The following is a 72,089-nucleotide window of genomic DNA, read 5'->3' as shown; positions in this document are numbered from 1 at the left end:
TTTATGCTGCTAAACAAAATAATTAATATTAGACTAGATTATAACATCCAGATACATACATTCTTCTGCACTGGTCAGGGTTTGGCTCCCTTTCTCCTCTGTTATGTGCGTATTGTCGCTAATCAATAACGATTGTCGAACCTCGATTTGTGTTTCCAACGCACAAAGATTTATTGGCAATAAGTAGAATAATATGCTCAAGCGAAGTAATAGTAAATACAGCCGTTACTTATCGCAGGTGCTCTGGATCCAGTGCAGTCATTCAATCCTGAAGTCTGGGGACAAGATGTCTGCACACTGGATCACAAGCTGCTGCTTATATACACAATCAAATACAGTAATACAATGAAGATGGTATAGCTTGCATCTATTGGTCCAGGTCTCAGGAATGTCCAAGGGGTTGTCAATCATTGGCTGGTTCATCCTAAGGAATCCGAAGGAGAGGGTCATCTCTGCAGGGGGTATGCTCTGCTCTTCCCGCCAAGATTCCTTAGTCTTAAGTAGTTCATAATTCCCTATCATTCATAACTTGTGTGTGCACTCTGCGATTCCCTCGCAGAGTGAACCAAACAGTAGGATATGTAACAAGGTTCATTATGACACCATTATGATGTTATTCCCTCAACCCGTTCTGTGTATTTCACTAATATGCATGTAACTCTGATATAACATATAAATACTACTATTTTTCGACATAACTGACTATGTGTTGCAATTACCATTAATGTGTACTATTTTATAAGTATGCGTGTTTGTGTGAATGTATGGTAAAAGACCAAATACTGTTGCTGCCACGTGTAGTAGCTGCGTACACCCTTTCACGCCGCAGCGTGCCCTTGTACGTCGTAGCGTACCATACGCATCTATTCAGACAAAGACAACCAAGTTCGCTAGACTTTAATTGAAATGACTTTATCCAATTTGCTGACTTCGACACCTCCAATTGGGCCTCCTCCATTTGGGGTTCATCAAGGGCCTGGGAATGGGATTTTCAGTGGGTTATTATTATTATTATTATTATTATTATTATCATAGATTTGTAAGCGCCACAGTGCTCCGCAGCACCGTACAGTAGGAAAGAGAAGGACATACATAAAACAGGATATACATAAAACAGAACATACGTAAAAGTAGAACAGACAAGACAGACAAAATGAATGGAGACATGAAAACAAAGGGTATAGAAGACCCTGCTCATTAGCGAGCTTACATTCTAAAGGGAAGAGGGCACAGCTGAAACAAGAGGAGCGAGTGTGGCTCAGAGTGGAGATTGGGATAGTTGTGAGGGTGCATTAGTGTGAATAGTGTTAGCGAGGATAAGCTTACCTCAAAAAAAGAGATGGGTTTTCAAAGAGCATCTTGTTACCAGAGACGAGAAAAGGCGCAGGTCATTGGTAGAACTAAGAGAGCAGGAGGGAAAGAATTTTGATATGAGATATGGGTTGGGGAAAGGCAATCCTTGGGGTTTGGGGAGAGTGGCAAATGCCTCCTCAAGGTACTTCTTTTACCCTTGTGGCACCATAGAGTTAAAGAATAATAATAATAATTTATAAATGTTATCCCTGTCTCACACATACATAGGGACATACAGATAATGTTAGGCTACAATGTGAAATATCCGATACCACGCATAGACCATGATTTTACAATTAAACACACATCTACTCCGCTTTCGGAGGGACTTCACCTGGGAGGTTTACATTAATCACTTACTGATTCAGAAACATCATTATTATAGAGCAGGCCTTGTACTTTGTCCAATGGAAGTTATTACATGCCATATTGCTTTGTAATGGGCCATATATAACAGTTATCTTATCTTGAAAAAAATATTAATTGTGAGCTTACAGTCTTTATTCAGAGAGAAGGTGTGGTTACCTCCTCCTTAAGTCACACCACCGACACTCAAGGTGCACTATGCTGCCTCTGCGGCCAAACCGTCACCACAGACACAGATTAGCAGCCCTATAGGTAGCATTTCTTTCCTCATTAGATGTACCATCATATATGTACCGTGTGCTGGTCAGTACTCTCAGCTCAGCATATGTGAAGCTTGCTGCCTTCATGTTTGCATGTGAATGAGACTTTTCAAAATTCCAAGTCCACGTGTGGGCATATAAGTTGTGAATCCCTTCTATACCCAGGGGCAAATGCAGGATTTGTAGAGGGGGGTTTCCACACCACGCCGTCAGTGGGCGTGACCAGCATGCATCGAGCCATGGCTATAATTTCAGACAGTGCTTGGCTGCTCTCCAACTCTTCCTATCCCCATAATATACATGGACAATGCTGGGTGCACTACTTTTAGGTGCACACAGCACTCCCTTTTCAAGCAAAGCCGTGTGAAGCAGGGACAGGGTCCAGCCACCTCAATTATACAGTGCCCCAGGCTTGGAGGGGGGTTTCCAGGGACTAAGAACCCCCCATCGGTTTGCCTATGATACCATATCCAAAATTTCTGACTTTCATCTGTAAATCAATCTCAATAATCAGCTGTATCCAGTCAATTGGTGCGTAGAATGCTCAAGTATGGCAGATGTTGATGTGAGTGAAAAACATTCTCACTACAGAGCTATATGGTATGTCAGTGCTATATAAATAAAGCAGTATAGACATGGTCAGTATGACCTGAGTGGTTATAAAGCCTAGTGTGAATGAGCAATAATAGTGTGAATCCTATAGCTATTCTTCCCTGTCTGTACATCAATGCTTTCCTTAGGAAACCATTGGAATTAGAGAGGAATTCTTGGGCTATGGGACCCACCTCCACGATTTCATTCTCCCGGGAGCACATGATTTAAAACCCCAGTAAGATCACTAGAATTATGCAACTATGGGCAAGTCCAGTAGAAACATTTTTTATAAGCTCGCTAGCGAACTAATATTGTTGGTGGCAAGCATTTCAGTGATCCAGAACTATCCAGCTGTAATTAAACTTTACATTGGTTCTTACAATGTTTTGGGAATGTTAGATTGGGATGGAGAGCTCTAGTCAACTCCATCAAATGTAATTTGTGCCAAAACACTATTATCTATATGACGGCCTTGTGATTAATGTTTCTACAACCACTTTAAGATACTCCCAAAAAATAGTGATGGATTTCATAAATGGGACAGGAAAGGTGAAATAGAAAATATAAGTTTATCTAGTATTAGGTCTTCATAGGATCTAGCAGTACTAAACATAGACACCACAATATGCTCTACTGGTTTAATAAGCTGAAATATTAGTGTTCCTGCAAAACAAAACCAATCACATACATATATCCCATATCATTGCATAAACATAATTTATTAATCCGCAACAAAAATAGTAAAATTAAATAATATGTATTGTATTTTAAATAAAAAAAATCTGTATAAATACTATACACAGTGGTAAAAAGGTAAAAAGGATCCCTCAGGCAGAGTAAGTGTATGTCAGTAAAACACCCACCAATGCAATCTTAGGGCTAGATTTACTATAGCAACCAATCAGATTCTAGGGCCTGATTCATTAAGGATCTTAAATGAAGAGGATTCTTATTTCAGTCTCCTGGACAAAACCATGTTACAATGCAAGGGGTGTAAATGAGTGTTCTGTTTTGCACATAAGTTAAATACTGACTGTTTTTTCATGTAGCACACAAATACTTGATAGCTTATTTGTACACTGAAATTTAAAGTTGATATTTGTGTGCTACATGAAAAAACAGTCAGTATTTAACTTATGTGCAAAACAGAACACTCATTTGCACCGCTTGCATTGTAACATGGTTTTGTCCAGGAGACTGAAATAAGAATCCTCTTCATTTAAGATCCTTAATAAATCAGGCCCCTAGTTATCATTTATTTAGTACATGACAGCTAGAATCTGATTGGCTGCTTTAGGCAACATCTCAACTTTCTCAATCCCACAGTTTAGCAACTATATCCCTTAGTATTTGAAGTAACAATAACATTCATTAAGAAAGAATTGGTATCCCACAGCATCGACAAGCAAATCACTTAGATTAGTGTTATCAGTTGCTGGTGGTATATTGATTCAATTTTGTTCCCAATAATGCCACAGGGAGCCTAATTAGGGATAAATCTCCCAACACATTTGAACAACAGGGGCTAAATTTATCAAGCTGCAGGTTTGAAAAAGTGGTCCGAGACGCCCCCCCGTGATCCTAGCCGCCCCCAAGGAACTTACCTCCTTCCCCGACCAGGGCCATCTTAACAACATTATGGGCCCCCGGGCAAAGCAGTGCACCGGGGCCCCTAGATATAGATATATAGATGTATACAGATACAGGTATATATATATAGAGATAGAGATAGATAGATAGATAGATAGATGTACTTGCACAGTGACCATTGTAGGTTTTTTTTGCAGGTTTTTTTCTTTTGCAGGATTATTTATTCTCATTAAGAGCCCTGCCTATGGGGCCCCCTTGCCCGTGGGGCCCCCGGGCAGCTGCCCATCGTGCCCAATGGAAAAGATGGCCCTGTCCCCGGCGCGCTGTACGCTCTTTACTGAGGAGAACTCGTGAGAGTGAGACTCACGAGATCTCCTCAGTAAGGAGACTACAGCGCGTCGGAGAAGGACCGCACTGAAAGTGCTCAGCAGCACTGATCGGGCCGGGGGCACCCCCGCCCCCGACCGATCAATAATGCTGCTGAGCACTTTAAGGGCCCCCTGGATGCCCGAGGCCCCTGGGCTGTAGCCCAGTTAGCCCTATGGTTAATCCGGCCCTGCTCAGCGCTCTGGATTTGAACAAACACTCTCAGGTTAGGGAAAGTTTCTAGTGGGAGTTGTGATATATCTAATTATTTGCAAGAAAAATTTTAGCAATAAAATCTAATCACCCAACAAAACCTCCTTATTCCGTTCCAACATTCAAATATACCTCCAGCCGTAGAATTCATATACATTTATAACAATTAAGATTGTATAGTAAAAGTCAGTTTAAAGCTGAAACAATGATGCTGTCCTTATGCAATTTGCAATTTCTACAACGGGAAGTGAATAAACATACTGTGAACATTAACCAGTGACATATATCATGAACATTCATCGATTAAAACTCCCACTTAACTCCCTACCAGATCTTCTGCCTCTTCCCCTTCACTCCCCTTCCCTTATCCTCCTTCTCTCCCTCGTGTCTCTCTGTCTGTATACCCCACCCCTTAGATTGTACGCTCCTTTGAGCAGGGTCATCTCTCCTCCTGTCTTCACCACTTTTAACTCTGCTCTCCAGCTACCTTGCCCTCCTCCTCCCCGTTCCCTCTTGCTCCCTCCTCTCCACTCTGGGGGTTTCCCTGCCTTCCGTGCCCTCTTGGGCTCCGCCGTATGCGGGACCTTCCCCTCTCCCCTCCCCCGCCCCTCTAGCTGTGCTTTGAGATCTCAGAGTTACTGTGAATTTTGTTTACTGTATCGTGCTGTCTCACCTTTGTATTGTAACTTTGCTTGTCCCTGTACGGCGCTACGGATACCTAGTGGCGCCCTATAAATAAAAATTAATAATAATAAAAAAAACAAATAATCAGTTGTGTTCACATGCACTTGATTGGTGGGGACAAAATGTTAACAGTTTGAGTTAAAATAAAACAAAATATATAAATATATAAATATAGGCAAGAGCATATATGCAACAAAAGAACAAGGAAGAGGAAAGAAACAGTCAATATTCCCAATATGAAAATAAAATATAGCCTGTGCTCTAAGACAAACAATATATAAATCAGTATGTGTCAGCGTATACACAAGTAGGAGAATTTTGTGCACAATATAGCTAAATTAGGGTAAGCTCACCTGCCAACGCCAAGGCATCTTCTTTTGGTGAAACCCTAGCCTGTCTAACAAGTGTACTCAGGATGTCACAGTCAAAACTTCCTGAGTCTCCATTTTTAAAGTATGCAGTACTTAAGAAGGAAGGGGGTTGACTCCCAATAAACAAATAAGAAATCAGTGAAACCAAGGTGCACATCTTTAAATGAATAAAATATTAAATTCATATAAGCAAACAAATTTAAGCGGTAATATTCTCAATTCATGATAAGTGGGAAATATCTCACCCACCCGTCATCAAAATCTGTACATAGTCATTGGCTTTGATTACATTTTTAACGTACCGTATTTCCCCTTGTATAAGGCGCTCCCATGTATAAGACGCACCTTAATTTTGGCCCCCGAAAATTGAAAAAAAAAATATTACGGTAGTTGTCAAAAAAGGCAGGGAGAGTGTAATGGCCGGCTGCTCTGATTGTGATCAGCACACTCTCCCTGCAATCACACCCCCCCCGCTGCCACTGTATCTCTGCCCCCCCTCCTCCTGGATCCCCGCTGCCTTTGTGCCTGTCCCCCTCTTCCATGATCCCCGCTGCCTCTGTGCCTGTCCCCTTCCTCCATGATCCCCGCTGCCTCTGTGCCTGTTCCCCTCCTCCGTGATCCCCACTGCCACTGTGCCTGGCCCCCTCCTTCGTGATCCCCGCTGCCACTGTGCCTGACCCCCTCCTCCGTGATCTCCGCTGCCACTGTGCCTGGCCCCCTCCTCCTGGATCCCCCCCGTTGTTACTGTAACGCTGCCCCGCTCCCCCTCGATCCCCCCCGCTGCCACTGTAACGCTGCCCCCCTGCATCCCCTCTACCCCTGTATAAGATGCACCCAAGTTTTAGAACCAAAATTTTGGGGAAAAAGGTGCGTGTTATACATGGGGAAATACGGAACTTCTAAACCATAAAACATATACTCCCATACCTTTATTTTTGTCACATAAGTAAGGCTGCTAAAGTACAGCCAAAAGCAGCATTAACCTATATGCAGCAAATCAGAATACTTCCCCTATATATAATACAGGTGTATAGCAAAAACTATGTAATAAGGCTGAATTGTCACACTAATAAAACTGCAGAAATGCTACCAACAGCCCATTCATATACACATTGAAGCAAGATATTCCAGCAATATTGCAAATTAAATAAAAAAAAAGAGTAAAAAGGGAAAAGTAAAAGAAAAATATAAAGGGAATCACTAAGCACCATTAAATAAAAAAGTAAAAATAATTATGGATGCAGAATAAATATCAAAAATTTAAAAATGATAAATCAAATACATTGTTTCAGTTATGGTGCTTCGTGTATTCCTGAGCACCGTTAATAGATTTAGAAATAAATTATTATTGTTTATTATTATTATTGTTTATTTATGAGGCGCCACAAAGTGTCCGCAGCGCTCTCCATAGAGCATGGGAAAAACAAAACAAAACAAAAAACAGGACACAGCCTACAGGGCATGACAATAACAAAGTGCAGTAAACTATCAACGCATAGGATAATGAATGAGACTAACAAGTAAATAACCGACAAATACAATTTGTCATGTTTGCCAGAAGGAAGATAAGGATAGTAGCTGTTTGCCAGTAGTTAGCGCAATGGAACTAAGAGGCACAGAGTCTGCGCCTCTAGGCATTCACCAGGGACGACCACAAGGGAGAATGCGCTTCGCTGCGTGGGACGTGCAGGTTACAATTGTCAAAGAAGGTCACTGGCAAAAGAGGCAGATGAAGATAGTGAGGTCAGATTGTCCGAGGTCAATAGCCATACGGGAATGTAGTACAGGAAGGGAATCCGAAGAGAAGTCAGGGAAGCCAAAGGTCAAAGCTAAACAGTTGTCGCAAACAGAATAAGTACCCAAAGGGAGGTCAGAAGCAAAGCCAAAGTCACAACCAAGGGATCAAGCCAACCAGGAATTGTGGACACTAGAACAGGTAGGAATACAGGTATTAAGTACTGGAGCTAGGGAGACCTAAAACTTTGGCACCCTAATGGTGCCAGAGTATCCCTTATATAGGGGCTTATTTGGCTGTCTTGCTTCTCAGTGACATCACTGACCACCACCATAAACAGAGGTGGGACACACATGTGCAGAAGCGCCGGATACATTCTGGTAGAAGTTGCATCCCGTTGCTAGTGCGGGTGACAGGAAGAGGCGTCTGTACCTATGTGGCCTGCAAGATGCAGGGATGGCGCCAGACACAATTTTTCAGTTCCAATGATTCATTCAAACCAGCTGGATGAAATTTATTCACTTGATGTTTCCAGAAGACTTCCTGCTTGCAAAGGTGCTTAAATCTCTCATATCAATTACTCAAATATGTTCTAGGCCAACCACAGGCAAACAGCCAGCATTACAGATGTGGTGATCCATAATTTGTCTGGTAAATTGTGGGGGGACCACTTAACTATGATATTATGTCTATGCTCTGTGATCCTTCTTTATAAAGCTCCAATGTACTACAATGCATCTACACAGAAGCATGTAGATTACATATTCAATATTACAATTTATACAATTACAAATCATACATATTCTGCTATTGCTGGTAGAAACATTTATTTAGTAATATTCGTAATATGCCTGCAAGTAATGCAGGCCAGTTTCGGTGGCGGTCATAATTCCAACAGTGGAAAATGTTGGCAGGCCAGGCCCCCTGGTTGGGTGATTTAGGTATGTAAAACTGACAGGTAGAGTACCTAATTCCGACAGTGGAAATGTCGGCACTTAATAATGTTGCCAATCACACTAAACATTCAAGTGGTCATATTCCTTAAAGGTGTAGTATTACTGTTTTTATTTTGTTTTGATACCATATAGGCAATATATTATTTAGGTTAGTAATTTTCTTAAAATTAGCAACAGGATTATCAAGAAGCAGTATAGTCTCAATATAGGATCCTGGCGTAAAATAGGGTAGTTCCTCTTAAACATCTTTTTTATAGTATGTGATGAACCATTGAATTTGGTAATGAAAGCTGCATATCTAGGATGCCAAACCTTTAGATTTGATTTTAAAAAAGTAGGATCCATTTGTTGGACACAATCATGTTTAATAACATTTAAAGGTCATCTCCAGTGATTTAATTTCATATTTTTCAAGGGAGGAACAACTACATCTTAGACACGTATATTGTCCTTTTGGTATGTTCGCTTTCCAATTTATAGATTGAACACTGTTAAAATGAAGGACATTATTTTTGTCTATTATTTGTCCGAAAGGTAGAAGTGATGATTGGAGGGCCTTGAGCCGGATCTAAGAAATTAATGGAAGTGCTGCTAAAAGTGTGAGCAAATTTCAAATTGTAAGTATTTATGTTTAAAAATAAAACAAAATCCAAGCTTTGTGCTTGGTACCCTTTCAAATGATAATGAATGGCCATAGAAGACCAGGTCACCCTCAAAAGTAACACAAAAGCTCCAAGTTGGCTAAGCTTGGGGCTAACTGGGTCCCCATTGCCATCCCCATCACTTGTAAAGAATAGAAAGAATCTAACATAAAGTCATTTGGCAAAATAAACTTACATTTTTTAGCGATACTATCCTGGTGCCTCTCTGTCAGGTTTGCATTGTAATGTAAAATATTTTTAATCACTTAACATAATAACAAATAATATGATGCCCAGGTTGTGCAGAAAGTGACTTGTGAACATTAGGCAGATGAACGTTTATTCATCTTGAGAAATCACTCCATACTAAACATAGAATTGTACTTTAATCTAGCAACAATTGTGCCATAGGTCATAAATATCTGGAATCACCAGATAAGTGGATCTAGTTGGCATATTGAAATGTGATGCTCATGGATGAGACAGGTCACATAGAATGTAACAAGATAAGAAATGCTCCCACTAATTACAGTAGTGAGTAGATATAGATTATATAAATGCTTTGCAGAAAGGTCCCTAAATGATGTCAGAAGACATTGTACAAATATTGACCTTGCCAAGTAACCAGCATATTTTCCTACAAGAAGACTTAAAGAAGATAAAATGATTATCAGGTGACCGCCCTCCCTGAAATGAGAGATTGTTCCAGGACATGGATTTGAATTTTCATTCACATGTTGCCAACATTTGTTCACATTATTCACTTCAATTTATATAGGCTGAAAGATTGATTATTACAACCCCGCATATAAAATAAATACGTCAACATAAATCCAGAGTATACACTCATATAATTCATGTAAAGCAAAAACAATAAATCTCGCCGTTCTGTGAAAAGATTTTCAATCAAACATAGACGCATGCAGTTTCTCTGCTTGGCTCTGTTTCACAGTACAAACATAATTTAAAAAAAGTGAATCTCTTGACGATAAATTAAGCAATATGAAATACATATGATGTCAGAAATTAATAATGAGCTATTGTAAAAAAAAAATATGTGGAAGCTAATTCTGAAGCTTAAGAACAAACATGCATCCAATATAGTTACATCAAAGTATATAATTCAAAAAAATAACACTTTCCAAAAGGTGTGTGAACTTGTGCTGAATTAACAGCAGTCACCGCGCCCCTTCAGTGGGCACACTTACGAGAATTTGGTTGTTGATAACACGATACAGTTATTTTTCTCTTTTTTTCTTTTACTCTGTTGTCTGCCTGGATTTGTTTACTCGTGGACGTGAGAAATGTCTTCAGTTTTCCCATTAAACATCTGCTTTTAGATGTGTTTCATATTGCTGTAAGTAAAGGAATAGGAAAAAAACCTACATTATACGAATATATGAAGCCGTATTCCATTAGTATAAAAACACATATAAGACGATGGACTCCTGCCAGATGTAACGATAACAATCTCATAGAGAATAATCCGTCAGATGGATATATTGAAAGCCGTCAACCACTCTAAGGATTATATGGTGAGTGCCATGCCTGGGGAAATGTCTGTACCCGGATTGAGTTGGATCTTTGGAGCTATACTGGTTGCTATGTGAACAAAGCTGAGAGACCTGATAACATTCCTTTGCATGAGTTTGAATGGCACTGGAGACTGGCAAGAAGTGAGGAATAGCAATACTGGGATCAGATTAAGCAGAGGAGACTAGGTTGGAACCAGCATTCAGGACTGGACTGGAACTGGAGTGCTAGACTGGACTGGAACTGGAGTGCTGGACCGGACTGGAATCGCTGTGCTGGAACCAGACTGGAACCGGAGTGCTTGGACCGGACTGGAACCAGAATGCTGGGATTGGACTGGAACCAGACTGCAGGTTCCAGAGTCAAACAAGAGTGCTTGGACCGGACTGCAAACGGAATGCTGAGATTGGACTGGAACTGGACTGCTTGGAACGGACTTCAACCGGAATGCTGGGATCGGACTGGAACAGGAGTGCTGGAACCAGAGTGGAACCGGACTGCTTGGACCGGACTGGAACCAGAATGCTGGGATTGGACTGGAATCGGAGTGATTGGGCAGAACTGGAAACAGAGTGCTGGGACCAGACTGGAACCAGAATTGAATGGGATTGGAATGTTGGAACCAGATTGCTGGAACCGGAATGAAACCAGAATGCAGGCTGCACTGCCTGAGCAGGGATAAATGAGAAGACTGCAGCCTGCTGGGAACCAGGTTGGCGCCTCGAGAATGATTGTTGCACTCGCAATAGGTAAGGGCTTCAGGAAGTCCTTTTATAGTAATTTTTGAAACCTGATTGGAGACTGCGGTGAGCTGGGCAGAAGCAGCACTCTGACTCACTGACATGGATCAGGTGACTAGATCCAAAATGGCAGCACCCAGGAACTGGTTTTGAGGGGAACCCTGGAGTGGAGACTGTTATCCCCTGATTGGAAGCTGAAGTCAACTGAGCTGAAGCAGTACTTTGATTGGCTGAGGGAGAGCAGTTGACTGAATCCAAGATAGCAATGCCCATGCACTGGTTTTGGTTTCTCTGAAGTGGAGATAGACTGGGCAACATCCTGCAGAGAGATCTGAGACCAGCAGAGCCTGCGGACTGCAGGGAAAACTTAGAAAGACAGCGAAAGGGTAAGTAACAGGACCTGAGAGCCTGGTGCGACAGTGAGTAGTATACGCCTATATATGTCTGATCCCCACCAGCACATTTCAATTGACAAAACTTTTTGTCAAGGAAAAACCTTGTGCTTTTGATGTCCAATTTGGAACATAAGCGTGTCCAAAAAGGAATAATTGTGACCTGCAATTTCCTGTGTTATCATTTTTCATCTGTTCTCAAGCCTGAAATTTGCCATTTTATACCAATCAGCAACAACCCTGTAAATACATGCATTTTGTTTACAGTTTACAAGAAAATAATTGAACAGATACATTGTCCTATATAAAAGATTTACCTTTAGTTCCATAATCATCCTCAACATTATCTCAGGAGCTGAACTCAGTGATAGGCACTTTCTTTCAGAGGTGTCCCTACTGCGGTAACTGCCTGTATTCTCTAGGGCTCCTTTTCTAACATTGTATTTAGCTGCAAAAATCAGCACCGAACAACATCAACCGAACAGACTTTGGTTTTACTTGTTGAGTGAAAGTTAGACAATTATTGGTTACTGTAGCCCTCTTGTCAATACTCAGGTTAGTGAGGTCATTTTCTTGCATATGATGGTAGATAATATATATATGCATGTTGACAAATGTATCACAGGGTGTAACCAAGAAAGAAACAGGTGCGTCCTGCTGAATTGCACCATATAACATACTACAATGACTCTGGTTTATTCTTTATCTCTGCAGTGTTCATAGCGTCGTTGAGAAATTAGAGGACTTATCATAGGAGGACAAATGTCATGTACATTTAATGAGAATCTTGTCATCACTTGTCATAATTCTTAGCGTGGACACTGAATCTATAATACTTATATATATATAGTGTCCTCCCTGGATTACACTACTGGGTCACCAAAACATGAAAGCCGCAATCGCTGCGGCCATTCTATACCTTGTGTTCCTGGAAGCAGGTACGTTGGTCATTTTTGTATTTTTCTCTCATTTCTATGACGCTTAGATTTATTTTAAAAATGGGTTATTGTGACTAAGACCTGCAGTGTATTCATTATTATTGCATAGTTTTATATCACATAGTATAAACATTTGTAACTATTTCTTATCATGCTAAATCACGTTTAATTGTTTCCTGTCCCCGTGTGAGTAAAGAAATCATGCGTAAAACAGCCTTGGCTGTATAATGCTACATTTATGCTACAAATTGTTTGAATTGCCGTAACTTTGATAACTTGGATAGTTATCGCATTAGTATATAAGTCAGGGAGTAATTAAAGTCAGCTTAATAGTGACAGCTCTAAAACCAAATGTCAGAGGTGGCTGAGTTTTAGTTTTAGTACTGAAAATGAGGTACATTTTGGGGAGTGAGTCCTTTTTCAGCTAACCAGATGGTTTTGTTTTGGTTAAGTCTTTCATACCGGCATATAACACATACCCAGGTGGGCTAGTTATGACGAGCACATGCTAAGATTCTGTTGCAATGATGAAATGTGGGAAAAAATGCATCTCTTTCTATGATAGATGGTGAGCAGGACTGCTTTAAATACTATGACCACAAATATGGGGTTTTCTTTGAAGACATTTGTGGACCCGGGGTATAGATCTCATAAATGCACTCTACAAACATGAGTGGCAACTGTACTCTAAAATGAAAGTCTAGAAACCTTCCTTAAGAAATCAGAACAAAATGCCCACATGCTTTGTTGTACCCCTTGGTATGCTGTAGAATTTTTGGGTGGCAAAATGAGATCTCTATTAGGAGCAAAATATCTCAGTGAAACAACCAACTTATTAGTGAAGACTCTTTACTTTGAAATAAGAGACCTCTTCTCTTTCTAGGACACCATTAAACTTTACCCACATCTGAAAATTACTACATACTGCGAAGGTATCTGCTATACAGTACAATGGAAACAGTTAATAAATGTATTAAAGTGAACAGATGCATTGCATGGGGGTATCTATACAATTATGATTAATCCTTAATGTCAGCATTGTTGTTATAAATTATTGCTATTGTTACAATTACAGTGTCTATAAAAACATTTTCCCTTTTAAATTTATAACATCATGGAAAGGCAATCGGACTCACAAAGGAAATGTTTTCACAGAGCACCACAAAATACACTAATATCAATTAAAAAGTTCAACTCTAAAGCTGTAAATTAATGAATTACAATAATAATAATTGATAGAAGCACAGTTATCTGCAATTACAGCTGTGATTCTATTTGACTGTGCACATCAGGATACAATTATGCAATTATCACCCACTCTCACTTTGTTGGTGGTGCACAACAATTTTTAGATTTCTTGATTGAATTGTGGTCTGGGCCACTCCAGCGAGTATATTTACTAAACTGCGGTTTGAAAAAGTGGAGATGTTGCCTATTGCAACCAATCAGATTCTAGGGCCTGATTCATTAAGGATTTTAACTTGAGAAACCTCTTATTTCAGTCTCCTGGAAAAAAAACATGTTACAATGCAAGGGGGGCAAATTAGTATTTTGTTTTGCACATAAGTTAAATAAGTTAAATACTGACTGCACATGTTTTTTCATGTAGCACACAAATATCAACTTTCAATTTCAGTGTACAAATAAGCTATCAAGTATTTGTGTGCTACCTGAAAAAACAGTCAGTATTTAACTTATGTGCAAAACAAAATACTAATTTGCACCCCTTGCATTGTAACATGGTTTTGTCCAGGAAACTGAAATAAGAAGTTTCTTAAGTTAAGATCCTTAATGAATCAGGCCCCTAGTTATCATTTATTTAGTACATTCTACAAAATGACAGCTAGAATCTGATTGGTGGAACACTTTTTCAATCCCGCAGTTTAGTAAATATACCCCGAGGACTTTGATTTGTTATGTAAATAAGTCACTCCAATATAGATTTTGCCGTATGCTTTGGGTCATTGTATTATTGGAATATAAATCTTTTCCAAGGTCCTAGATATCTTGCAGCAGGTTGTCCTCCAAGACTTGTCTTTATATTACTCCATCCATGTGACCTTTACCAAGTTTTAAAGATCCCTGGAGCAGACAGTAAGGATAATTTGCTGATGTGGGCTGTTCAAAGCCTGTTCAGAACAAAATAAGTCTTGTCCCAGTGTCACATTGATGACTTGCTCTCTACTTTGTTTTTGTTTTGATTTTTTCATATAAATATATGTTATTGAGATTTTTTCATGTGCAGATTTTGGGGGGAATGGATAAAGAAAAAAAGAGAGGGGAGGGAGGGAAACAAAGTGTTGTTGTTCACACCTCCCAGTGACTGATTGTGTGGCCTAGCACTAGGATCCAGAGGAAGCACACTGGGAGTGTTGCTTAGCCACATCAGGCTGGAATGAGCTGAGAAAATCAGAACCGGGCAGAGAGAGGGAGAGCCAGGGACCCATGACAGATGGGGGGAGGTCCTGGGGGCCTCCTTGTAATCTGGGGAGCTGGTCCATCGCCTGCTGCCACTAGGGGCCATAGTACAACAACACTGACAGAATACCAGAGACATGGGGCAGATTTCAGGGATAAATTACCTCAGAAAGTGACAGGATGATAGATAGGAGCAGCACACAGGGAGTGTCTGTCAGCGTCCAACTGAGAGATATTATCCCCGCAGAGGGCGGGAGAGAGATGTTACCCCCCCAGAGGATGGAAGAGAGATATTACCCCCTGCAGACCACGGGAGAAAGATATTACCCCCGCAGATGAAGGGTAAGTGAACACTGCTGTGAGAGATGAGGGTGAGCAAGAGAGACACCATTTTGGAAGTGACTGCCCATTACTATTCTGTCCATGTAGCTGTTAATAACTGTGCAGGAGGAAACAGGAGATGTATATAGGAACTGTACATATTTATCAATGCAACAGTGTAAGAATATGCTGGAGTGTAAATTATTGAGACATCTGCTTGCACTGCACCCCAAGTTGCATCACCTGTATCCCAACAACTTCACTACATCCACGCCAGGAGCTAGCCAGGCCTGAGAAGGAGCCGCACTGCCTAGACTGTGCACCTCAACACTACACACAGCGACAGGGGGTTACACATATAAATATATGTTATAGAGATTTTTCAATGTGCAAATTTTGGGGTGAATGGATTAAAAAAAAAAGAGAGGGGAGGAAGGTGGATGCAAAATTATTTAACATTGATACACCTGAATAACAATTTTCTGTTTTCCAAGCCAGGCAAATCTAATGAGGTTATACATATAATCCTGAAATCTGAGTAAGGTTACTAACGAGAATATGAAAGCATATGACCTCTGGCACTAAAAAATGTATCAGCCAATCGTAGAATATATAAAAACAACTTTAATATCTCACCATTAAACATAAAATAACAACAATAATAAACATATCACATATGAATAAGTCTCAGGAAATACATCATACGTTGCTTATGCTCCTATAATATTAACAAGTATATAACAAGCAACATGGGATAGACTTAGCTCATACCATATGATTGAAACAAGACACTGTTGGGATCAGGTCTTTCTCCAAAAGTATTTGTTCCTACAACATGTTGTAGATTGGGATGGAAGGCTAAGGACAACTTCATCAAAATATAATTGTATTGCAAATACTATTTTCTATTTGAAAGCCTTGTGATTAGTGTTTCTACAACCGCTTTAAGACACTTGCGAAAATAGTGATCATCATCATCATTTATTTATATAGCGCCACTGATTCCGCAGCGCTGTACAGAGAACTCATTCACATCAGTCCCTGCCCCATTGGAGCTTACAGTCTAAATTCCCTAATATAGACACACACTCACAGACAGACTCATACAGACAGACAGAGAGGGAGACAGACAGGTAGAGACTAGGGTCAATTTTGATAGCAGCCAATTAACGTACCAGTATGTTTTTGGAGTGTGGGAGGAAACCGGAGCACCTGGAGGAAACCCACGCAAACACAGGGAGAACATACAAACTCCACACAGATAAGGCCATGGTTGGGAATTGAACTCATGACCCCAGTGCTGTGAGGCAGATACAAAGGGCAGCGTAGATAACAGAGGATGTAAAAGTACTAAATATTGAATTGTTCTTTAATCTAGTATCAATTGTGCAATAGGTCATAAATATATACAAACACCAGTCACAGGGGTTGGGCTGTATAGAGATATTGGACATTCGGAATGCAGTGCTCAAGTATCTATAGATTACAAGAAATGTAACTAGATAAAGGCACTTTACCAATAATTACGGCACTGAGCAAATTCTCTGTAGAAAGGTCACTGAATGATGTCACGTTAGACAAATATTGAAATAACAAAGTGACCAGCACATTTTCCTACATGAGCATTTAAAGAAAATGAAAGGATTAACCTCCTGAAATGAGAGATTGTCCCAGGACATGGATTGGAATTTGCATTCTCATAGTGCTTTCACTTATTCACATCATTCACTTCAATTAATAGAGGTGGAATGATTGATTAATGTGCACTACAAGAATAGAACACTCACACTTAATTTAATTTCGGATACACAAAGGAGCTCATTGTGATGTCATATGTCTAATTCTCCACTGAAATGCAATGAATTGCAGACCATGATGAATGTGTTTACGATGGTGCAGATGTTGAAATCGGATATCAGGAGATGTTTGGTGGTCTAAAGGCGCTTCATGCTAAGGATGCTTTATGGGTGATTGCGCACACAAACTGTTGCGCTAAAATGCAGAAGATTTCAGTTTGTGGGGCAGGATTATTCCAATGAGGTAAAGGGGTGGGAGGGTGGGCAGCCTCTTCCTACTAGCAAAAGTCCTGGGGGTAAATGTATCAAATAGCGATTTTTGCAAAACTTGCCTTTAAAGCTATTGCCGCTTTAAATTTACCATACAAAGTCACCAGATATCGGTGATCTGCAAAAATCGCTATCTGATGCATTTAACTCCTGGAGTTCTTTACCTCCTCAAAGGTGGTGGAGTTTTCAGACCCATATTTATAATGGGACTCACTTTAGACATTCAATTTTCATTTAAGAGTAAAAGTATACTTGTAAGCCCAGATGGATCCATTAAATCAAACACGTAAAAGTGCTATTTAAAAACATTTACAAGAAGAAAAAAAAAGTCTGCCTGGATGATATTAAAAACTGTGTACATGAAACTCAACAGATGTCCAATTTGAAATGTAAGAGTATCCGAAAGAGGGATAATTACATTGCATTTTCCCCAATCAGAGAAAACACTGCAAAAAGACACTTTTTCATTCACTTTTTTCATTCATTACTGTCTGCAAGATAATGCTAGAACAAATCTATTGTTCTATGTAAAAGATTTACCTTTATTTCCCATAATCAGCCACAACATAATCCGGGGAGCGGAACTCAGTGATAGTGATTTTCATTCAGCAGTGTCCTTCCTGCTGTAGCTGTCTCTAGAGCTCATTGTCTAACATTGCTGCAGCTGTAAATCAGCATTGAACAACATCAACCAAACAGACTTTGCTTTTATCAGTCTAGCGGAAGTTAGTCAGTGATCGCTTACTTTGGTTGGTTTAGTATACATTTCGAACTAAAATGCAATATTACTTAACCATCCTCTCGTCTGTACTCATGTTGGCACTATATATATTGTATATATATATATATATATATATATATATATACATCTAGATTAATAGATAATATGTATACATTTTACATATAAGCCTGAAATGTAAGTAAACTTATTACCAAGAAAATAAAAAGAGTATGACCCCCGGCACTATAAAATAACAACAATAACAAGAACATGATACATAGGTTTCTGAAAATAATGTAGGTAAGAGTCTACTAGATATATATAAATAAATATATATTAAAGATGCTCAGGCTCGGTTCCCCGAGAACCGAACACACCCGAACTTAGCAGATCTGACTACCGAGCAGAGCTAGCTCGGTACTTTCGTGCAACCTTAGAATTGAAAACGAGGCAAAACACCATTGTTACGTTGTCGCATCTCGCAAGTTTTGGATTCTATAAATACCGCGCTCCACGGCGATCAAGCGTTTTTCACAGAGGGATACGGAAGGGATAGCACAGTTCTTGCCAGTCTCTAGAGCAGTTGGACAGCGTCATAGGTAGAAAAGAAAGAGGAGGGGGAGCAGAGTTCTTCAAAGTCTCCAGTGACATTTAGGTGAACTCCATTGCTTATTGTCATTGCTGAAATACAATTAATAGGTCTGGCAGGCTTAGTCTTCTAAATCTGCAGTCACATTGTACGGTGTTATATCGGTAACATACAAAGAGGAGAGCTCCATTGCTAATTGTCATTGCTGAAATAGAAATAATAGGTCTGACAGGCTTGGTCTTCTAAATCTGCAGTCACATTGTACTGTGTTATATAGGTAAAACACAAAGAGGAGAGCTTCATTGCTCTATTGCTAATTGTCATTGCTGAGATAGAAATAACAGGGCTGGCAGTCTTGGCCTAAATCTACAGTCACATTTTACTGTACCATAGCTCACTCAGAAAGAGGAGAGGTGGCAGGGTTCAGTGCTGAAACAGAAATTGTAATAATAGGGCTGTCAGTGTTCTTAAAAGTCTCCAGTGACATTCTACTGTGTCATAGCTCATCCAGAAACATAAGGAGAGGCATTGTTCTTGTCACTCTCCAGTCTCAGTCATGATGATACTAATCCCTCTACCTCAAGTGCTGAAGTCTATGTTCAAGTGCATAGTGGTTTTAAGTCAGGGTAACAAAAATGTAAATAAAAAGCTTGTACCTTTGTAAAGAAAAAAACACCTCTCTAATAATAACACTGTAGAAAAACATAAAATTGCCAACATCTCATTCTACCCAAAATATTATCAAGCATACTAGCATCAGCTAGCTCCCTTATCTCAGCTATATCTCAGCACCTGCAATCTACACTGTCATCATATTCACCCTCATCAGTGTGCACATCATCCTCAAACAATACTAATTCATCCCCACTGTAATCCACCATCACAGAAGTATGTCTACTGCGATGAAATTGCCAGTAATGGCTTTCCTCATGGAATTTGTAGTTCATTTTACGGAAGAGCTGTCACGTATTTTGGACAATTCTTTTACACCAGACAAAATGTCAAAATGTTGTGCAGACTCATCTGCATCACCACTGGGTGTCTTGGGAAAGCTAAGTTTTTCCTTAGCAGCAATTTCCAGAGAAACTGAAGGAGGAGACGTCATTGTGTCATGTACTACTTGATCTGTCAGCTTGCTGACCAGGAGCTCATTGTATCTCTTGAGATCTGGGTCAGTTGGAAAGAAAGAAAAGACATAGCTCTTAAACCTAGGATCAAGCACAGTTGCCAAAATGTAATGATCTGATTTCAAGATGTTGATAACTCTTGGATCCTGGCGAAGCGAATAAAGTACTTAATCTACAAGTCATCATAATTAGCGGAACTGCTTTGTTTCATTTCCTCCTTCAATTTCTCTTGTTGCTTTTCAAAAAGTCTAATTAGGGGAATCACTTGATTCAAGCTAAAAGTGTCTGCACTCTCTTCACAGGTGACTACTTTGGGTGGTTTCAGCACCTTGTACAACACAGAAAGTATTCTCCACTGCGCTAGACTAAAGTACATTCCCCGTAAATTCACCTCCAAGACTTCTCCCGTGCTGCTCCCCACTTATGGAATTTCCTACCACGCTCAATCAGACTTTCCCACAGACTTCAAATTTTAAGATGCTCTTTGAAAACCCATCTCTTTAGAGGTGACCTTATCCTCGATAACGCTATTCACACTAATGCACCCTCACAACTATCCCAATCTCCACTCTGAGCCACACTCGCTCCTCTTGTTTCAGCTGTGCCCTTTTCCCTTTAGAATGTAAGCTCTCTAATGAACAGGGTCCTCCATACCCTTTGTTTCCATGTCTACATTTATTTTGTCTTCCTTGTCTGTTCTTGTTTTACGTATGTCTTGTTTTATGTATGTCCTTGTCTTCCCTACTGTACGATGCTGTGGAGCATTGTGGTGCCTTAAAAATCTACGATATTAATAATAATAATAATAATAATAATAATAATAATAATAACATGCCTCTTAGTGAAGCCGCTGATACACAGAGTAGTCTGCCTCTGAAAAATGCAACGTTCTTGGGTACATGCTGCTGCTGTACCTGCTGGTGAAGGTGAATCACCAACCCAGTGAGCTGTCACAATCATAATCTTTAGTTTGCCCAGTTCCGCTTGTCCCCATATTTGTGGTTAAATGTACAGTGGGTAGAATGGCATTTTGTAGCCCAATAATTAAATTTTTATGAACCTTCTGGTAGAGGTGAGGAATAGCTTTTCTAGTAAAATGGTGTCGTGATGGAATTTGGTAACAGGGACAGAAAACCTCATGTAACTGTCTAAAACCAGCTGCATTAATAGTGGATATTGGACGCAGATCTAATACTAGCATAGTCGCTATGGCATCTGTGTTCCGCTTTGCGACTGGGTGACAGCTTTTATACTTGCTTCCTCTTGCAAAGGATTGTTTAACAGTCAATTGTTGTAAACTACTAGTAGTCTTCTGCTTGGTCTACTTCTGGGTTGAAGATCCACTCCCAGCAGCAGAAGCAGCAGCAGTGGGCCTAAAACTCAAGGATTTTTCTGAGGAGTCCTGGATAGGGGAAGAGTCATGTCGCCTTAGAAACTTGGATGCAGGCCTTACTCCAGTCACTTGTGAGGATATTCATGATGAAGGTGTTGGGGGTGTAGATTGCAGGGATCTAGCTGAGAGAAGGGAGGTAGCTGATGCTGGACTGCTTGTTGTTACTTTTTAAGTTTTTTCACAAAAGCTTTCCATGAACTTGCTTCAAATGGCGTAATATGGATGAGGTTCCTAGATGGTTAAGGTTCCTACCTCTACTGACTGTGGCTTTACAATGCTACAAATGTGTAGACAACAGTTGTCAGGATTTGGGTAAAAATAATTCCACACATAAGAGGTGGATTTTTGGTCTTATGCCCAGGCATGACAATGGTATTCTTCTTATCACTGGCAAGAACTGCTGCAGTCTTTGAAAGTGTATGAAAATAATATTGTGACCTGTGAGGTGGTAAAAATTGACTGCAAATGACTTGAAATTAGTGTTATTCAGGTTAATAATAATGTAGGGGGAAAAATATACACACACATGTATATATAGCTGGTTTAGAGGAATACATCAAAACTAAAAGGATCCCTAGAGGTTTGAGACTTAAAAAGATTCCGTCATTTGGTCTAGAGGATCCAATATTTATGAAGGAGTGGGATAAGATACTTGATGAATGTTCCCTAAACCTAATGAAACTGATTGTTTCTGATAAACAAAAGAATCTTAAAAAAGTTCAATTGGAATTAAAGGATAAGGAACCTAAGTCTGAAGTGTATAAATGTAAGGAGGACTATAAAATCAATGAAAAAGTATTACATAAGAAATTAGACAGGTTAAAATCAGATGTTGCAATGAGAAAAGAGAGGAAATATCAGAGAGGCAAACGAGATTATGATACTAATCAGGTCCATCGTTGGGCTAAACAGCAGAATCAGGAAGAGCCCACGAATATACAAGACAGTGATCGGATGGATCTGGCTAAGTCTAGATCTAATTTTAGAAGAAAAAATGATTGGGTTTCTATACCATCTAAACCATGTGGTCCACGTGTCAATAGGAGATTACCTCAACACCTAGATCTTAGGAATAGTTATTCCCCATTGCAGAGGGAGAGGTTTTGGAGCACCGAGGAGGATTATTTAGTCAAACACCCAAAGAGGATACGGTGTATTATTATTATTATCCTTTATTTGTTAGGCGGCACAAGATTTCCACAGCGCCGTACACCATACAAACAGTACACTATACAGGGTGAAACGGTACAAAACAATAAACAAAAAATACCAGTAATTCAGAAACTCCAGGCTGGTTAATGCAATAAACACGGAGCAGAAGAACAGGTAGGGAGACAGGAGGGAAGGGTGCCCTGCTCATGTGAGCTTACATCCTAAGGGAGGGAAAACAGAACAGGCACATGGGGAGCCAGATGTGGCAAGGGGAGAGAGTGAGTGGAGGAGGTGAAGGGGTTATGCGGATGGTTGATAGGCTTTGAGGAAGAGGTGGGTTTTCAGTGCACGTTTGAAGAAGCACAGAGTAGGAGAGATGCGGATGGAACGAGGGAGGTCGTTCCAGTGAAGGGGGCAGCACGGGAAAAGTCTTGGATTCTGGAGTGGGAAGAAGTGATAAGAGTGGAGGAGAGGCGGCGATCATTGGCTGAGCGCAGGGAGCGGGCAGGAGTGTGAATGGAGAGGAGGTTAGAGATATAGGGGGCAGTAGAGTAGGAGAGAGCCTTGTAGGTGGTGGTGGTGAGGAGTTTGAAGAGGATTCTGTAGGGGAAGGGAAGCCAGTGTAGGGCGAGGCAAAGAGGGGAGGCAGAGGAGGAGCGGCGTGAGAGGAAGATGAGTCTTGCAGCCGGGTTGAGTATAGAGCGGAGGGGGGAGAGACGGGAGTGGGGGAGGCCGGTGAGGAGGAGGTTGCAGTAATCCAGGCGGGAGATAAGGTGTACAAAAAGTTCCACCAAAGAGAAAATATAAAAATAGCTTCTCCCATGAAAAGGAGGTACCTAGATGAAGAGGTAAATGAGGGGGAGTTAAGAGAAAGAAAGAGAAGACATTTCTAAAGGAACCCTTAGATCCTAAACCTCAAGGTGTTTTCAATTTGTCTGATTATACCCTCACCCAAGATGAGCTTAAGTTATTAAGTAAGGGATTGTCCTTTGCTCCTACTAGCACTTCCAATAATTTCCACCTTTTTTTTAGATCTAAACAGATTCATTAGAAGGCTTACTCTTAAGAGACATTTTTTGAAAAATAATGATATGGAATATGTAAATACAAGTAAATCAATCACGAGGAGTTGTGCTACCGCTGTCCAGGACCCGTGTTTTCAGTTTTGGGCTAACTGGCCAGATTTGCCCTGCCTGATGTACATCATTGCACGAGGAAAAGGACAGATAAGCTGGTTTTTATTCTATTTTATGTACGAGCATTATATATCAAAGCTGCTGTGTGAGGCTTTTGCCTCTTTTTATTAAAAGGTTTTTACATATCCTTATTTGGTGGTATTATACTATTGTGGCCATTTTTTGAGTTCTAGCCACCCTGGAGATGTTACTGTTGGGAGGAGTATCCATTTGAATCATCATTTGAGGTTCCAGAAGTCCACCATAGACGGTACCTAGAGAAGATCTTCCAGTGTGTTTACTAAAGCTGTCATTACTTGGATCTCTGGTACGGGAATATACTTATATGTGAAAATCATTCATCAAGATTCACATTTAATGCACTATGTTTGGCGCCCTTTCTTTTTGTGTTTTGGTTAACTAGGTTGACATCTGCAGATAGGTGTCGAATGTTGGGAGCTGCCATCCTATTCACTAAGTATCACACTATAATATTTTTGATTGTTTTTCTGCACTTTAAAGCGCCTGTCAGCTTAAAATTTGTTTGGGATATATATATATATATATATATATATATACATACATACAGTATATATATATACAGAAAATATCTCTCTCGCTCTCTCTATATATATATATATATATATATATACATATAGCTGTCTGTCTATATATATTAGAAATGTTCACTGACCCCCGTGTATATATATATATATATATATATACACATACACACATGTACAAGATATACATGCAGAAAATGTCTCACAGGGTGTAACCAAAAACAAAAGAGGTGCGTCAAACTGAATTACACCATATAATAAACTACAGTGACTCTGATTTATTCTTTATCTATACAGTGTTTATAACGTAGTTGAGAGAATAAATGCTATATGATAAGAGGACAAGAGTCATATAAATATAACAAGATCCCTGTCATTACTGATCATTGTTCTTGGCGTGAACACAGAATCTATAATACTTATATATATAGTGTCCTCCCTGGATTACACTACTGGGTCACCAAAACATGAAAGCCGCAATCGCTGCGGCCATTCTATATCTTGTGTTCCTGGAAGCAGGTACGTTGGTCATTTTTATGTTTTTACTTGCATTATTTTGAAATTGGTTTATTGAGAATATGCCTTTCAGTGAACTCATTATAATTCCATAGCTTCATATGACAAAGTTTAAATATTGTAAATATTTATTATTATGTTACTACAAATTTTTTAGCGTTGTGTCCTTGTTTCACTTGCGAGTTGTCAGTAAACGTTTTTTTTCTTTTAATGCTATGTATATGAAAGAAATTGTTTGCATTATCTTACCTTTGATATCTTGGATAGTTATTGCGTTGTTGGATATGTCAGGGAGAAAGTGAGTATTAATGGGGAGATTCAATTAGCCGTAATGTTCCTCACAACATTGCGGCTGTGCATTTATACCGTTACTACGGTACATTCTCTGCTCAAATCAGCAGCGATTTCTTGTAAAAATCCAGTGGCTAATTGAATCTCCCTTTAAGAGTATATGTTTACTTGGGCTAATGATCTAAACATATATTTCTACGGGTACCCACTAACAATTGATTAAAAGAGTCCTATAGCTTCAAGGCTCATTGTAACAATCACATTATGTAGATTAAAGTCCATCTTTAGCATTATTTTATTATTTTCTATTTAAGCAGATCCTGTGTTACAAGAATGTGAGCTGTATATTATTTTGTACAACCTGTCAAAGTCGAATACCTGAATTTAAGGGTATGCTTCCAAATCCATATGTTTAAAGATCATAAAGGGTAAATGCATTCTTATGAAAAGCCAACTTGCTTGCTTTTATATATATATATATATATATATATATATATATATATATATTTATTATCCCTTAAAATGTGGTCATTCCTTTGCTATGACAAACTACAATTCTATGTGCGTGGCTAATATTGATTCTTCAGAGCTGTATGCCTCTGACACAATAGCTAATCTGCATTCATTTTGCAATGTCGTGTATGGATTATCTTGTGATATGGAGCAGTCCAGAATTGGAACGATAGTGTGTTATTACATTCATTCAGTTCTCATAGGGTCTATTTGAGCCCCATTGCTTAGCAACTATATAAACACAGCCTTGATGAGGGTACACCATAACAGCAGCACAGCATATTGTATTGAGTGATCCACTGATTTTCAGCTACAGAATAATTTAGGATTTGCAACAGCTGTGCTATCTTACAGTATGATAGTATTATTAAGTATGGGTTGGAAACAATTATACAATTAATGTTTTTTATATAGATTCGACTTTTGGACTGACATTGTACTATTTACAGCTACTCAGTAAACGGATTAGCAACAGTCGTGATTAATTAATATTGATTTTTGTTCATTCAGGTCAAACGGTTTTTACAGTTTTGTGTCTAGTTCTGTAGCTATCTCGCTTAAAAACAATATCATTGTTTTATTTGATATTAAGCTTAAATGATTTAAAATGCATAATTATTACATCTGAGGATACCGATTGGCTGATGCTGACATTTAAATGCCATGAGACTGGAGTTTACTTGCACCCTCCCTCCAAAGCAAGGGAATGCATCAGGACACAGGGATTATTTTGAAATTAATCTTGATGTGGTTGATACTGGACATTGTACATGGATCATATGAATAATAAATTGCCATCTGGCCTATAAAGCACTGAAAGAAGTAGAACCTCATTAGACTTCAGTGTAGCTTCAATTTGTAGCCAGCTAGAATATACAGACTAGGTCTATTTATACTTTTGGAAATACTTTTTAATATTACAGTATATGCAAATTATTATACTGATGTGTTGTATTTTCTGACATTTATTCTTATACAAGTTAAAAGCCAGTCAAAATGACGGTAAAATATAAGAGTTAGATCATGTTGGACCCTTTTGCACCCAATGTGACTTTACCCTTGTGACAGCATTGATTGAATAGTTTGTCAGGTGGCTGCTCAGCCGCAAAATGCTTAGCATTGACAAATTCACAAATACTGGTTATGGGACCACAGAACATTAATATTTGTTTCATCAAAGTTACCGACATCAAGAATGGCTTGGTATCTTGTTCGCTGACTTTGTAGGCGTTGACGTGATATTACCTCTGTCCTGTTCACATTGTTTTCTCTTTGACGGGCAATTTGCTTTGGAGTCAGATTTGCCTGGGGATGACCATCATGTTCACGTTCTCTTTGGTCATCAGTCCTAGTTTGTCGTTGGGCTTTATCCCGCTCTGCCCTTTGTCTTTTTTCTGCTTCTTGCTGCGGTTACTCACACAGCAGACATTTTATTTTTAGGTGGCATCGCAGCTACACTTTGTGGTTTAAATTAATTAGTATGTTCTTATTAATTTAACAGTAAGTGCAATTACAGTGAATGGATAGAAAAAATCGAGTACTTCTTGAATAGCAAAGGTAACTGCCACACAAAAAACCTAAATAAGCCAAACAAAATAAGGCCAAGAAATGAGGAAATCCAAGTCAAGGAATGGTCAATTACACAAGAGTAATTTTCAAAAATTTTACCAAATTTGTTTCTGTGTTTTGTGTGTGTATTTATAAAGGTGAGGAGCAGAGTTAGCCTTTTATATATATATATATATATATATATATATATATATATATATATATATAGATAGTAGCAAATAGTTACATCAAATGCATTTCAGTACAGGTATCTGTTGTGCTATAGCTCTTTACTGCCACCTAGTGTTTCACCACTTACATATAAAGGTGAGGAGCAGCGTTAGCCTATACATATATATATATATATATATATATATAGTTTTTTTTATTAGTGTTGTTATTATGTTTATGTTTTATTTTTTTGTATGCAATATTTCAAAGCTTATCAGTGACGTTGCACAATATAGTTATAGATTTAGCGCTCCAAGTAATTGTGTATAAGGTTTGTCTACAATGGATACTCAAATTTAGTATTATTGTAATGTTATTAATCTTTTATATGTGATTGATTTTTAAGGTTAAGTTGTTAAATATTTTTAGAAATATCCAACTGTTTGATTTATTCTCACCTGAAAATAAGCTTACTCTATAGCCAGGCATATCCTCTTCATCACATAATGCGATCCAGTAATATCAGTGCATTTAGGTATATGCTATCCATTGTAGACATACTTTATACACAACTACTTGGAGTGCTAAATCTATAACTGTATTGCGCATTTTTATATAGGCTGGATACCCTACAGATTGTTAGCTGCTTCGTTTCCAGACTTTATTTTTCTGGATGCGAAATCTGTGCACACAAAATCTTTTATTTATCAGAGCCTCTGCCTTGAGGCTGCGTCACTGTATTTAGAAACATATGGAATTAAACGGTAGATAAGAACCGTTTGGCCCATCTAGCCTGCCCTTTGTTTTATTAACCTATTTTAACCTCAAACCATATTTGAGCCTATATTCTTTATAAGGATATACTTATGTCTATCCCAAGCATGTTTAAACTGCTCTACTGTTTTAGTCTATATTTGATTTTAATTATGTGACTTCCTGTTGTTGATCCCTATAGTGCATGAATATTTCTCTCTTAAAGTTACTAACTATATGAATCCAAAGGAAACAAAGCCAATAAGAGAATCAGTAATTGTCCCCAATAGGGTATGAAGATGTAAGATATGTAGGTTTGCTAGGGAAAGCTAGGTAGGAAGATTGGATTATCAGATATCTTATTTAGGTATCTTAGATTTGAATTAGAGCTGTCATTAAATATTTATTGTGAGGTCTGGGTAGGGTCCTCGTAGTAAGAAAGCCAGTCCAACCACGTGCTTGTTACGAGCTGCGGCGGCTCTGGCCACCGCCGCGACCCACTTCCGGGTACTGGGCAGCGTCCCGGCCGTCGTCATGACGACCGGGACGTCATTTCCTCCAGCTCCCGGCTGTCGCCTAGGAAACGGTCGGGACGCTCATTGCCCTCAGCGCCGCGTCCTGGCATCTAGGGCAGCTGGGCGAATGCGCACATCAGGTGGTTTACAGCCCAGCTGGGCTAGATTACCGGGGTAGGAGGAATTCTCATTGGTGGACACCTGTTTATAAGGCAGGAAGGGACAAGCCCTCCCTGCCGGTTATAGTTCCTGCTTGCTGCTGACTAAGCCTGCTCTGTTCCTGGTTGCTGTACCTTTTGGATTGATTTCTTGTTGCCGACCCCTTGCCTGATTCCTGACTTTGTTTGTTTGCCTGTGCCCTTTTGACCTTTCTGCCTGGACCTCTACGCTGCTGATTTGCCTGTGACCCCTGACCTCGGTCTGTGTACTGGATATTCTGTTTGCTGCCGGCCTCGACCCTTGCCTGGACCTCACTCTGCTTTTGCTCCTATCCTCTATCGCTGGGTTCTCCCCAGTCAGCGCACAATTCACGACCCTCAGCTGCCTGCGGCCAAGTCTGTCCCCACCACTAGGGGCTCCAGCGAAAACCAGGCTTCTGAGTAGACTCCGGGTTTTGTGTTGCTGGCTGTGGGGGTTCCTAATATTATAACCGGCCCAAAAGATTTACTCTTGAAGTGAGTGAACAATCTTCTCGGTCCTATGGAACCCAGTCCGGCTCAAGTACTGGCGGGACAAATCCAGACCCTCTCCCAAATAGTCCAAGAATTGTCTCAGCGGCAAGCGGCCCAAGAACAAGCATCAAGAGCCTCACAGGCTGCTCAGCCTACTGTGGTAGAACCTAAAATGAACCTCCCAGTTCGCTTTTCAGGAGACCGCAGACTCTTCCGCAATTTTTGTGAGAGTTGTAAGCTCTATTTCAAATTAAGGCCACTTTCGTCTGGATCACCTCAGCAAAGAGTGGGAATTATAATCTAACTTCTTCAAGGGAATCCTCAATCCTGGGCATTCAGCTTGGATCCTAACAGTCCTCAGCTGCAATCCATGGAGGCATTCTTTCAAGCTCTTGGTTTGATCTATGACGACCCGGATCTAGTAGCTTCTGCAGAAGCGCAACTGCGGTCCTTAATGCAAGGACAACGTTCTGTTGAAGATTACTGCTCCAATTTCAGGCGTTGGTCCTCGGACTGTGAATGGAATGACCCGGCTCTTCGTAGTCAGTTCCGATTGGGTTTGTCTGAACAAGTAAAAGATGCGCTTGTCCAGTATCCTACTGCTGGGTCACTAGAGGAACTCATGCAATTAGCCATTCGGATCGACAGACGATTCAGGGAAAGGAAAGCTGAGAAAGAAAATCCTTCGGCCTTTCCTCCTATGCCTTCTCCTACGTCTCCCATTGATGCAGTGGAACCAATGCAACTGGGAGTATATCGGTTGTCTTCGGAAGAACGCACCCGGAGATGCAATCTGGGCCTCTGCTTATACTGCGGAGAGAAGGACCATTTGCTCCGTGCCTGCCCCGTCAGACCAGGAAAAGACCAGGTGAACATGGAGAGAGTTCACTACAGGTAATCTCTCCGAAGAATTCCCTAATACCTGCCCAACTCTCGCACGGTGGACAGGAGATTTCTATTCCTGCATTTGTGGATAGTGGAGCCGCTGGAAACTTTTTAGACTTGACACTTGCCCGGTCCCTGGGTTTCTCAGCAGTCCCTCTGGAAACCACTATCGCTGTGCACGGGCTAGACGGGAACCGCCTGAACAAAGGTGAGATCCATCATCGCTCACCTCCTCTTCTGCTAAAGATGGGTGCCCTTCACTCCGAGACCATCTCATTGTACCTAATCCATTGTCCTTCGGTACCTCTTATCCTGGGTTATCCGTGGTTGGCCCTCCATAATCCCAGAATTGATTGGACTACGGGTGAGATAATCAATTGGAGCTCCCTGTGCTCCTCTTCTTGTCTATCCTTGCCACTTAGGGTGACTCCTACTTGCCCAGTGCAGCTACCCTTTCCGTATCGGGACTTCCTCTATGTTTTTTCTAAGAAGGAAGCAGATATTCTCCCTCCTCACCGGGAGTATGACTGTACTATTGATCTTATCCCTGGGGCCAAATTACCTAAGGGAAGTTTGTACGCCCTGTCCATTCCGGAAACATTAGCCATGGAATCTTACGTAGAGGAGAATCTGCGAAAAGGCTTTATTAGGCCTTCCAAGTCACCTGCAGGGGCAGGCTTCTTCTTCGTAGGTAAGAAGGACGGCAGCTTGAGGCCCTGTATTGATTATTGAGGTTTAAATAGGGTAACTATTAAAAACACATACCTTTTGCCACTTATTTCGGTCAATTTTGACCAGCTGAAGGGAGCCAAGATCTATTCAAAGATTGACCTTCGAGGAGCATATAACTTGATTCGTATCCGTGAAGGCGACGAGTGGAAAATGGCCTTCAATACCCAAACTGGCCACTATGAATACCTCGTCATGCCCTTCGGTCTAAGTAACGCTCCAGCCGTCTTCCAAGACCTAATTAATGATGTCCTTCGTGAATTTCTGGGCTCATTTGTAGTCGTCTACTTAGATGACATCTTAATCTATTCTCAGTCCCTTGAACAACATCGTGAACATGTAATACCGGTTCTTCAGAAACTCCGCCATTATCACCTCTACGCGAAATTAGAGAAATGCGAGTTCGAAGTTTCCACAGTCTCCTTTTTGGGGTATGTCATCTCCCTGGAAGGATTTGCCATGGATCCCGTGAAGGTTCAGGCCATTCTCGACTGGGTGCAACCCTCGAATCTTAAGGCTATACAGAGGTTCCTAGGGTTTAGCCAACTATTATAGAAAATTCATCAGGTCCTTTTCTGCTCTCGTTGCTCCTATCACAGTCTTAACTCGCAAGGGAGCTGACACAAAAACCTGTCTCCCATCGCTATCTCTGCCTTCAAAGCCCTGAAACAGGCCTTTGTATCAGCACCGGTGCTCAGACATCCAAATCCAGACCTTCCATTTATCATTGAAGTGGACGCCTCTGATGTAGGAGTGGGAGCAGTGCTATCCCAAAAGGATTTGAGTGACCATCGCCTTCACCCCTGTGCCTATTTATCCCGGAGATTTTCTTCTGCCGAAAAGCATTATGATGTTGGCAATCGGGAGCTGCTGGCCGTCAAGTAGGCATTAGAGGAATGGCGCCACTGGCTTGAAGGTGCTAAACATGTAATTACAATTTACACTGACCACAAGAACTTGTCCTACATTGAATCGGCTAAAAGGTTGAATTCTAGACAAGCGCGGTTCTTCTTCTCCCGTTTCCGCTTCATCATCACCTACCGGCCAGGCTCAAAGAACCTTAGAGCTGATGCCTTGTCTCGCTGTTTTGTATCTTTTCAAACTCCAGCCTCGAAACCCTGTTCCATTGTTCCCGCTTCCTCTATTTTGATTGCCTTCACGCGGGAGCTTGGTAAAACCCTTCAACAGTTTCAACCACAGGCACCTCCTGAAACTCCAGTGGACAAACTCTTTGTGCCGGTACATCTCAGAAAATTGGTCCTCATAGAGTGTCATGACAACAGGACTTCTGGGCATCCCGGTGTTGCTAAGACCATCGAAATCGTTTCTCGTGTTGTCTGGTGGCCTTCATTATATGCAGATGTCAGAGAATATGTATCATCTTGTGATCTGTGTTCCAAGAATAAGAGTTCCCGAAATTCTCCTTCTGGATTACTAATGCCGTTACCAGCCCCAATCAGATCTTGGACCCATTTATCCATGGATTTCATTGTTGATTTACCCCCGTCTTCCGGGTGCAACACCATCTGGGTAACTGTCGATCGATTTAGTAAAATGGCCCATTTTATTCCGTTGACCAAGTTACCCTCAGCATGCTCTCTGGCCGCCTTGTTTATTAAACATGTTTTTCGATACCATGGGTTGCCGGAGGATATTGTATCAGATCGAGGATCACAGTTCATTGCAGCCTTCTGGAAGGCTTTTTGCTCCCTCTTAGGTATTAGACTCAGTCTTTCATTGGCCTACTATCCACAGTCTAACGGGCAAACCGAGAGGGTGAATCAATCCTTGGAGCAATATCTGCGGCTATATATTTCAAAGAATCACGACAATTCTCCCATGTGCCGAATTTGCGTACAACAACGCATGCCATACTTCTTCTCGGTACTCTCCCTTTTATTTTAACTTTGGATATCATCCCAGAGTCAACTCGTTGTCTTCGATATCTACGGATACTCCATCCGAAACCAGGACCACGGCCACCCGGCTTAAGAAGATCTGGAAATCAGTTCATCAATCTTTACTCCGAGCATCTAAAGTTTTTTCTGATCTGCAGCGCTCGGCTTGTTCCTTCAAGGTAGGAGATTCAGTGTGGCTTTCTACGCGGAACATAAGACTCCGTCAACCTTCCAAAAAATTAGGACCCAAGTTTATTGGCCCATTTTCCATCATAAAACAAGTCAACCCAGTGGCCTTTAGACTGAAGCTTCCTGAATCTCTAAAAATTCCCAACACGTTCCACTGTTCCTTGCTGAAGCCTGTCCGGTCATCTCAGAAATTTAGACCTCGACGGTCCTTTAGGCCTCACCCAGTCTCGGTGGATGGACATCAAGAATTTGTTGTCGAAAAAATCCTCGTCTCGAAAAAAGTCCAGGGTCAGGTTCACTTACTCATTCATTGGAAACGATACGGTCCTGAGGAAAGGTCCTGGGTACCACAAAGAAATCTCCACTCTGATGAATTACTTGCTGATTTCTTTAAAACATTTCCCAGAAAACCCGGGTGTCGGGGTTCTTTGACCCCTCCTCAAGGGGGGGGTACTATTACGAGCCGCGGCAGTGGCCAGACATCTGGGTAGGGTCATTGTAGTAAGAAAGCCAGTTCAACCACGTGCTTGTTATGAGCCGCGGCGGCTCTTCCGGGTACTGGGCAGCATCCCAGCCGTCGTCATGACGACCGAGACGTCATTTCCTCCAGCTCCCAGCCGTCGCCTAGGCAATGGTCGGGACGCTCATTGCCCTCAGCGCCGCGTCCCGGCATCTAGGGCAGCCAGGCGCGTGCGCACATCAGGTGGTTTACAGCCCAGCTGGGCTAGATTACCGGGGTAGGAGGAATTCTCATTGGTGGACACCTGTTTATAAGGCAGGAAGGGACAAGCTCTCCCTGCCGGTTATAGTTCCTGCTTGCTGCTGACTAAGCCTGCTCTGTTCCTGGTTGCTGTACCTTTTAGATTGATTTCTTGTTGCCGACCTCTTGCCTGATTCCTGACTTCGTTTGTTTGCCTGTGCCCTTTTGACCTTTCTGCCTGGACCTCTACGCTGCTGATTTGCCTGTGACCCCTGACCTCGGTCTGTGTACTGGATATTCTGTTTGCTGCCGGCCTCGACCCCACTCTGCTTTTGCTCCTATCCTCTATTGCTGGGTTCTCCCCAGTCAGCGCACAATTCACGACCCTCAGCTGCCTGCGGCCAAGTCTGTCCCCGCCACTAGGGGCTCCAGCGAAAACCAGGCTTCTGAGTAGACTCCGGGTTTTGTGTTGTTGGCTGTGGGGGATCCTAACAGTGCTATGAAATTGGAATGGGAAGTAGTGGAGAATACTTGTGATATATTCAAAAAGTAAAACCTGCCATAGTCTATTAATTATATCTCTGAATGTGAGTGGATCAGTCTTTTCCTAGTTAAAAGTGATCAAGCACTTTGCTGTTTTCAGAATGTGCCCAGTAAGTTACTTTGTACTTGGGCATCTCACAGGGACAAGGTGGAGAAGTAAGTAGGAATGGCAAATCAGGTTCCCAATTCCTGTTATTGTCTGAAAAAGTGTCTGTATACCATGCAAAAAAAAAATATATATTTTGTTGACAATGCCACCAAATGTCGAACAGGGTCCCCCTCAGACCTACACTCTCTTCAACAGTCCTTAGAAGAACTGAGGTATATCACATGCAGTTGAGTGGGTGCCAGGTGTTACGTGTAGAAGAGTTTATAGGCATTCTCTTTAAATCGAACACAAATTGAGCTCTTGCTGATCTATTCCTTTATTTAATTATTATTGTTCACGCTACTAACTGGATTCATAGCCATGTCCTCCTTCCCATGGGGAAATTCTACTGTGAACAACAGTAGATGGTAGAATTTTGTTTCAAATCTTTTTATTTTCCATAACAACAATAAAAATGAGGGAACAAAAAAGAAAAAGGGATTAATTATACATTGTATTTGGGGTTTACATACATATAGTAACAGAGTATCAACCGATCAAGTATACAACTATAAGAGTACAGACAAAAGCAAAAAAGATATCAATAATCAAAATTTTTAAAATTTGCAACTTGTACGTTCCAGCTAGTAGACGTTATTATTGAGCCAAGGTACCCCCCTATAGGTTCCCTAAGGGATTCCTCAGAAAAGCTGTTGTTATTTTCCACTATATGGGAAGAGAAAAGAAGGGGAGAAAAAAACAAAAAGAAGGGGGGAGGGGGAGGAATGGTCTCAAAGGAAAAAAAATGAAAGAGAAAGGAGGAAGCTGGGTCCACGCAACAGGGGTAAAAAGAGAGAAAAGAAAGAGAGGTTAAAAGGTGAGAATCAGGCAGATGAGTGGCAAGACCTGCACTGCTCACATTCGGCATCGAATAAGAAGGTGTGGCATAAGGAATTTACTGGGTGCCCGGAAGTGGGGTCTAGAGGTAGGCATACCATGGGTCCCATACCTTGTTGAATTTAGTTACTCTGTCTTGAAGGAGGCTTGTTAGATACTCCTTCGATGCTATATACCAAACCCGAGAAACGATTGCCCGGAGGTCGGGCAAGCTGGAAGATTTCCAATCTCTGGCTATCTGCATGCGGGTGGCAAATGCGGGTGTGCAAATATATCGCTATGTTTAGAGAGGGATTTAATTGAGGAGCAGTGTAACATGACCATAGGGTCAGGGGTGAAGATAAAATTGAGGATGTGGGTGAGACGCACAGATACTTGGAGTCAGAGGTTGTTTATCAGGGGGCATTGCCACCATATGTGAAAGAAAGTCCCCCACGCCTCCACAAGCTCTCCAGCAAATATCTGATGAACCAGGGTAAAATTTATGTAGCTTGCTGGGCACCAAGTACCACATTGTGTATATTTTGCATGCGTTCATATTGAAGTATTTATGGATACAGTAGAGATCCGCTATCTGAGCCGGGACCATTCCTCCTGATCAAGAGTGCTTTGAATGTCCATTTTCCAAGCTGACTCAAAAGACTCCAAAGGCACTTCATGGGGTGTTAAAATAGAGTGGTATATGAGAGAGACCGTTCCGGGGAAACCCACTCTGTAAATACAAAATCCCTCAAAAGCCGTGGTCCTTCTTAGTTTGGTTGTCCTGCTCTGTGCCTGGATAAATCTAGGTAGTTGAATATAGGAAAAAACAAGGTGGATAGGAGGCTCGTCTTCTCACTCAAAGCTTGAAAAGTTTGTGGAGCAAATTCCTCCGAGATATTATTGAACCGAGTGATTCCTGCCATTTGCCAGGGAGAGACAAACGAGGAGTTATTTCTCAACATAAACACCGGGTGGTGCCATAATGGTGTGAGCGGGAAGGGAAATGTTGTGAGATTATTGGTACGGAGGAGTTTGTCCCATATGTCCAATGTAAGTGGCAAAGTGGGATGAGAGTAAACCGAGGCTCAAAGCTTGAAAAGTTTGTGAAGCAAATTCCTCCGATATATGATTGAACCGAATGATTCCTGCCATTTGCCAGGGGGTCATTCCATGTCAGTTCAACCAGGGTTGTCCACCACCCATCTCAGATTTCTACGAAATTTTTTTAGTTAAGAGAGGATATCAAAACAACTATTTCTGCCAAATATCTCGACTGTATGACAATTAGTTGATAAAATATTGATTTTTCAATGTATTAAATAATTTACTAATCACAGCTTCTTTATCCAGTTTATTTGAAGTATCGCGGGTGTTTATTTGGGAATCGACACAAAATTTGGACCCCTAAGGTAACTCTTACTCCCGAATCCAAAAATCCAAACCACATTACTTTATCTGCCTCATGTTTTGCGTTACAGCAAAAAAGCAAGTTTATAGAATAGAATTAAAAATGCTAGGTTCAATCAACATTAGGGATCCCATTTTTTGGGGGGTGTTTAAAAAAGGTATAATCAACTACCACAAAAAAATTGGCAGGGTACTCTGTTTCATAGTGGAGAAGAAAAAAATAATGAAGTTGATGTTCGATTACTATTTACTATTTTTAGTGCGTTTTCAATATTTACCCACCGCTTCAGTCCAGGGCTGTTTGCCAAGAAATAATATGACTGAGGTTTACCGCCGGATAACGTTCAAATACAGGGAGACCAAATCCTCCTGACATAGTGGGTTTAGCTAAACAAGATCTTTTTAGGTGTGACTTCTTCCCTTGTCAGATAAATCTGCCACATATTGTTTGGACCGCTCAGGGGAGTGTTTGAAATAAGTATAAGACCCGAGGCAGTACATTTATCTTGATCACACTAACCCTCCCATACCATGTGATAAAGAGTGGGTCCCATTTGATGAGGTCTCGTTTGATTGAGTAAATGAGGGGAGTGTAATTTGCCTGGAAGAGATGCTTATACACCTTAGTTATGTGGACCCCCAGGTACCGCAGGGACTTTGGGCACCATTGAAAGGGAAATTGGGATTCAAGAGTGGTGTTTATGGAAACAGTGACCTGGAGGGTCAGGGCCTCTGATTTGGTGTTACTGATTTTGTAGTCTGAGACCTTTCCATAATCCGCCAATTCTCTAAGTATGTTGGGGAGTGAAATTAATGGATTAGAGAGAGTTAATAGGACATCATCCCCAAATAGCAATATCTTAAAATGCTGTGGGCCAATCCGGATCCCAGTTATATCATTATTACACCGAATAGCTGCAGCAAGGGGTTCGATGCAAAGAGCGTACAATAGTGGCGACAAAGGGCAGTCTTGCCGTGTTCCATTATTCAAGTCATCCTGTTTGTGAGCACCGACGAGGAGGGGCGATGATATAATCCCATAGATTGTAAGCTTGCAAGCAGGGCCTTCTCACCTCTTTGTCTGTTTTACCCAGTTTGTTTATTAGTTTACTGTGTTTGTTCCCAATTGTAAAGTGCTACGGAATATGTTGGCGCTATATAAATAAATGATGATGATGATCATAACCCCTGCATGCCTGTAAGGCCCTATTAAAACCAAAGTGGTGAAGAGTGCTAAACAAAAAAGTACCAGGACTGCTTGTCAATAGCTTTCTCATCGTCTAATGCTAAGATTACTGAAGTAAGTTTACATTTATTTATATACGATATTACATCTATCATTCGTCTAGATTTGGCCAAGCATTGCCGTCCTGGAACAAAACTCACCTGAACGGGAAAGATCAGGACGGTCATAAAAAAGTTGAGGCGAGTTGCTAATACACATCCGGTTTAAGTAATGAAATGGGACGATAGTTAGAACAACAGATTGTGTCTTTGTTCGGTTTTGGGATTACTACTATGGTGGACCGTGTGGTCTCATCATGAAACTTACACCCCTGTAATATATCATTGTATACTTGGGTCAAATTGGGTATTAGGTCCTTGAAGAATACCTTATAATAAGATATCATGAAGCCATCCGGGACTGGGGCTTTCCCACTCTTCTGGGATTTTAGAGCTAGTCGAACTTCCTCTTCTGAGATTTCTTGATTGAGAGAGGAAACCTGAGGAAGACACAATTCGGGTAGGAAACATCTCTATAAATATTTCTGAATTGAGGTTAAATCAGGTCCGGGGAAGGTTAGGTATTTTTTGGGTTATATAGTTTCTCATAATAGGTCCTAAACATTTAATTTATGACCCTTGGGTCGTAAGACAGGTTTCCTTTGTTATGGCCACCAGTGCGGCACAAACTCATAGAACAGGTCTTCACCTTTAGCAGTCACCTTTCCCGTAGAGACTGGTTATGCTCACAGGTACTCAGATGCCCCCAGGTCTTATGCTCAGAATAGTATGAGTTTATGCTAACACGGCAGCACACAGGTATAGGAGGTTGCACACGGAGTAGCGGCAGGCCAGAGATCAGTGGACTGGACAGAGCACCAGAGGGTATGTCAGGTACAAGCAGAATGGTCAAGGTCACAGGTTCAGGATCCAGGGACAGGCGATAGGTCAGGGTCACTAGCAGAGGTTCCGAATCCGGGTACAGGCAATAGATCAGGGACAGAAGCACAGGTTCATAATCCAGGAGCAGGTCAAGGTCATACACAGGTAATCAATCACAGGTTTCAACACCAAAGATAGGAACAGGAGCAGGCAACAGTACTGGAACAGAACGCTATAACCGGCAGTTAGGCTCAGTCCTCACTGCCTTAAATAGTACAAGGAGCCAATCAGAATAGAGCCCCACAAGCATTCACAGGAGTAGCCTAATTGATAGTAGTGCTGGTGGCCAATAGTAATCCAGTGTTCAGCTGCATAATAAATAGGCCAAACATAAAACTTCCACCTAGACACCTGAATAGCCATGAGAAGCTATTATCTAACTAGCCCTGTGCGCACACGCCCGCCTGTTAACCAGCTGGCCGGGCGTGGCGATGAGAGCCTGGAGCGTCCCAGTTGTTGCCCAGGCAACCGGGACGCGGAAACCGGAAGTGACATCCCGGTCGTCATAGCGACAGCTGGGACGCTCACAGGAGGCAGGTAGGAGTCGCGGCGGTGCCCACGGCCGCCGCAACTAACATCCTTCTTTGACTCTTAGCGAGGGGATGGTCTGCAATGCCAGCTTTGCTGTTAGTCTATTGGCCAGCAGCCTGTCCGCTTTATTTCCCTTTTCATGAAAAGTCTGGTTAAGCCAGCGTAGATGGTGTTCTGTCCATTCCGCTTGGATTGCCTGGAGTTCCCCCCTTAGCTTTTGGATACATTGAAATATTGATTGGGAGTTCAAATGATTTTGCATTGCCTCTAGGTCTCTAAGTTTAGTCGTAAGTTTAAGATATGTTTCCAATCTTTCCTTTTTCCTATGAGAGGCAAATTTAATAATGTCCCCCAGAAATCACAGCCTTATGAGCTTCCCAAATTGTGGGCGTGTGGATTTCCGGATTAGAGTTAAGTTCAAAAGAGTTTTTAATCGCTGCTGTCGTAGTGGTTTTTAAAAGAGGCAGTTTGAGGAGCGTCTCGTTCATTTTCCAGGCAGACTGACCCCTGGGGTTATGGAAGAGATTGATCGACACGGATAGGACAGAATGATCAGACCGTGTATTAGGAACGATATCAACTTGTTTTAGGTGTTGAAATATAGATGCACAGCCCATGAACATGTCTATTCTGGAGTATGATTTATGCGGGAATGAATAAAAAGTATAGTGTCTTGAGGTTGGGAAAAAGGGGCCGCCAAATGTCGAAAATACCAGCCTCGGTTACATGTTTTTGTATGAGAGGAAGTGAAGATAGAGGATTTAGTAATGGACTTGTCCAGGGAGAGGGACAGTATAGTGTTGAAGTCCCCTCCCAGGAGAAGGAAACCCTTTCGTATGTGATGTAATGTAGAGAATAATTGGTTAAAGAAAGCCGCCTGACCTGTATTAGGCGCATAAATGTTGACTAAGGTGATGTCTAGATGTCCAATTTTACCCATGAGAATGAAAAAAACGTCCCTCTGGATCCTCCTTGGTGTCTGACAAAATGAAGGGCACAGAGCAATGAAGCAGAATTGCGACACCGTTTTCTTGGCAGGCTGAGAGGCGTAATAAACCGAAGAGTATCACCGGGAAGTTAAGGAGGGATGGCCCCTGGCCTTGAAGTGGATCTCCTGTAAAAAAACAATATCACCTTTAAGCTGATGGATGGTATGAAATAGCATAGATCTCTTTTGAGGAGTGTTAAGGCCTTTAACATTAAGTGATAGAAAAGTGAGTGGCATGATGTAAGTGTAAAAAGTTACAATAAGAACCCAGAGCAGCAAGCGTGTTATTGAGCCCCCTAGTTAAAAGAAAGAAAAGGGAGAGAGAAGAGGCCAAGAAAGGAAAGAAAAGAGTAGGAAAGAGAGAGGAGGTAATGGAATAGGAAAGGGACAAAACAGAAGAGGGGGTAGGGGAGTAGACTCAAGCCTCAGGGCAGAAGGGTTATCTACAAGGAAAGTGCCTATAAGCCTAGAGAGTCATAGACTAGGTGGTACTCACCTATAAAATGTAATGTGTTAAGTCACTAAATGTGGGAGTGCTTCTAACTGTAAACTAACAAAATAAAGTGAAAGGGTACAGAATACCCTAATTATGGGTTCGGAAACGTAGCTCCCAATTAGTGGGGCTGTGTGGCTTAGGGAGCAGGAGAAATCCCCCATCCGTCCATTGAAAATATTAAGTGTACATATTAAAACAAACCAGAGAACCAATACGCGTGTATACATTATAACGAAATGTAAGCAATTTACTGAAACTAAAGAAAAAACTAACATTCAGAACATAAAGCATGAAAAACCTAGGAATTGTAAAGTTCAGGACTACAGAGATAATGTCGGCATTAAGACCTCTCTAGAGGTCAGAGGGTATAAGGATCATAGAGGACGTTATGTTTGGGAGCATCCAGGACCCTCTTGAGCTGCACGTCCAGGGTACACCAGATTACTGGGATGTAGCAAGTCTTTGCCCTTGTCAGGGGTTCAAATAGCCACTTGTCGACCCTCCGTTATCTCTCAGGGTCTTGGTGACATCTTTGAGATCTCTCCGCTTAGCAATCGTGGAGGGGGCAAGATCTTAGAATACTTGAATGCGGTTACCTTTAAAAAGCACATGTGGCGCATTTCTAACCCTTGATGAAATAGTGTTCTTAACTTTATAGGATAACAGTCGGTGAATAACATCTCTAGGAGGATCAGAGTCTTTAGGATGAGGTCTCAAGGCTCTGTGTACACGTTCTATTTGAATGGGTTGCTTGGACAAAGCAGGATCCAAGTAGGAAAATAAATTAATAGCGTCCTTGGGCTCGATTGTCTCGGGGATATTACGAAGTCGCAAATTATTCCGACGTTCTCTATTTTCCAAGTCCTCCAGTTTATCTTTGAGAAAAACATTTTCCTTTAGAAGGTCATGTGTTGCGACATTTTGAAATTTGATTGTGGAGTCCACTTTGGTTTCCAGAGCCGTTGTTCTTTTAGAAAGGGTGATCAACTCTGTTTTCAAGTCTCCTATAGCTTTCTGGAGGTCCGAAGAGAGAGATTTATTGCGGGCCACAATCAAATTACGTAGTTTTGCAAAGTTCACTTTGGTAGAGGGGAATGTGGCACTTGTAGGTTCAGCATCAATTTGTGCTCCCGGGGGGGGAGGGATGTAGAGACGTCGGCGACGTTTTCTTATGTCGTGACTTATGCATAGTTGAGAATTAAGCACGTGATAGGTAGATCTGAATGGTTAGTTCTGTAGAGTACAGGTGGGGGAAATGAAAAGGGTTTCAAGGCAACAGCATGTCTGGTAACTGCTCAAGCAAAAAAGGTAAATTAATATATCTTGAGTGTCTCAGCAGGAGAACATTACGCCACCAGGTGGCAGCAAAGTGCAGACAGTTTAAAAAAAAAAAGGTTTAAAAAAACTTTAACCCTGTATGATTTGTCCCAGCTTGTCAGTTTGGGTAATGGCAAGGTCTAGTTAATTCAGTAGTAAAAGGATATGAAATGAGCCAGACACTTACCATGAATTTTCTTATAAAAGTAAAGTTCATAGTCTTTGAGTCCTGCACAGATTTGGGGTTTCTATTCATGCAACAACTGTGTTTGGCAAGTGAAGTACTGGTCTGGAAACATACTCCTGGTCAGGGAAGAATAGTATGTGATGGGTTACATCAGAGGGGAGCAGTAGGAGGCAGCCTCGCATCCACGAGTGGGGGTGGTGGTGTTCTACAAAGCAAGTCTGCCAAGCTGGCAGTTATACTGTGTCTGCTCTATTAGAAAAGCACCTTCCTCCTAATATGGGAGCCTGCTACATAATAGTGAGAAACAGTTAGGTGGATACATTTACTTAAGTTGTTTTGTGACTATTATTCAGGACTGTAAAACACAGGTTTGGATAATCAATGATTAGACACAACATTAAAACCACTGACAAGTGAAGTGAGTAACACTGATAAACTTGTTACAATGGCACCTGTCAAGTGGTGGGATATATTAGGCAGCAAGTGAACAGTTAGATTTTGAAGTTGTTGTGTTGGAAGCAGGAAAAATGGGCAAATGTAAGTATCTGAGCGACTTTGACAAGGGCCAAATTGTGATGGCTAAACGACTGGGTCAGAGCATCTCCAAAACGGCAGGTCTTGTGGGGTGTTCTGGGTATTCATTGGTTAGTACCTATCAAAAGTGGTCCTAAGAAGGACAATCAGTGAATTAGCGACAGAATCATGGGCACCCAAGGCTTATTGATGCGGTAAAAGTAATTTATTATTTAGACATGAACAATCCACAATTTACAATATTTTGACATTCTCTTCTGTATACATTCCAGTATGTAATACATGGGAAGATGATTCCAATCTGCATCTGCCTGGTGAGATATGGAAACAAGTTGACACATCAACAGGTAAGTGTTATGTCCAAGTTCCTCTACATAAATGCAGTGCTTACATTTATTTAAAACTGTTTAAGAAGAATGTAATTAACTGGCTGGGGTATCAGTGAACAAACTGAATTTAAATACAAGCATTTTGTGTTCGAAGACGGAGAGACCAATACATCCAGTCACTGGCAGACATTACTGCTAGAATTGCACAAGTGTGCATAGCTGCATAGGCATGCGCCTGCATTGTGGGCATGCACAGATTGATTTCAAGCAAGGCACGTAAATAAAAAATGGCATATGTCTAACTCCGGTGGTAGTCAGCATATCAATGATGACTAACCCGACAATACTTACCCCGACGCGGCGACCCCCGAACGGCTACTTCACGACCTGGCTCCAGGACGACTGCTGTGACTGCCAACTGCCAGGGATCGCGACCAATGAAGAATCCGGACACTCTGCATGACGTCACTGGCGACCGCGACGCTCTTCTCCTTGCTGTTAAGGTGGAAATGTAAGTATGCAGCCATAGACAATGTACTTTGCTTAGCGTTATTAGAAATGGAATAAAACACACTCTAAATAACCCGCTAATCATTTTATTATAACTCTGCTTTTTTTCTACTAAAAGTTCTATCTTCTTGGAAGGTTGTAATTCATTGAATATAAAAGAAATAAAAACACACATTACAGCATTTCAGTGGATTTTAATCCTGTGGGTTAGTGTTATACTTATAACTTATATGTTGGTATAATGGGTGGAGGGTTATGAATGGAGTAGCAGAGAGGAGAACTGGCGTCTCTGGTGTGGCAGAGCTGCAAATCCAGGGTTCCAATTTTACCAACACTATGACCCCGGTACCCACAGCAAGTTGGTGCCAGGGGAAGAACCAGCGCTTTCTAGCCTGGGCTTGAAGCCTATTGGAGGTTATGGGTTCTTTATGGCCTTCCAGCCACCAAAATCGAAGCCATAACAGGCTGGTGCTGGATAGGGATTTTAAGGTGTGCTGATTTTTATTTATTTACTTACAGTGTTCTTCCTTTCATGAACTGGGTACTTGGTGCATGCATACATTGATTTATTCAATACGACATCCAGTGGTAGACTAATGGTACTGCGTGTTTAAAAATTTTATAGAAGCTTAACACTTTGTGAAACTTCGGCAATACATATAATGTATTTCCCTAAAGCGCCACAGAAAGTTATAGCAATGGCAACGTGATGCTCCACATGTCATATTAAAGCTTGCTACATCTGTATGAAAACTACAGGGTTCCAGTCATGATACATCTGGGCTGGTAACATATTATAGTTAAATAAGGCACGTGTAGTATAAATACCTAATGCTTAAAAGAAACAGCTTTTAAAAACATACTTTACTTTATGTACTTGCTTGGTAAAGTTTCCGTTCCTCATGGTCACCACTTATAATATATTTCCTGTTTGAAATAATACAAGATTGTGATTGGATGGTGGGCATCATGATGATCATTACATTATCGCACAGCAAATGCGGCTGTTTGCTGCAAAAAGTGGAACTTTGGGAGCGTAAACCATATTGCACGCACACAGTGTCGGAGTGGGGCATGAAGAGCCCACCCGGGGACTGCAACGCTAGGAGCCCACCAGAGGGGGTAGAAGGGAGTGGACAGCTAGCACCATAGTGTAGTATATAAAGAATGCAGTGTGTAAATAATGAGTACACAGTCTTGACTCGCCCCTTAGATTGGGCAGAACAGTCACCAAAAATAGGGATTGTCCCACTAGAATCAGAACTTTTGACAGACTGTCCTAGCTGTTCTTGTCACTTTCACCACCTGTGGCTGCTGGTTTCTTTAGTTGCGGCTTGATCCTGGAATGTTGGGGACCCTATTTTTTTTCAACCAGCCCCCAGTGGCGCACGCAGGGGGGGTTTCTGAGTCTCTATAAACTCCCCTGCGCTAACTAAGTGGCCACTGTCCTATACAGCAGCCGCGGCGCTGTCAAAGAAGCGTCCGCGGCGGTGCTGTAGTGTATACAGCATCGCCGTGGACTCTTCATAGACAGCGCCGCGGCTGCTGTATAGGACAGAGCTGACGAAACGGAGCTGTTGTTTTTTTTGGGGTCAGGGGGGAACCCCCCCCCCCCTCCCCCGACAATCCTCCGTGCGCCCCTGGCCCCGGCGTTAAATCAATAGGACCCACAATTAATACTTAGGCCTTTCTCCAGCCCCAACAATAAAGTAATAGTATTCCCATTTAATAAACAAACCTGTTTCCCTCCCTCCATACAGCCCCAGCAATAAATTAATAGCATTTACGTATAATAAATATCCCTATTTCCCACAACCATCACTGCCATTAAATAATTCATATTCACATTTAATAAATAGACCTTATGCTCCTCAAACTCAGCCCCACATTCAATTAATAGCCCCCAAATCACCCCAGCAAAAATTAAAGGTCCTGTCACCCCATCTTAGTTTAATAGGCTCCACCATTAAATTAAATAGCCCACCAATAAATTAAATTGCCCCACCATCACAAAACAAATAAAATAGCACCCATTAAATAATTAGCCCCCACCTAAACTCAACCATTAAATTAATCCACCAATGTACTATTAAGACAACCCCACTCCTTTCCCTCATATCACACATTATATTAAAGAAAAACACTCCCTCACACATTACAGCAGCCTAACCTCCTTTCATTCACACAGTATAGCGGGCCCCCCTCCCCTGTCACTCACCCAGTATAGCAGGCCCCCGTCACTCATACAGTATAGCAGGCTCCTCGTCCCTCCCCTGTCACTCACATACTATATCAGGGCCCCCTCCCCTGTCACTTATACAGTATAGCAGGCCCCCCCTCCCCTGTCACTCACACAGTATAGCAGGCCCCCCTCCCCTGTCACTCACACAGTATAGCAAGCCCCCCTCCCCTGTCACTCACACAGTATAGCAAGCCCCCATCCCCTGTCACTCACACAGTATAGCAGCCCCCCTCCCCTGTCACTCACACAGTATAGCAAGTCCCCATCGCCTGTCACTCACACAGTATAGCAAGCCCCCATCCCCTGTCACTCACACAAATAACAGGGCCCCCCTTCCCTGTCACTAGCACAAATAACAAGGCCCCCTCCCCTGTCACTCACACAAACAGCAGGGCCCACCCTCCCCTGTCACTCACACAAATAGCAGGACCCCTGTCATTCACACTTACCTTATTGCTGCAATTCACATGCTTGGTCTGAGAGCAAAAGTGAAACAGGAAGTAATGTGCGTTCCATAATGGAATGCACTCTACTTCCTGTTTCCTGTTTAGCGAAAGTGACTGGACCCGGAGGAGGCCCAACCACCCACTGCCACACTGACTCCGCCGCATGGCACCTGGACCCCCAACCATCATCTGAGGACACAGGAATTATTTTTTAGTTCTGCCCCACCAGAGAAGAGGGAGGGGCTATCAGCCATCAGGGCCTACCGTTGGATTCCCCAACCCCCCCCGGTGGTCCAGTCCAGCACGAAAATCAAATAACAATGTTGGGATGCATCCGAAGAAAAGCTGCGTCATATAAACAACATACTACATTTAGAAGACTATCAAGACTGCACGATGATGTAATGTGCACACCCTTGGGATTCATGCTACTCAATCAGTTTATTAAATGATTTGCAAAACTCTAGGAATTGTGGGAAACTATGAAGGTGACCAAATTCACCAAAGAGAAGCCTATGACCCTAATCAATATTTGGAGATTTATTTTCCACTGTCCTAAATATGCATATAATGCATTTACTATTCTTGTTCTTCCACAAAAGGTCTGCAGTACCGTACATAGAGAAGAAAAGAAAATAGTACTAGGCAAAAATAGAATATTACAATAAAGGCAAAAACAGTGCACTACAAAATTGGCAAAACAATAGAAAATACAGCAAATGAATAGCCAAAGCAGCAGGAAATAGAGCTCAGTGGGGAATAGCACCTTACAGTTACTAAAAGTTGGCACAATCTGGACCTATATCCAGGAGTGTGGGCACAACAAAGAGCTTGAGGATAGAGGAAGTCACAGGTGAGCTGGTGGCTTAAGTGCTGAGAGGAGGAACAGGACCCAAGTGAAAAGGTCTCTGTTTGTAAGAGCTTTCAATCTAGGAAAGATATATAGACAAACAGGGTGACACAGAACGAATAGGACAGTGTGAAGAGAGGAGTAGGGTTAGAGGTAGCTTAGGAGGAGAGCTGGTATGCATTGATAAAGAAATGGGCTTGAGAGCACATTTGAAGCCTTGGAGGGAGGTGGAAAGCCTCATTGAGCATGGAAGAGGACAGCTTACAGGGTCTTCAGGTGGAAAGTCCTACAAGAATGTCATACTGACTTATCCATCCAGCAACTCCAGAGGCAAGGAATGTTATGCTTTTTTTGATTGATTACACTGACACTGTTACTACTCAGTAATAAAATATACTGTACTGTACTACTAAAAGATCAAAACACATAACACTGCCCCAGTAGACACATAAAATTTCTTTATTTCAATTTAACTGTCAGGTCTAGTAGCTTTGGAAAATGCATCATAAGCATGACATGCATGGTCTGGCAGCCACAGGCATGATGGCATTTGTAGATCTACAAGTGCCAGCATGCCCAAACAGACAATTGATGCCAAGGATTGCTGGCAATTGTAGTTCAACAAATGTAGTTATTGTTCTACAAAATATAACCTATTAACTTGACAATCATTGGAAAGTGTACAAGGAGGAGCTTAGAACTTATACAACATGTAGCTTGTTTACATTGAGGAAGGGGGTGCACACTTTTTGTCACAATTATCTTGGGAATTCAACCCCATACTGGCCTGGCCAGGGTTAGTATCACATTATTACAGATGGACCCCATGCTATGAGTCTCCCTGTTATAGTGTGACCAGTCCAGCCTAGCATTGCATGGTACTGATTACCACTTTTGCTGGGGGAACCATTCCTCTTTGTTCCATTTGTATTAGTGGTAACCAGCTACAGCACTTATGCGGATATTTAATTTTGGATGGCAACACTACATTTTATTTATTTTTAACGGGGAATTGGATTTTATGGGGCATATTCAATTGTCGGCGGAAACACCGAAAATCCGCGCACGATTACCGTAATAACGGTAATCATGCGCGAAAAAACAGTTAATACAGTAATTTACTCGCTGGATTTCACCGTATTAACTGTGATAGTTTTAACGCCGCGGGACTTTTTAACAATTGAATACGCTCCTATGAATTAATTACTTTTGTGATGTTCAGTTATGCTCTCCATGTCGTTATTACAGGTACTAGATGAAAACAATAACCCTAATTGGGACAGTTAAGTTACAGTATCGCAATATGAAAGTGTATCTCGGGAATGGTGAAATGCATTAATATCAAGTAACACTGAATGTCAAGTAAATGGTTACTACATCTGTACCAATATCCTTTACTAAAGCGTTCTTTTAAGTCATACCTCAACAAATACAGAGTGACGAGTAAAACTATATCTTTCCTATTTGCTACTTTTTAAACAATACATATTGCTTCTCTGCCTCATTGCTCCCTACTATATTAGTTATCTAAGCCAGGGTTTACACTGCCCACCGTCTATTCGGAAAGCTGTACTTACTTTTGCAGACTAAAGTGCAGAAGAATGGTTTTAATTATATGGGTTTAACATTTGTGCTGAATCTGAAAGGAAGATTTGGCCGAACATAAGTAGATAAGGATGTACCATGGGGAATAAGAGCTAGTCACAGTAATATGTCCGCTTCAGATAACACATGCAACATTCTATTTTGATTTGCGGAACAAGATATTCTAATAATCCTCAAAAGAGTGATAAATATGCACTTATGGAGATATAAGTAGCACTTTTAGATCCAATAAGTAGAAAGTTTCTAAGAAAAAACAAATAGTTTGACTTAATCGCCATTCCAATTATGATTTATTGACAACATTAAATCAGGGGAAGGTCAAAATGGGTTAGTAGGTAGGACTTTTACAGCAAAGTTTTGAAAGACCACAATCCCACAACCTGTAGTATGTGTGCAGATAAACATCAGAAGGCAGAATAAGGGACTGATCCCAAAGGCATGTATAAGTAAAACAAAAACAGTAATTGAACAGGACAAACAATGCTGCACCTCTAAGTTGTTGTTTTTGTTAATTACACCCTCTGCATTCTTGATTCTGATTATTGAACCACAATTATTAAAAAGCAGACCCTGTTAAATATTAAACACAAAAGTTCAACTTAACTGCTTATTTTACTCATGTTGGCTTAGAACCCCTGTTCACCATCTAACCATCTATATAATGAAAAATAGAACACGTATAAACATGGGCACTTGTGACAGAACTACAGAAAAATGTAATATAATTATGTCATTTACAGATTTTGTTGCAATGGGCTTCAGAAAGGAAATCACAGACAGCGGCACAAGTTTTGCCACAAATAAAAGCCCAGATGACAGCACAACGCAGAAAAAAACAGTACAAAGCACTGTTTCATCAATTGACACAACCACAGGTGGAGAAACCACATCGCTAGAGATCACAGAAGAAACAATATCAGGTATTCCTGGAACAACAGAAGCACTACAAACCACAATACAAACAACAAGCATTCCAGAATCCATATCTACAACAGTACAAACCCCATCTTTAGAACAAACCTCTATTACCACTGAGGGACAGAAATCCACAACAGAAGCATATTCTTCTAATGCAGTAGAGACAACTGCTGCCCAATCCACTACTCAAAGAGAAGAAACAACATCTGGTATTCCTGGAACAACAGAAGCACTACAAACCACAATACAAACAACAAGCATTTCAGAATCCATATCTACACCAGTACAAAGCACAACATTAGAACAAACCACTATTAATACTGAGGAACAGGAATCCACAACAAAAGCAGTCTCTTCAACGGCAATAGAGACAACTGCAGCACAATCCACTACTCAAAGAGAAGAAACAACATCTGGTATTCCTGGAACAACAGATGCACTACAAACCACAATACAAACAACAAGCATTCCAGAATCCATATCTACAACAGTACCAAGCACAACATTAGAACAAACCTCTATTAATACTGAGAAACAGGAATCCACAACAAAAGCAGTCTCATCTATGGCATTAGAGACAACTGCTGCACAATCAACTACTCAAAGAGAAGAAACAACATCTGGTATTCCTGGAACAACAGATGCACTACAAACCACAATACAAACAACAAGCATTCCAGAATCCATATCTACACCAGTACCAAGCACAACATTAGAACAAACCTCTATTAATACTGAGAAACAGGAATCCACAACAAAAGCAGTCTCATCTATGGCATTAGAGACAACTGCTGCACAATCAACTACTCAAAGAGAAGAAACAACATCTGGTATTCCTAGAACAACAGAAGCACTACAAACCACAATACAAACAACAAGCATTCCAGAACCCAAATCTACAACAGTACAAAGCACAACATTAGAACAAACCTCTATAAATACTGAGGAACAGGAATCCACAACAAAAGCAGTCTCTTCAATGGCAATAGAGACAACTGCTGCACAATCCACTACTCAAAGAGAAGAAACAACATCTGGTATTCCTGGAACAACAGAAGCACTACAAACCACAATACAAACAACACGCATTCCAGAATCCATATCTACACCAGTACCAAGCACAACATTAGAACAAACCTCTATTAATACTGAGAAACAGGAATCCACAACAAAAGCAGTCTCATCTATGGCATTAGAGACAACTGCTGCACAATCAACTACTCAAAGAGAAGAAACAACATCTGGTATTCCTGGAACAACAGAAGCACTACAAACCACAATACAAACAACAAGCATTCCAGAATCCATATATACAACAGTACAAACCCCATCATTAGAAAAAACCTCTATTACCACTGAGGGACAGAAATCCACAACAGAAGCATATTCTTCTAATGCAGTAGAGACAACTGCTGCCCAATCCACTACTCAAAGAGAAGACACAACATCTGGTATTCCTGGAACAACAGAAGCACTACAAACCACAATACAAACAACAAGCATTCCAGAATCCATATCTACACCAGTACCAAGCACAACATTAGAACAAACCTCTATTAATACTGAGAAACAGGAATCCACAACAAAAGCAGTCTCATCTATGGCATTAGAGACAACTGCTGCACAATCAACTACTCAAAGAGAAGAAACAACATCTGGTATTCCTGGAACAACAGATGCACTACAAACCACAATACAAACAACAAGCATTCCAGAACCCAAATCTACAACAGTACAAAGCACAACATTAGAACAAACCTCTATAAATACTGAGGAACAGGAATCCACAACAAAAGCAGTCTCTTCAATGGCAATAGAGACAACTGCTGCACAATCCACTACTCAAAGAGAAGAAACAACATTTGGTATTCCTGGAACAACAGAAGCACTACAAACCACAAAACAAACAACAAGCATTCCAGAATCCATATCTACAACAGTACAAACCCCATCTTTAGAACAAACCTCTATTACCACTGAGGGACAGAAATCCACAACAGAAGCATATTCTTCTAATGCAGTAGAGACAACTGCTGCCCAATCCACTACTCAAAGAGAAGAAACAACATCTGGTATTCCTGGAACAACAGAAGCACTACAAACCACAATACAAACAACAAGCATTTCAGAATCCATATCTACACCAGTACAAAGCACAACATTAGAACAAACCACTATTAATACTGAGGAACAGGAATCCACAACAAAAGCAGTCTCTTCAACGGCAATAGAGACAACTGCAGCACAATCCACTACTCAAAGAGAAGAAACAACATCTGGTATTCCTGGAACAACAGATGCACTACAAACCACAATACAAACAACAAGCATTCCAGAATCCATATCTACACCAGTACCAAGCACAACATTAGAACAAACCTCTATTAATACTGAGAAACAGGAATCCACAACAAAAGCAGTCTCATCTATGGCATTAGAGACAACTGCTGCACAATCAACTACTCAAAGAGAAGAAACAACATCTGGTATTCCTGGAACAACAGATGCACTACAAACCACAATACAAACAACAAGCATTCCAGAATCCATATCTACAACAGTAGAAACCCCATCTTTAGAAAAAACCTCTATTACCACTGAGGGACAGAAATCCACAACAGAAGCATATTCTTCTAATGCAGTAGAGACAACTGCTGCCCAATCCACTACTCAAAGAGAAGAAACAACATCTGGTATTCCTGGAACAACAGAAGCACTACAAACCACAATACAAACAACAAGCATTCCAGAATCCATATCTACACCAGTACCAAGCACAACATTAGAACAAACCTCTATTAATACTGAGAAACAGGAATCCACAACAAAAGCAGTCTCATCTATGGCATTAGAGACAACTGCTGCACAATCAACTACTCAAAGAGAAGAAACAACATCTGGTATTCCTGGAACAACAGAAGCACTACAAACCACAATACAAACAACAAGCATTCCAGAATCCATATCTACACCAGTACAAACCCCATCTTTAGAAAAAACCTATATTACCACTGAGGGACAGAAATCCACAACAAAAGCATATTCTTCTAATGCAGTAGAGACAACTGCTGCCCAATCCACTACTCAAAGAGAAGAAACAACATCTGGTATTCCTGGAACAACAGAAGCACTACAAACCACAATACAAACAACAAGCATTCCAGAACCCAAATCTACAACAGTACAAAGCACAACATTAGAACAAACCTCTATAAATACTGAGGAACAGGAATCCACAACAAAAGCAGTCTCATCTATGGCATTAGAGACAACTGCTGCACAATCAACTACTCAAAGAGAAGAAACAACATCTGGTATTCCTGGAACAACAGAAGCACTACAAACCACAATACAAACAACAAGCATTCCAGAATCCATATCTACAACAGTACAAACCCCATCTTTAGAAAAAACCTCTATTACCACTGAGGGACAGAAATCCACAACAGAAACATATTCTTCTAATGCAGTAGAGACAACTGCTGCCCAATCCACTACTCAAAGAGAAGAAACAACATCTGGTATTCCTGGAACAACAGAAGCACTACAAACCACAAAACAAACAACAAGCATTTCAGAATCCATATCTACACCAGTACAAAGCCCAACATTAGAACAAACCAGTATTAATATTGAGGAACAGGAATCCACAACAAAAGCAGTCTCTTCAACGGCAATAGAGACAACTGCAGCACAATCCACTACTCAAAGAGAAGAAACAACATCTGGTATTCCTGGAACAACAGAAGCACTACAAACCACAATACAAACAACAAGCATTCCAGAATCCATATCTACACCAGTACCAAGCACAACATTAGAACAAACCTCTATTAATACTGAGAAACAGGAATCCACAACAAAAGCAGTCTCATCTATGGCATTAGAGACAACTGCTGCACAATCAACTACTCAAAGAGAAGAAACAACATCTGGTATTCCTGGAACAACAGAAGCACTACAAACCACAATACAAACAACAAGCATTCCAGAATCCATATCTACACCAGTACAAACCCCATCTTTAGAAAAAACCTATATTACCACTGAGGGACAGAAATCCACAACAGAAGCATATTCTTCTAATGCAGTAGAGACAACTGCTGCCCAATCCACTACTCAAAGAGAAGAAACAACATCTGGTATTCCTGGAACAACAGAAGCACTACAAACCACAATACAAACAACAAGCATTCCAGAACCCAAATCTACAACAGTAGAAAGCACAACATTAGAACAAACCTCTATAAATACTGAGGAACAAGAATCCACAACAAAAGCAGTCTCTTCAATGGCAATAGAGACAACTGCTGCACAATCCACTACTCAAAGAGAAGAAACAACATCTGGTATTCCAGGAACAACAGAATCACTACAAACCACAATACAAACAACAAGCATTCCAGAATCCATAGCGACACCATTACAAAGCACATCATTTAAACAAACCTCTATTACTACTGAGGGACAGGAATCAACAACCAAAGTAGTCTCTTCAACAGCTATAGAGACAACTGCTGCACAATCCACTACTCAAAGAGAAGAAACAACATATGGTATTCCTGGAACAACTGAAGCACTACAAACCACAATACAAACAACAAGCATTCCAGAATCCATATCAACACCATTACAAAGCACATTATTTAAACAAACCTCTATTACTACAGAGGGACAGGAATCAACAACGAAAGTAGTCTCTTCAACAGCTATAGAGACAACTGCTGCACAATCCACTACTCAAAGACAAGGAACAACATCTGGTATTCCTCTAACAACAGATGCACTACAAACCACAATACAAACAACAAGCATTCCAGAAACCATATCTAAACTAGCGCAAAGCACATCTTTAGAAAAAACATCTATTAATACTGAGGAACAGGAATCCACAACAAAAGCAGTCTCTTCAACGGCAATAGAGACAAATGCAGCACAATCCACTACTCAAAGAGAACAAACAACATCTGGTATTCCTGGAACAACAGAAGTACTACAAACCACAATAAAAACAACAAGCATCCCAGAATCCATATCTACACCAGAACAAAGCACAATATTAGAACAAACCTCTATTAATATTGAGGAACAGGAATCCACAACAAAAGCAGTCTCATCAATGGCAATAGAGACAACTGCTGCCCAATCCACTACTCAAAGAGAAGAAACAACATCTGTTATTCCTGGAACAACAGAAGCATTACAAACCACAATACAAACAACAAGCATTCCAGAATCCATATCTACACCAGTACAAAGCACATCTTTAGAAAAAACATCTATTAATACTGAGGAACAGGAATCCACAACAAAAGCAGTCTCTTTAATGGCAATAGAGACAACTGCAGCACAATCCACTACTCAAAGAGAAGAAACAACATCTGGTATTACTGCAATAACAGAAGCACTACAAACCACAATAAAAACAACAAGCATTCCAGAATCCATATCTTCAACAGTAGAAAGCACATCATTAAAACAAACCTCTATTACCACTGAGAGACAGAAATCCACAACAGAAGCATACTTTTCTAATGTAGTAGAGACAACTGCTGCTCAATCCACTACTCAAAAAGAAGAATCAACATTTGGTATTCCTGGTACAACAGAAGCCCTACAAACCACAATACAAACAACAGGCATTCCAGAATCCATAGCTACAACAGTACAAAGCACATCAATAAAACAAACCTCTATTAATACTGAGGGACAGGGATCTACAAAGAAAGCAGTCTCTTCAACAGCAATAGAGACAACTGCTGCACAATCCACTACTCAAAGAGAAGAAACAACATCTGGAAGTCCGGAAACAACGAAAGCACTACAAACCACAATACAACCAACAAGCATTCCAGAATCCATATCAACAACAGTACAAAGTACATCATTAAAGCAAACCTCTCTTAATACTGAGGGACAGGAATTCACAACAAAAGCAGTCTCTTCAATGGCAATAGAGACAACTGCAGCACAATCCACTACTCAAAGAGAAGAAACAACATCTGGTATTACTGGAACAACAGAAGCACTAGAAACCACAATACAAACAACAAGCATTCCAGAATCCATATCTACAACAGTACAAAGCACATCATTAAAACAAACCTCTATTACAACTGAGGGACAGGAATCAACAACAAAAGCAGTCTCTTCAACAGCAATAGAGACAACTGCTGCACAATCCACTACTCAAAGAGAAGAAACAACATCGGGCATTACTGGAACAACAGAAGCACTACAAACCACAATACAAACAACAAGCATTCCAGAATCCATATCTACAACAGTTCAAAGCACATTATTAAAACAAACCTCTATTACTACTGAGGGACAGGAATCCACAACAAAAGCAGTCTCTTCAACAGCAATAGAGAAAACTGCTGTACAATCCACTACTCAAAGAGAAGAAACAACATCTGGTCTTACTGGAACAACAGAAGCACTACAAACCACAATACAAACAACAAGCATTCCAGAATCCATATCTGCAACAGTACAAAGCACATTGTTAAAACAAATCTCTATTACTACTGAGGGACAGGAATCAACAACAAAAGCAGTCTCTTCAACAGCAATAGAGACAACTGCTGCACAATCCACTACTCAAAGAGATGAAACAACATCTGGTATTCCTGGAACAACAGAAGCACTACAAACCACAATACAAACAACAAGCATTCCAGAATCCATATCTACAACAGTAGAAAGCACATCATTAAAACAAACCTCTATTAATACTGAGGGACAGGAATTCACAACAAAAGTAGTCTCTTCAACGGCAATAGAGACAACTGCTGCACAATCCACTACTCAAAGAGAAGAAACAAAATCTGGTATTCCTGAAACAACAGAAGCTCTACAAACCACAATAGAAACAACAAGCATTCCAGAATCCATATCAACAACAGTACAAAGCACATCATTAAAGCAAACCTCTCTTAATACTGAGGGACAGGAATTCACAACAAAAGCAGTCTCTTCAACAGCAATAGAGACAACTGCTGCACAATCCACTACTCAAAGAGAAGAAACAGCTTCTGGTATTCCTGGAACAACAGGAGCACTACAAACCACAATACTAACAACAAGCATTCCAGAATACATATCTACAACAGTACAAAGCACATCATTAAAACCAACCTCAATTACTATTGAGGGACAGGAATCCACAACAAAAGCAGTCTCTTCAACAGCAATAGAGACAACTGCTGCACAATCCACTACTCAAAGAAACGAAACAACATCTGGTATTACTGGAACAACAGAAGCACCACAAACCATAATACAAACAACAAGCATTCCAGAATCCATAACTACAACAGTACAAAGCACATCATTAAAACCAACCTTAATTACTACTGAGGGACAGGAATCCACAACAAAAGCAGTCTCTTCAACAGCAATAGAGACAACTGCTGCACAATCCACTACTCAAAAAGAAGAAACAGCTTCTGGTATTCCTGGAACAACAGAAGCACTACAAATCACAATACAAACAACAAGCATTCCAGAATACATATCTACAACAGTACAAAGCACATCATTAAAACCAACCTCAATTACTACTGAGGGAAAGGAATCCACAACAAAAGCAGTCTCTTCAACAGCAATAGAGACAACTGCTGCACAATCCACTACTCAAAGAAACGAAACAACATCTGGTATTACTGGAACAACAGAAGCACCACAAACCATAATACAAACAACAAGCATTCCAGAATCCATATCAACAACAGTACAAAGCACATCATTAAAACAAACCTCTATTGCTACTGAGGGACAGGAATCCACAACTAAAGCAATCTCTTTAACAGCAATAGAGACAACTGCTGCACAATCCACTACTCAAAGAGAAGAAACAACATCTGGGATTCCTAAAACAACAGAAGCACTACAAACCACAATACAAACAACAAGCATTCCAGAATCCATATCAACAACAGTACAAAGCACATCATTAAAGCAAACGTCTCTTAATACTGAGGGACAGGAATTCACAACAAAAGCAGTCTCTTCAACGGCAATAGAGACAACTGCTGCACAATCCACTACTCAAAGAGAAGAAACAGCTTCTGGTATTGCTGGAACAACAAAAGCACTACAAACCACAATACAAACAACAAGCATTCCAGAATACATATCTACAACAGTACAAAGCACATCATTAAAACCAACCTCAATTACTATTGAGGGACAGGAATCCACAACAAAAGCAGTCTCTTCAACAGCAATAGAGACAACTGCTGCACAATCCACTACTCAAAGAAACGAAACAACATCTGGTATTACTGGAACAACAGAAGCACCACAAACCATAATACAAACAACAAGCATTCCAGAATCCATAACTACAACAGTACAAAGCACATCATTAAAACCAACCTTAATTACTACTGAGGGACAGGAATCCACAACAAAAGCAGTCTCTTCAACAGCAATAGAGACAACTGCTGCACAATCCACTACTCAAAAAGAAGAAACAGCTTCTGGTATTCCTGGAACAACAGAAGCACTACAAATCACAATACAAACAACAAGCATTCCAGAATACATATCTACAACAGTACAAAGCACATCATTAAAACCAACCTCAATTACTACTGAGGGAAAGGAATCCACAACAAAAGCAGTCTCTTCAACAGCAATAGAGACAACTGCTGCACAATCCACTACTCAAAGAAACGAAACAACATCTGGTATTACTGGAACAACAGAAGCACCACAAACCATAATACAAACAACAAGCATTCCAGAATCCATATCAACAACAGTACAAAGCACATCATTAAAACAAACCTCTATTGCTACTGAGGGACAGGAATCCACAACTAAAGCAATCTCTTTAACAGCAATAGAGACAACTGCTGCACAATCCACTACTCAAAGAGAAGAAACAACATCTGGGATTCCTAAAACAACAGAAGCACTACAAACCACAATACAAACAACAAGCATTCCAGAATCCATATCAACAACAGTACAAAGCACATCATTAAAGCAAACGTCTCTTAATACTGAGGGACAGGAATTCACAACAAAAGCAGTCTCTTCAACGGCAATAGAGACAACTGCTGCACAATCCACTACTCAAAGAGAAGAAACAGCTTCTGGTATTGCTGGAACAACAAAAGCACTACAAACCACAATACAAACAACAAGCATTCCAGAATCCATATCTACAACAGTACAAACCACATCATTAAAACAAACTTCTATTAATACTGAGGGACAGGAATCCACAACTAAAGCAGTCTCTTCAACAGCAATAGAGACAACAGCTGCACAATCCATTACTCAAAGAGAAGAAACAACATCTGGTATTCCTGAAACAACAGAAGCACTACAAACCACAATACAAACAACAAGCATTCCAGAATCCATATCAACAACAGTACAAAGCACATCATTAAAACAAACCTCTATTACCACTGAGGGACAGGAATCCACAACTAAAGCAATCTCTTTAACAGCAATAGAGACAACTGCTGCACAATCCACTACTCAAAGAGAAGAAACAACATCTGGGATTCCTAAAACAACAGAAGCACTACAAACCACAATACAAACAACAAGCATTCCAGAATCCATATCAACAACAGTACAAAGCACATCATTAAAGCAAACCTCTCTTAATACTGAGGGACAGGAATCCACAACTAAAGCAGTCTCTTCAACAGCAATAAAGACAACTGCTGCACAATCCACTACTCAAAGAGAAGAAACAACATCTGGTATTCCTGAAACAACAGAAGCACTACAAACCACAATACAAACAACAAGCATTCCAGAATCTATATCTACAACAGTAGAAAGCACATCATTAAAACAAACCTCTATTACCACTGAGAGACAGAAATCCACAACAGAAGCATACTTTTCTAATGCAGTAGAGACAACTGCTGCACAATCCACTACTCAAAGAGAAGAATCAACATTTGGTATTCCTGGTACAACAGAAGCCCTACAAACCACAATACAAACAACAGGCATTCCAGAATCCATAGCTACAACAGTACAAAGCACATCAATAAAACAAACCTCTATTAATACTGAGAGACAGGAATCTACAACAAAAGCAGTCTCTTCAACAGCAATAGAGACAACTGCTGCACAATCCACTACTCAAAGAGAAGAAACAACATCTGGTATTACTGGAACAACAGAAGCACTAGAAACCACAATACAAACAACAAGCATTCCAGAATCCATATCTACAACAGTACAAAGCACATCATTAAAACATACCTCTATTACAACTGAGGGACAGGAATCAACAACAAAAGCAGTCTCTTCAACAACAATAGAGACAACTGCTGCACAATCCACTACTCAAAGAGAAGAAACAACATCTGGGATTCCTAAAACAACAGAAGCACTACAAACCACAATACAAACAACAAGCATTCCAGAATCCATATCAACAACAGTACAAAGCACATCATTAAAGCAAACCTCTCTTAATACTGAGGGACAGGAATCTACAACTAAAGCAGTCTCTTCAACAGCAATAGAGACAACTGCTGCACAATCCACTACTCAAAGAGAAGAAACAACATCTGGTATTCCTGAAACAACAGAAGCACTACAAACCACAATACAAACAACAAGCATTCCAGAATCCATATCTACAACAGTAGAAAGCACATCATTAAAACAAACCTCTATTACCACTGAGAGACAGAAATCCACAACAGAAGCATACTTTTCTAATGCAGTAGAGACAACTGCTGCACAATCCACTACTCAAAGAGAAGAATCAACATTTGGTATTCCTGGTACAACAGAAGCCCTACAAACCACAATACAAACAACAGGCATTCCAGAATCCATAGCTACAACAGTACAAAGCACATCAATAAAACAAACCTCTATTAATACTGAGAGACAGGAATCTACAACAAAAGCAGTCTCTTCAACAGCAATAGAGACAACTGCTGCACAATCCACTACTCAAAGAGAAGAAACAACATCTGGTATTACTGGAACAACAGAAGCACTAGAAACCACAATACAAACAACAAGCATTCCAGAATCCATATCAACAACAGTACAAAGCACATCATTAAAGCAAACCTCTCTTAATACTGGGGGACAGGAATTCACAACAAAAGCAGTCTCTTCAACAACAATAGAGACAACTGCTGCACAATCCACTACTCAAAGAGAAGAAACAACATCTGGTATTACTGGAACAACAGAAGCACTACAAACCACAATACAAACAACAAGCATTCCAGAATCCATATCAACATCAGTACAAAGCACATCATTAAAACAAACCTCTATTGCTACTGACGGACAGGAATCCACAACAAAAGCAGTCTCTTCAACAGCAATAGAGACAACTGCTGCACAATCCACTTCTCAAAGAGAAGAAACAGCTTCTGGTATTCCTGGAACAACAGAAGCACTACAAACCACAATACAAACAACAAGCATTCCGGAATCCATATCTACAACAGTACAAACCACATCATTAAAACAAATTTCTATTAATACTGAGGGACAGGAATCCACAAGTAAAGCAGTCTCTTCAACAGCAATAGAAACAACTACTGCACAATCCACTACTCAAAGAGATGAAACAACATCTGGTATTCCTGAAACAACAGAAGCACTACAAACCACAATACAAACAACAAGCATTCCAGAATCCATATCAACAACAGTACAAAGCACATCATTAAAACAAACCTCTATTACCACTGAGAGACAGAAATCCACAACAGAAGTATACTTTTCTAATGTAGTAGAGACAACTGCTGCACAATCCACTACTCAAAGAGAAGAATCAACATTTGGTATTCCTGGTACAACAGAAGCCCTACAAACCACAATACAAACAACAGGCATTCCAGAATCCATAGCTACAACAGTACAAAGCACATCATTAAAAGAAACCTCTATTATTACTGAGGGACAGGGATCTACAACAAAAGCAGTCTCTTCAACAGCAATAGAGACAACTGCTGCACAATCCACTACTCAAAGAGAAGAAACAACATCTGGTATTACTGGAACAACAGAAGCACTACAAACCACAATACAAACAACAAGCATTCCAGAATCCATATCTACAACAGTACAAAGCACATCATTAAAACAAACCTCTATTACAACTGAGGGACAGGAATCAACAACAAAAGCAGTCTCTTCAACAGCAATAGAGACAACTGCTGCACAATCCACTACTCAAAGAGAAGAAACAATATCTGGTATTCCTGGAACAACAGAAGCACTACAAACCACAATACAAACAACAAGCATTCCAGAATCCATATCTACAACAGTTCAAAGCACATTATTAAAACAAACCTCTATTATTACTGAGGGACAGGAATCCACAACAAAAGCAGTCTCTTCAACAGCAATAGAGACAACTGCTGCACAATCCACTACTCAAAGAGAAGAAACAACATCTGGTATTACTGGAACAACAGAAGCACTACAAACCACAATAGAAACAACAAGCATTCCAGAATCCATATCAACAACAGTACAAAGCACATCATTAAAACAAACTTCTATTGCTACTGAGGGACAGGAATCCACAACTAAAGCAGTCTTTTCAACAGCAATAGAGACAACTGCTGCACAATCCAATACTCAAAGAGAAGAAACAACATCTGGGATTCCTAAAACAACAAAAGCACTACAAACCACAATACAAACAACAAGCATTCCAGAATCCATATCAACAACAGTACAAAGCACATCATTAAAGCAAACCTCTCTTAATACTGAGGGACAGGAATCTACAACTAAAGCAGTCTCTTCAACAGCAATAGAGACAACTGCTGCACAATCCACTACTCAAAGAGAAGAAACAACATCTGGTATTCCTGAAACAACAGAAGCACTACAAACCACAATACAAACAACAAGCATTCCAGAATCCATATCTACAACAGTAGAAAGCACATCATTAAAACAAACCTCTATTACCACTGAGAGACAGAAATCCACAACAGAAGCATACTTTTCTAATGCAGTAGAGACAACTGCTGCACAATCCACTACTCAAAGAGAAGAATCAACATTTGGTATTCCTGGTACAACAGAAGCCCTACAAACCACAATACAAACAACAGGCATTCCAGAATCCATAGCTACAACAGTACAAAGCACATCAATAAAACAAACCTCTATTAATACTGAGAGACAGGAATCTACAACAAAAGCAGTCTCTTCAACAGCAATAGAGACAACTGCTGCACAATCCACTACTCAAAGAGAAGAAACAACATCTGGTATTACTGGAACAACAGAAGCACTACAAACCACAATACAAACAACAAGCATTCCAGAATCCATATCAACATCAGTACAAAGCACATCATTAAAACAAACCTCTATTGCTACTGACGGACAGGAATCCACAACAAAAGCAGTCTCTTCAACAGCAATAGAGACAACTGCTGCACAATCCACTTCTCAAAGAGAAGAAACAGCTTCTGGTATTACTGGAACAACAGAAGCACTACAAACCACAATACAAACAACAAGCATTCCAGAATCCATATCAACAATAGTACAAAGCACATCATTAAAGCAAACCTCTATTACAACTGAGGGACAGGAATTCACAACAGAAGCAGTCTCTTCAACGGCAATAGAGACAACTGCTGCACAATCCACTACTCAAAGAGAAGAAACAGCTTCTGGTATTCCTGGAACAACAGAAGCACTACAAACCACAATACAAACAACAAGCATTCCAGAATCCATATCTACAACAGTACAAATCACATCATTAAAACAAACTTCTATTAATACTGAGGGACAGGAATCCACAAGTAAAGCAGTCTCTTCAACAGCAATAGAAACAACTACTGCACAATCCACTACTCAAAGAGATGAAACAACATCTGGTATTCCTGAAACAACAGAAGCACTACAAACCACAATACAAACAACAAGCATTCCAGAATCCATATCAACAACAGTACAAAGCACATCATTAAAACAAACCTCTATTACCACTGAGAGACAGAAATCCACAACAGAAGTATACTTTTCTAATGTAGTAGAGACAACTGCTGCACAATCCACTACTCAAAGAGAAGAATCAACATTTGGTATTCCTGGTACAACAGAAGCCCTACAAACCACAATACAAACAACAGGCATTCCAGAATCCATAGCTACAACAGTACAAAGCACATCATTAAAAGAAACCTCTATTATTACTGAGGGACAGGGATCTACAACAAAAGCAGTCTCTTCAACAGCAATAGAGACAACTGCTGCACAATCCACTACTCAAAGAGAAGAAACAACATCTGGAATTCCTGAAACAACGAAAGCACTACAAACCACAATACAAACAACAAGCATTCCAGAATCCATATCTACAACAGTTCAAAGCACATTATTAAAACAAACCTCTATTATTACTGAGGGACAGGAATCCACAACAAAAGCAGTCTCTTCAACAGCAATAGAGACAACTGCTGCACAATCCACTACTCAAAGAGAAGAAACACCATCTGGTATTACTGGAACAACAGAAGCACTACAAACCACAATAGAAACAACAAGCATTCCAGAATCCATATCAACAACAGTACAAAGCACATCATTAAAACAAACTTCTATTGCTACTGAGGGACAGGAATCCACAACTAAAGCAGTCTTTTCAACAGCAATAGGGACAACTGCTGCACAATCCAATACTCAAAGAGAAGAAACAACATCTGGGATTCCTAAAACAACAAAAGCACTACAAACCACAATACAAACAACAAGCATTCCAGAATCCATATCAACAACAGTACAAAACACATCATTAAAGCAAACCTCTCTTAATACTGAGGGACAGGAATTCACAACAGAAGCATACTTTTCTAATGCAGTAGAGACAACTGCTGCACAATCCACTACTCAAAGAGAAGAATCAACATTTGGTATTCCTGGTACAACAGAAGCCCTACAAACCACAATACAAACAACAGGCATTCCAGAATCCATAGCTACAACAGTACAAAGCACATCAATAAAACAAACCTCTATTAATACTGAGGGACAGGAATCTACAACAAAAGCAGTCTCTTCAACAGCAATAGAGACAACTAATGCACAATCCACTACTCAAAGAGAGGAAACAACATCTGGAATTCCTGAAACAACGAAAGCACTACAAACCACAATAGTAACAACAAGCATTCCAGAATCCATATCAACAACAGTACAAAGCACATCATTAAAGCAGACCTCTCTTAATACTGAGGGACATGAATTCACAACAAAAGCAGCCTCTTCAACGGCAATAGAGACAACTGCTGCACAATCCACTACTCAAAGAGAAGAAACAGCTTCTGGTATTCCTGGAACAACAAAAGCACTACAAACCACAATACAAACAACAAGCATTCCAGAATCCATATCTACAACAGTACAAACCACATCATTAAAACAAACTTCTATTAATACTGAGGGACAGGAATCCACAACTAAAGCAGTCTCTTCAACAACAATAGAGACAACTGCTGCACAATCCACTACTCAAAGAGAAGAAACAACATCTGGTATTACTGGAACAACAGAAGCACTACAAAACACAATAGAAACAACAAGCATTCCAGAATCCATATCAACATCAGTACAAAGCACATCATTAAAACAAACCTCTATTGCTACTGAGGGACAGGAATCCACAACTACAGCAATCTCTTTAACAGCAATAGAGACAACTGCTGCACAATCCACTACTCAAAGAGAAGAAACAACATCTGGTATTACTGAAACAACAGAAGCACTACAAACCACAATACAAACAACAAGCATTCCAGAATCCATATCAACAACAGTACAAAGCACATCATTAAAGCAAACCTCTCTTAATACTGAGGGACAGGAATTCACAACAAAAGCAGTCTCTTCAACGGCAATAGAGACAACTGCAGCACAATCCACTACTCAAAGAGAAGAAACAACATCTGGTATTACTGGAACAACAGAAGCACTAGAAACCACAATACAAACAACAAGCATTCCAGAATCCATATCTACAACAGTACAAAGCACATCATTAAAACAAACCTCTATTACAACTGAGGGACAGGAATCAACAACAAAAGCAGTCTCTTCAACAGCAATAGAGACAACTGCTGCACAATCCACTACTCAAAGAGAAGAAACAATATCTGGTATTCCTGGAACAACAGAAGCACTACAAACCACAATACAAACAACAAGCATTCCAGAATCCATATCTACAACAGTTCAAAGCACATTATTAAAACAAACCTCTATTATTACTGAGGGACAGGAATCCACAACAAAAGCAGTCTCTTCAACAGCAATAGAGACAACTGCTGCACAATCCACTACTCAAAGAAAAGAATCAACATTTGGTATTCCTGGTACAACAGAAGCCCTACAAACCACAATCCAAACAACAGGCATTCCAGAATCCATATCTACAACAGTACAAAGCACATCAATAAAACAAACCTCTATTAATACTGAGGGACAGGAATCTACAACAAAAGCAGTCTCTTCAACAGCAATAGAGACAACTAATGCACAATCCACTACTCAAAGAGAAGAAACAACATCTGGAATTCCTGAAACAACGAAAGCACTACAAACCACAATAGTAACAACAAGCATTCCAGAATTCATATCAACAACAGTACAAAGCACATCATTAAAGCAGACCTCTCTTAATACTGAGGGACAGGAATCCACAACTAAAGCAATCTCTTTAACAGCAATAGAGACAACTGCTGCACAATCCACTACTCAAAGAGAAGAAACAACATCTTGTATTACTGGAACAACAGAAGCACTACAAACCACAATACAAACAACAAGCATTCCAGAATCCATATCAACAACAGTACAAACCACATCATTAAAACAAACTTCTATTAATACTGAGGGACAGGAATCCACAAGTAAAGCAGTCTCTTCAACAGCAATAGAAACAACTGCTGCACAATCCACTACTCAAAGAGAAGAAACAACATCTGGTATTCCTGAAACAACAGAAGCACTACAAACCACAATACAAACAACAAGCATTCCAGAATCCATATCTACAACAGTACAAACCACATCATTAAAACAAACTTCTATTAATACTGAGGGACAGGAATCCACAAGTAAAGCAGTCTCTTCAACAGCAATAGAAACAACTGCTGCACAATCCACTACTCAAAGAGAAGAAACAACATCTGGTATTCCTGAAACAACAGAAGCACTACAAACCACAATTCAAACAACAAGCATTCCAGAATTCATATCAACAACAGTACAAAGCACATCATTAAAACAAACCTCTATTACCACTGAGGGACAGAAATCCCCAACAGAAGCATACTTTTCTAATGCAGTAGAGACAACTGCTGCACAATCCACTACTCAAAGAGATGAAACAACATCTGGTATTCCTGAAACAACAGAAGCACTACAAACCACAATACAAACAACAGGCATTCCAGAATCCATATCAACAACAGTACAAAGCACATCATTAAAACAAACCTCTATTACCACTGAGGGACAGAAATCCACAACAGAAGCATACTTTTCTAATGCAGTAGAGATAACTGCTGCACAATCCACTACTCAAAGAGAAGAATCAACATTTGGTATTCCTGGTACAACAGAAGCACTACAAACCACAATACAAACAACAGGCATTCCAGAATCCATAGCTACAACAGTACAAAGCACATCAATAAAACAAACCTCTATTAATACTGAGAGACAGGAATCTACAACAAAAGCAGTCTCTTCAACAGCAATAGAGACAACTGCTGCACAATCCACTTCTCAAAGAGAAGAAACAGCTTCTGGTATTCCTGGAACAACAGAAGCACTACAAACCACAATACAAACAACAGGCATTCCAGAATCCATATCTACAACAGTACAAAGCACATCAATAAAACAAACCTCTATTAATACTGAGGGACAGGAATCTACAACAAAAGCAGTCTCTTCAACAGCAATAGAGACAACTAATGCACAATCCACTACTCAAAGAGAAGAAACAACATCTGGAATTCCTGAAACAACGAAAGCACTACAAACCACAATAGTAACAACAAGCATTCCAGAATCCATATCAACAACAGTACAAAGCACATCATTAAAGCAGACCTCTCTTAATACTGAGGGACATGAATTCACAACAAAAGCAGTCTCTTCAACGGCAATAGAGACAACTGCTGCACAATCCACTACTCAAAGAGAAGAAACAGCTTCTGGTATTCCTGGAACAACAAAAGCACTACAAACCACAATACAAACAACAAGCATTCCAGAATCCATATCTACAACAGTACAAACCACATCATTAAAACAAACTTCTATTAATACTGAGGGACAGGAATCCACAACTAAAGCAGTCTCTTCAACAACAATAGAGACAACTGCTGCACAATCCACTACTCAAAGAGAAGAAACAACATCTGGTATTACTGGAACAACAGAAGCACTACAAACCACAATAGAAACAACAAGCATTCCAGAATCCATATCAACATCAATACAAAGCACATCATTAAAACAAACCTTTATTGCTACTGAGGGACAGGAATCCACAACAAAAGCAATCTCTTTAACAGCAATAGAGACAACTGCTGCACAATCCACTACTCAAAGAGAAGAAACAACATCTGGTATTACTGGAACAACAGAAGCACTACAAACCACAATAGAAACAACAAGCATTCCAGAATCCATATCAACAACAGTACAAAGCACATTATTAAAGCAAACCTCTCTTAATACTGAGGGACAGGAATCCACAACTAAAGCAGTCTCTTCAACAGCAATAGAGACAACTGCTGCACAATCCACTACTCAAAGAGAAGAAACAACATCTGGTATTCCTGAAACAACAGAAGCACTACAAACCACAATACAAACAACAAGCATTCCAGAATCCATATCTACAACAGTACAAACCACATCATTAAAACAAACTTCTATTAATACTGAGGGACAGGAATCCACAAGTAAAGCAGTCTCTTCAACAGCAATAGAAACAACTGCTGCACAATCCACTACTCAAAGAGAAGAAACAACATCTGGTATTCCTGAAACAACAGAAGCACTACAAACCACAATTCAAACAACAAGCATTCCAGAATTCATATCAACAACAGTACAAAGCACATCATTAAAACAAACCTCTATTACCACTGAGGGACAGAAATCCCCAACAGAAGCATACTTTTCTAATGCAGTAGAGACAACTGCTGCACAATCCACTACTCAAAGAGATGAAACAACATCTGGTATTCCTGAAACAACAGAAGCACTACAAACCACAATACAAACAACAGGCATTCCAGAATCCATATCAACAACAGTACAAAGCACATCATTAAAACAAACCTCTATTACCACTGAGGGACAGAAATCCACAACAGAAGCATACTTTTCTAATGCAGTAGAGACAACTGCTGCACAATCCACTACTCAAAGAGAAGAATCAACATTTGGTATTCCTGGTACAACAGAAGCCCTACAAACCACAATACAAATAACAGGCATTCCAGAATCCATAGCTACAACAGTACAAAGCACATCAATAAAACAAACCTCTATTAATACTGAGAGACAGGAATCTACAACAAAAGCAGTCTCTTCAACAGCAATAGAGACAACTGCTGCACAATCCACTTCTCAAAGAGAAGAAACAGCTTCTGGTATTCCTGGAACAACAGAAGCACTACAAACCACAATACAAACAACAAGCATTCCAGAATCCATATCAACAACAGTACAAAGCACATCATTAAAGCAAACCTCTCTTAATACTGAGGGACAGGAATTCACAACAAAAGCAGTCTCTTCAACGGCAATAGAGACAACTGCTGCACAATCCACTACTCAAAGAGAAGAAACAGCTTCTGGTATTCCTGGAACAACAGAAGAACTACAAACCACAATACAAACAACAAGCATTCCAGAATCCATATCTACAACAGTACAAACCACATCATTAAAACAAACTTCTATTAATACTGAGGGACAGGAATCCACAAGTAAAGCAGTCTCTTCAACAGCAATAGAAACAACTGCTGCACAATCCACTACTCAAAGAGAAGAAACAACATCTGCTATTCCTGAAACAACAGAAGCACTACAAACCACAATTCAAACAACAAGCATTCCAGAATCCATATCAACAACAGTACAAAGCACATCATTAAAACAAACCTCTATTACCACTGAGGGACAGAAATCCACAACAGAAGCATACTTTTCTAATGCAGTAGAGACAACTGCTGCACAATTCACTACTCAAAGAGATGAAACAACATCTGGTATTCCTGAAACAACAGAAGCACTACAAACCACAATACAAACAACAAGCATTCCAGAATCCATATCAACAACAGTACAAAGCACATCATTAAAACAAACCTCTATTACCACTGAGAGACAGAAATCCACAACTAAAGCAGTCTCTTCAACAACAATAGAGACAACTGCTGCACAATCCACTACTCAAAGAGAAGAAACAACATCTGGTATTACTGGAACAACAGAAGCACTACAAACCACAATACAAACAACAAGCATTCCAGAATCCATATCAACAACAGTACAAAGCACATTATTAAAGCAAACCTCTCTTAATACTGAGGGACAGGAATTCACAACTAAAGCAGTCTCTTCAACAGCAATAGAGACAACTGCTGCACAATCCACTACTCAAAGAGAAGAAACAGCTTCTGGTATTCCTGGAACAACAGAAGCACTACAAACCACAATACAAACAACAAGCATTCCAGAATCCATATCTACAACAGTACAAACCACATCATTAAAACAAACTTCTATTAATACTGAGGGACAGGAATCCACAAGTAAAGCAGTCTCTTCAACAGCAATAGAAACAACTGCTGCACAATCCACTACTCAAAGAGAAGAAACAACATCTGCTATTCCTGAAACAACAGAAGCACTACAAACCACAATTCAAACAACAAGCATTCCAGAATCCATATCAACAACAGTACAAAGCACATCATTAAAACAAACCTCTATTACCACTGAGGGACAGAAATCCACAACAGAAGCATACTTTTCTAATGCAGTAGAGACAACTGCTGCACAATTCACTACTCAAAGAGATGAAACAACATCTGGTATTCTTGAAACAACAGAAGCACTACAAACCACAATACAAACAACAAGCATTCCAGAATCCATATCAACAACAGTACAAAGCACATCATTAAAACAAACCTCTATTACCACTGAGAGACAGAAATCCACAACTAAAGCAGTCTCTTCAACAACAATAGAGACAACTGCTGCACAATCCACTACTCAAAGAGAAGAAACAACATCTGGTATTACTGGAACAACAGAAGCACTACAAACCACAATACAAACAACAAGCATTCCAGAATCCATATCAACAACAGTACAAAGCACATTATTAAAGCAAACCTCTCTTAATACTGAGGGACAGGAATCCACAACTAAAGCAGTCTCTTCAACAGCAATAGAGACAACTGCTGCACAATCCACTACTCAAAGAGAAGAAACAACATCTGGTATTCCTGAAACAACAGAAGCACTACAAACCACAATACAAACAACAAGCATTCCAGAATCCATATCTACAACAGTACAAACCACATCATTAAACAAAACTTCTATTAATACTGAGGGACAGGAATCCACAAGTAAAGCAGTCTCTTCAACAGCAATAGAAACAACTGCTGCACAATCCACTACTCAAAGAGAAGAAACAACATCTGGTATTCCTGAAACAACAGAAGCACTACAAACCACAATTCAAACAACAAGCATTCCAGAATTCATATCAACAACAGTACAAAGCACATCATTAAAACAAACCTCTATTACCACTGAGGGACAGAAATCCCCAACAGAAGCATACTTTTCTAATGCAGTAGAGACAACTGCTGCACAATCCACTACTCAAAGAGATGAAACAACATCTGGTATTCCTGAAACAACAGAAGCACTACAAACCACAATACAAACAACAGGCATTCCAGAATCCATATCAACAACAGTACAAAGCACATCATTAAAACAAACCTCTATTACCACTGAGGGACAGAAATCCACAACAGAAGCATACTTTTCTAATGCAGTAGAGACAACTGCTGCACAATCCACTACTCAAAGAGAAGAATCAACATTTGGTATTCCTGGTACAACAGAAGCCCTACAAACCACAATACAAACAACAGTCATTCCAGAATCCATAGCTACAACAGTACAAAGCACATCAATAAAACAAACCTCTATTAATACTGAGAGACAGGAATCTACAACAAAAGCAGTCTCTTCAACAGCAATAGAGACAACTGCTGCACAATCCACTTCTCAAAGAGAAGAAACAGTTTCTGGTATTCCTGGAACAACAGAAGCACTACAAACCACAATACAAACAACAAGCATTCCAGAA

The sequence above is a fragment of the Mixophyes fleayi genome, chromosome 4 (genome assembly GCF_038048845.1).
Source record: "Mixophyes fleayi isolate aMixFle1 chromosome 4, aMixFle1.hap1, whole genome shotgun sequence".
NCBI classification, from domain to species: Eukaryota; Metazoa; Chordata; class Amphibia; order Anura; family Limnodynastidae; genus Mixophyes; species Mixophyes fleayi.
The sequence above is the reverse complement of the archived record's forward strand: the minus strand, read 5'-3'. Positions refer to the sequence as shown.